Source organism: Nicotiana tabacum, chromosome 22 (assembly GCF_000715075.1).
Source record: "Nicotiana tabacum cultivar K326 chromosome 22, ASM71507v2, whole genome shotgun sequence".
Lineage (NCBI taxonomy): Eukaryota > Viridiplantae > Streptophyta > Magnoliopsida > Solanales > Solanaceae > Nicotiana > Nicotiana tabacum.
In genome coordinates, this window is record NC_134101.1 from 18414196 (window position 1) to 18486284 (window position 72089).

The window sequence follows — 72089 nt, forward strand, 5'->3', positions numbered from 1 at the left end:
TCTGAATTTGTTAGAATCGCCATGTATGTTGATGATTTAAATATTATTGGAATTCCTGGGGAACTTCCTAAAGCAGTAGACTGTTTAAAGAAAGAATTTGAAATGAAAGATCTTGGAAAGATAAAATTTTGTCTTGGTCTACAAATTGAGTATATGAAAGATAGAATTTTTGTCCATCAATCAGCATACACTGAAAAGGTTTTAAAGTGATTCTACATGGATAAAGCACATCCATTGAGTACCCTGATGGTTGTGAGATCACTTGATATAAATAAAGATCCATTCCGACCTCATGAAAATAATGAAGAGCTTCTTGGTCCTGAAGTACCATATCTTAGTGAAATTAGTGCACTAATGTATCTTGCTAACACTACAAGGCCTGACATAACTTTTTCAGTTAATGTCTTAGCAAAATATAACTCTTTTCCTACAAGTAGACATTGCAATGGAAACAAACACATATTACGGTATCTAAAAGGGACTACCGATATGAGTTTATTTTATGGAAATGATTGCAATCCCGATCTTGTTGGTTATGCCGATGTTGGGTATTTATCTGACCTACACAAGGCCCGATCTCAAACAGACTATATATTTACATGTGGAGGCACTGTCATATCTTGGCGATCGACTAAGCAATCAACCGTGGCTATTTATCTAATCATGATGAGATAACTGGTAATCATGAAGTAAGTCGAGAATGTGTATAGTTGAGATCTATAATACATCTTATTCGAGACAAATGTGATTTGAAGTGTGATAAACTACCCACAATTTTGTATGAAGACAATGCAGCATGCATAGCCCAATTGAAGGGAGAATTTATAAAAGGAGATAGGACAAAGCATATTTCACCAAAGTTATTTTTCACACATGATGTTCAAAATAATGGTAATATCAATGCGCAACAGATTGGTTCAAGTGATAATATGGCTGATTTGTTCACCAAATCTCTACCGACGTCAACCTTCAAGAAACTAGTGTACAAGATTGTGATGCGAATTGATGCTCTCATCAGGGAGAGTTAATATGCGTTGTACTATTTTTCCCTTACAAGGTTTTGTCCCAATGGATTTTCCGTACAAGGTTTTTAACGAGGCAACCAAAAAGTATATTTCTAAATATGTGTACTCATTTTCCTTCACTAGAATTTTTTTTCCATAAGGTTTTTTTCTAATAAGGTTTTAATGAGTCACATTATCTATGAACATCCAAGGGGGAGTGCTATAAGAAAAATTAATTTATGGTGGATGTCTACTTTTCTCCATTATTTTCATAACTCACACTACTCTAATACTTATGGAGTTAGGATTGTAGCTCCATGATCTTCCTCTCAAATGCTTAATGACATGTTCAATGACATATTTACAATAGTGATTCTTCACTTTTCATGCCTATATAAATGCCTTGTAATAGATAAGAAAAGATACACAATTTAAAGAAGAAAATCTCTTCCTTCTATCTATCTCCATTTCTTGTTCATGTTTTACTAAATTGCTTTTATTTCATAATATTTTTCTTATTTTACTAGTATATCAACCTATTGTTACCAATTTACGAATTTTCTCTTTATAAAATATGCCGCTTACTTGAATTGACTCTTTAGTTACACACCTTTGAACATATTGAGCAATATTTATATGTATGTTGGGAAAAAGTAGGGGAATTATATATAAATACAACTCACACACATACATTACAACTAAGTGGCCTATATTTAACTTTGTAAAATTGTAATCCAAAAATAATAGGCTAAGATTCAACATTCAACTCCAAATAGATTCTCGAAATTACTATTTAATTTTTTTTAAAAGATACCCAAGCCTTTAAGTTAATCTTTGAATTAGTAATTGCGACTCAAAAATTAGTTCAACAAGCCAAATCTATTTTGGTGGTAAAAATTAAATGTTAAAGATAATCCACCATTGCTGAACAAGCTTAAATAAGTGGTTTTAAATTTTGGCTTTATGAGAAATTTGGAGTAAATGTTGCTTAGACTTGTTAGAAATAGTATAAGGAGGTTGTATACAAAATTTGAAGTCATTTAATAAAAATTTGGATTGGTCCACTGGTGGTAGGCTATAATTGCATTTTTTGGCCATTAATTACACTCTAATTCGCTGCACTTTAGTAGTGTTGAGCTTTAAATGATATTATTTTGCACTGAGTGTGTGTTTTATGCTTTGTAGGAGCGACTCTGATTTACGATGAGGTTGTGGAACTAATTGAGCTATTATGAAGCTTTGAAGTCTGAGTAAAAGCCCGTGGATTAAGTTGGGATCGTAATCAAGGATTAACGGACAATAATGCACTTAGCGAAGAGGAGCGAAGAATGGAGCAGGAAGCTACCCAGGTGCGGTCGCACACCTGGGCACGCAAGTGAAATATAAGAATACCCATAGTGCACGGTCAGTGCGCGGTCGCGCACGTGGTGCACAATCACCTGCCCAGGTGCGCGGTTGTGCACATCCTGTCCGAAAAATTTTCCAAGCCTATTTTTGTAATTTCGGAGGCGATTCTTTTGGACCTATATGAAGCCCAACTCGTCTAAAAAGAGGGTAGATGAGGATTTTTGGGAATGTTTGAGCTAGAGAAGATTGGAGAGCCACCAAGGGAGAAGACTCAAGAATTTTCAAGATTTCAACCTACAATCGGTACAATACGAGAGTTTGTATCAAATCTTTAGAATTGATGTTTTCTTTGTTCTTAAACTTATTTGAGATATCCTACTCCATTGTTATGGAGTAATTTCCATTTGGGTATTGATAGATATGGTGTTCAATAGCTTGATTAGGGATTCGATTCTTGATACTTGCTAGAATTAATTGATGGAGCTTGATTTGTATTGTGGAGTTATGTAGTATTTTCTTAACAGAAAGAGAAGTTTGATATTAAATTTCTGCACATCTTATGCTCTAGTTTAATTTTATGGTTCAATTAGGTAATCGAAGGAGCCTATTGAATTGTTGAGTGAACGAGAAAATAGGGAATATTCGTGAGAAATTCACCTTTAGATCATAAACATCATTTTTATTCTCGCAATTATTTACCATGCTTCAATTGGGTTAATTACTGAACTAGTGTTTAATCGAAGGAGTAGTAGTAGCTTTAAGTGTAATTTGATAATCGGTTGAATTCGTAAGAATCGATCGTATTATAGAGTGAACTAACTCAAGAATTGGATCCCGAGTCAGTTATCGTGCACCTATCTAGTCAATTACCCTTATTTTCCTCATAAATATTTCTTCGTGCTCACTTGCTCATTTTAGTGATAAATTGTTATTTGCTTGAACTTCAATAGTTAATCGTAGTAATAGTTATCCAATCAAGTGTTAGTTTTTCTGGATAGTAATCAACTGGAGATTATTCAAACACTATTTAATTCTAATTCCTGTGGAGACGATAATTAATCTATATTATCCTTGACTAGCGAGCATAAATTAAGTGTGTGTTTTGCACTCGTCAAATTTTGGCGTCGTTGACGGGGATTGGCAATCGATAGTGTTAAAAATAATTTGTAGTACTAATTCAGGAACAAAATTTTACTTTAGTGTATTCACGTTTTCTCACCTGCGCGCGGGGTACACATTTTGATTTCTCTGGTGTATGACTCGATCCTCTTCAAGGGAAGTGATACCATACGAACCAGAATTGGAAACACACCTGTGACATCTGAGAAAGGAAAGAGAATTAACGGAAAAATCTTTGGGACAAACTTCAACTCAAGGAACTATGGCAAATAGGACAATGAAGGAGTAGACTTAGCTGCAAGGGAGGCAGCATAACAAGAAGCTGCACGGAGAATTGCTGACGAAACAGTCGAACTAAATGGGGGTCGAAGGTTCAATCTAAACCAACCTTTGGTTGAAGACCAGTTCGAGAATGCAGTACCCCGACCGGGAAGATCATTGGGTGACTCTGCTAGGCATGTATATAATCAAGGAATGTCAAGTTTCAGACCTCCACCTATAGCAGCAAACAACTTCGAATTGAAGCAAGGCTTGCTTCAAACTATCCAAAATAACTGCAGTTTCAGAGAGAAGATGAACGAAGATCCTAAAACTAACTTTATGGACTTTGACTATATCATGAACACCTTCCAATACAATGGAGCATCAAAGGATGTTGTCTACTTAAGGGGATTTCCTTTTTCACTGAAGGATGACGCGAAGCAATGGCTTCGCAACTTACTCGCAGGTTCTATAAGGACATGGGAAGATATGACCAAGAAGTTTGTTGACAAATACTTTTCGGCTGCAAAAATAGGAAAGTTCAGAAGGGAAATTCACAATTTCTGTGAGAAGGAGACAGAAACGGTTTTTGAAGCTTGGGAATGATTCAAGGAGATAGTCAGGAAGTGTTAGCATAATAGAATTGATTTGTGGATGCAACTCCAGGAGTTTTGGGATGGATTGACACCGTCCTCGCGATGAACTCTTAATATTGCATGTGGAGGTCCAATAATGAAGAAAACGCCAGAGGAGGTTGTCTTAATCCTTGATGAATTATCTGAGGATACTAAATAGTGACCGGTTCAGAGTAATGACAGAAGAAAATCAGTTGGGGTTTACCGGGTGGACTCTAACATATCTATGCAAGCCCATTTAGACATCATGGCTAAGGAGATAAGAAAGCTGACATTATCTAAGGTACAAAGTGAGCCGTAAATAGCATGTGATTTTTGTGGATTGGGACACCCTACACACGAGTTCCAAGCATCAGCCGACGAAGTCAACGTAGTGGGAAACTTTAATATAGGAAACTGCTAAGGTGGAAACAACTATAATACTATGGGTCAAAGACATCTGGATTTTTCATGGAGTTCACCCAGCAGAAACCTAAATTCATGGCAGCAAAATAATCCCAGACCCCAGGGTCAAGGACCACCAGGTTTTCAGAACCAATAGAGGCAGCAATACCAGCCATAATAGTCAAATTAGTCTAGTATAGAAGATCTCATGAAGGCATTCATAAACAAATCAGATGAAAATTTTGAGACTCCGGGCACAGCCATCCGAGAGTATGGAACATCCATCCGAAATTTAAAAGACAATTAGGACAAATTGCAAATATGTTATCTGAGAGGACTCCTGGGACTTTGCCCTCTGACACTGAAAAGAACCCAAAATAAACAATTAAAGTTGTATCTCTGAGAAGTGGCAAAACATTGGCTGATCCAGTAGAAAAATCTAGACCTGAGATGGTGAGTAAGCAGGCGAAGACACCAGTAGAAAAAAAAAGTGAAGATCAGCAAGGCCAGAGTAGTAGGTTACAAAAGGAGATTGAACAAAGTAGACATATGCTAGCTATGCCATTTCTCCAAAAGATGAGGCGGGAAAAACTTGACAAATGTTTTGGGCGATTCTTGGAAATGCTCAAGCAACTCTACGTGAACATTCCTTTCATGGAGGTACTCACTCAGATGCCTGTTTATGCAAAGTTCTTGAAAGAAATTTTATCTAGCAAGAGAAAATTGGAAGAGACAACCGTGGTCAAGTTGAATGCCCACTGCAATGCCATATTACAAAATAAAATTCCCCAATAGTGGGGGGGACCCAGGAAGCTTTACCATACCATGCTCGTTGAGGAGTGGAAAATTCGATAAGGCCCTCTGCGATTTTGGTGAGTCGATAAATCTAATGCTTTTGTCTGTATTCAGAAAACTGGAAGGTGAGATTGGAGTGATCAAATCAATACCGGTATCTCTATAACTGGCTGACCAGACCACCATTTTTCCTGAGGGAATCATCGAGGATATTCTAGTATGGGTGGACAAATTTATTTTCCTTAGACTTTATTGTTGTGGATATGGAGGTGAACAAGGAAGTACCCCTAATTCTGGGGAGGCCATTCTTATGTACAGGCAGAGCTATCCAGATGAAGAGGATGATGAAATACCCCAGTGATGAGGCGTCCGCCTACTCATGTTTCAAAATAGATGTGGTTGAAGAATTGGCTAAAAGTTACAAGTTTGATAAGCTTATAATGGATAATCTCGAGAGGTGTATTACTCAGTATGGCATAGTGGAGGATGAAGATCCTACAATAAAGAAAGAGGCTGAAGCACTTGAAACTGAGGATCAAGAAGTCGATGAGCATGAATTAAAAGAGGAGGATTCTAGACCTAATGTGGAACTGAAAGTCCTCCCCACTCACTTAAAAGATGCTGTTCTTGAAACTCACACTTTTCCTATGAATATTTATGCTGATTTGACAGGTACACAGGAGCGAAAGCTTGTGGAACTACTGAAGAAGCACAAGAAGGCCATTGGCTGGAGTATAGCTGATATCGAAAGAATCAGTCCAGCAATTTGCATGCACAAAATTTTGTTGGAAGAAAATAACAAACCAGTCTTGCAGCCCCAACGCTAGCTGAATAAAAATTTGGAGGAGGTAGTGCACAAAGAGATCATCAAATTGCTAGATGCGGGAGTGATCTTTCCTATCTTTGACAGGAGTAGATTAGTCCAGTATAAGTTGTACCAAAGAAGGGCGGCATGACGGTGGTGAGAAATGAAGATAATGAATTGATTCCGACAAGAACAATCATTGGGTGGAGAATGTACATTGATTATTGAAGGCTAAATAATGCAACAATGAAGGACCACTTTCCACTACCCTTTATTAATCAAATGCTAGAGAAAGTGGCTGGACACAGTTGCTACTTCTTGTTGGATGGGTACTCCGGCTACAATCAGATACCCATTGCCTCAGAAGATGTTGAGAAGACCATATTCACATGCCCGTCAGGTATTTTTGCTTACAGGAGAATGTCATTTGGGTTGTGTAATGCACCTGCCACTTTTCAAATGTGCATGATGTCTATATTCTCCGACATAAATGGGAAGTGTCTAGAAGTATTCATGGATGATTTCATGATGGCTTTGAAGATTGCTTAAAGAACTTAGAGCTCATTCTTGAACGTTGCGAAGCCACACACTTGGTCCTTAACTGGGAAAAGTGTCACTTCATGGTAAAAGAGGGAATTGTCTTGGGCCACAAAGTTACTACATAGGGAATTGAAGTTGACAGAAGGTGGACATAATTGCTAGACTCCCTCCACCAACTTCTGTGAAGGGGATAAGGAGTTTTTTGGGACATACGGGATTCTATAGGAGGTTCATCAAAAACTTCTCCAGCATTACCAAACCGTTAACTGCATTGCTAGCAAAGGATGCCATGATTGTTTTCAATATGGAATGCTTAAGAGCATTCAAATTGATAAAGGAAAAGCTGGTAAGTGCCCCTATTATGGTGACACCGGACTAGAGCCAGGAACTCGAGATAATGTGTGATGCCAGTGATGTAGCTGTGGGGGCAGTTTTGGGGCAAAAAAAAAGATAAGATGTTTAGGCCAATTTACTATGCCAGCAGAACGTTGAATGAATCTCAAGTCAACTATGCTACTACTGATAAAGAGCTCTTTGTTGTGGTCTTTGCTTTTGACAAGTTTAGATCACACCTAGTGGGGAGAAAAATGATCATTCACACGGATCACTCAGCCTTGAAATATTTGTTGAATAAAAAGGAATCCAAGTCGCGTCTAATGCGGTAGGTGTTTTTCTCCAAGAGTTCGACTTGGAGATCAAAGACAGGAAAGGCACAGAAAATCAAGTCGCCGATCATCTATTTCGTCTTGAGAAACCTCCAGTTGAAACAGTTGCTGTGAGAGAAGAGTTCCCTGATAAGCAGATTTTCTCTATTGCTAAAATCTCTGAAAGACCACCTTGGTATGCTGATATAGCCAATTATTTAGCCAGCGGATAGTTACCTCGTGACCTCTCTCATGATCAAAGAAGGAAGCTTCAAGGTGAGGTAAAAAGTTATTTTTGGAATGAACCTCTCTTATTTAAACTGTGCGCAAATGGGGTGATTTGAAGATGTGTACCTGAAGGAGAAATGGCAAGCATTCTTTCTCATTGCCACGATGGAGCAGCTGGAGGACATTATGGTGGAAATCGCACTGTAGCAAAGGTCATGAAAGCATTTCTACTGGCCTACATTGTACAAATATGCTTGGGCGTATGTAGCTGCGTGTGACAAATGTCAAAGGACAGGTAACATCAGCAAGAGGGATGAAATTCCACTAAACTCCTTTCTGGTATGTGAAATTTTTTATGTTTGGGGCATTGACTTCATGGGTCCGTTTCCATTGTATTTTTCACATGAGTATATCCTAGTAACTGTTGATTACATATCTAAATGGGTTCAAGTAATTCCTACTAGGACCAATGACGCTCGGGTGGTGTGTGGATTCTTACGAAAAAATATCTTTACCCAATTTGGGACACCTCGAGTGATTATTAGTGACAATGGGTTTCACTTTGTGAACAGACAATTTGTTGCACTGCTTTCCAAGTATGGGGTCACACACAAAACAAGAACCCCATACCATTCCCAAACTAGTAGGCAAGTTGAAGTGGCTAACCGTGAAATAAAACGAATTCTTGAAAAGACGATTAGTGCTTCTCGCAAGGATTGGTCTATAAAAGTGGAAGAAGCTCTATGGGCATATAGAACTGCATTCAAAACAACCATATGGACTTCACCATTCAAATTAGTCTATGGAAAATCGTGTCATCTACCCGTTGAAATAGAACGTAAAGCTTATTGGGCCATTAAGATGCTTAAAATCGATCTTAGTCTTGCAGGCAAACCCAGGCTGACACAGATGAACGAATTGGAGGAGTTTCGATTGGACGCGTATGAAAATGTGCGTATCTTTAAAGAAAATACCAAGAGGTGGCATGATCGTCTGATTAAACCAAGGGAATTTCAGGAAGGGGACAAAGTCTTACTATACAATAGTAGACTTAGATTATTCCCCCAAAAATTCAAATCAAGATGGATAGGTCCGTATGTGGTAAAACATGCCTCACTGTACGGTGCTGTTGAAATTCAAGATGAAGGAGGGAATAGAAGCTTTAAGGTTAATGGGCACAGGTTAAAATAGTACATTGTTAGAGAATTTGACAAGCAATCCTCCAGCATCATGATCAATTGAGCCCAAGTGACGTAGTCAAGCTGACGACTATAACTCAGAACTACTTCTAAATCTTCTATTAGTTAGATTTTTCACTTTTATTTATAGTGTAGAATAGACAGAAATTAGTGTATAGTATGATGTGGTAGGTGCAGGAAGGTACATTTCGCGAAAGGTAGGAATTAAGGTGTCTAAAATACCCCTTTTGAGTGTATCTGTGCGTGACCGCGCACCTGGTGGCACCTCGCACACTAGGTTGCGCAATAGGCAATGAAATAGGAAGCAAGATATGCACGACCGCGCACTGAACACGCTACTGGTCGCGCAAATACACTAGTTTACTACCTCAAGTACTCGACCACATGCGCGATCGCGTACCTAATCACATACTTCCACTAGTGTACTGCCTCAAGTGCACGACCACATGCGCGATCGTGCACTGATCGCGCACCTGGGCCGTATCAGGTAAGTTTTTTCTTTTAATTTCCGGCACCCACCTCTCAAAACTCCCACTTCTAAAATTTCCTCTTCCTATCTCCTACACTAGCAACCCTAATTCGACCACCCCTCCCCCCCCTTTTCTCATTCTCTCTCTGTAGGCAAACAACACCACACCACTCCCCTCCTCTTCCCCTTTTACCCAATCTCACGTATTTTCTCTCCCAGATCCCTTCAGGTAAGTGAGATGCTTTCTATTTCTCTTTCCCTAGCTATGGTTTTTGATTTTTCTTGTGTTATAGCAGATTTTTGTTTTTGTTTTTGTTTTTTATTTCTTTTTTTATTTTTTATCTACCTTTATGCTCCTTATCTTGTGGGGTGGAAAGAAAAGTTCTCCATGGAGATATACCATGTAGTGGCTGGGTGTGACATTGGTGTATCTTTATTCTAAGTATGGCTGAGATTTAGTTGTAGGGTTTAGGAATCACTGCACCTGTTATGTGTTTGTAAAATTGCCTCAATGAGATTGTGTGAATTGTTGTGATCAAGTGTAAGGGCGATGTCTGAGTAGCCTTTATTGGGTCGCCATGTGATTAATTAGCTAATATTTAGCGGTATGTTGCAGGTACTATGGCGCCACCCAAGAAAAGAAAAACCACAGGAGCCTCCACAAGTGGTCACGCGGGCTCATCTAGGTCTCGAGCTTCTGCTTCTGCTCGCCTGTATGATCGGAACAGATTTGTCTCTTGGGAATCCCAAGAACGATTCGAACAAAAGGCAAGCAAGGCATATTAATAGCCTAAGGTCTATTCCGATCACAAACCATACATAGCACCCCTGTACACGCTCGTCACCTCGTATACATGTAGCATTTCACATAACACAATAAGCAATTACGGATAAATCCTAAGGGGTATTCCCCCGCACAAGGTTAGGCAAGATACTTACCTCAAATAAGCCAAAACAACACTCTAAAAAGCCCTTGCCTCTCGAATTGACATCCAAACGGGTTGAATCTAGCAAAAAATAACTCAATAATATCAAACACGGCTATAGAAATCGATTCTAATTAATAAAGCTCTGATCTTTATCAAAAATTAAAAAATCAACCCGGACCCGCCTCCCGGAACTCGACAAAAGTAACAAATTCCGAATACACATTCCAATATGAGTCAAACCATACATGTTTCATCCAAATCTGACTTCGAATCGGGGTTCAAATCCCCATTTTTTATTTTAGAAAAGTTTTGCCAAAATCCCCAATTTTCTTCACTTAGATTCATTTTTCAAATGCTAAAATCAAGGATGGAATCATGAATGATAATCAAATCTGAGTAAAAAATATTTACCCCAATCCAAATCATGAAAATCCCCTAAAACAATCGCCCAAATACGAGCTCCCAATCTCAAATGTGATAAATGAAATTAAACCTTTGCTCAAGATATATTCTGCCCAACACTTTTGCTTATGAGGCCCATATGTCGCTTCTACGACAGCACATCTGCGGAAAAATCATCGCAGACATGGAATCCACTTAAGTCCCCATATTTTGCTTTTACGGAATAATACCACGCCTCTGCAGAACAGCTTTTGCGGTCAAGGATGCGCATCTGCACCATCGCATTTGTGCAAGGTCATTCACATTTGCGCACCAAGATGCCTCCCTCTCAACTTCGCATATGCGACCAACTGTCCGTATTGCAGACTTGCACCTACAGACCTAACCTCGCAGGTGCGAAAACATCAAAACAAGAATGCCAACCAAGGCCAGAATGATCTGAAGCTCATCTGAAACTCACCCGAGCCCCTCGAGACCTAGTCCAATCACACCAACCAATCCCAAATCATAATACGGTCATACTCGAAGCCTCAAATCATATCCTCAATTCAAACTTAATGAACTAATCCAAATTTCTAAATTCCAAACTTACGCCGAACATGCCTAAACAACTCAGAATGACCCAAATTTTACAAACAAGTCATAAATCACTATATAAACCTATTCCAAGGGTCAGAATCCCAAACGGACATCGATAACCACAAAGTCTACTATGGGTCAAACCTATGAACTTCTAAACCTTCAAACTTCCAACTTTTGCCAATTAAAGCCAAATCAACCTAGGAACCTCCGAATTCAAATTCGGACATACGCCTAGGTCTAAAATAACAATCACGGACCTAACAGAATATAGGAGAGGGGAATTGATATTGGGGTCCCTCCAGAATGACTGCCCCCGTGTGTATCATGAATTGGTCAGACGCGGTTTGAGGATATTCTTTGAAGAATCGGACGAAGCGAACTTAATGGTTGTCTGAGAGTTTTATGCAAACTTCCCAGAACATGACGCCCATGTCTGTACGGTCAGGAATAAGAGAGTCGACTTCTCCAAAGAGGCCATCCGAAGGGCCTATTGTGTGCCGGGATTCGTAGAAGATCCGGATACAGTTGACTACTATGATACGCATAACAGATAACCATACCTGTGGTACATGTACTTCGCCACCATTTATGTGTCTGGCAAGGAGGTAGTGTGGATCAAGGCGGGGCAAAAATTTCACTTGGCTTCGCTGACTTTTGAAGGGAAGTGCTGGCTCTTCATCATCAATAGCCGCCTGCTGCCTTCAGGAAACACCACTGAGGTGAATGGTCCTCGGGCGGCTTTGATTTGGTGCTTTGTCAATGGCCATAATTTTGATGTAGCTCGGATCCTTCAGTCCGAGATGTTGATTCGCTGTCATGTGCAGAGGTATGGGTTCTTTTTTCCATCATTAGTCACCCGGTTATGCCGTGAGGCACAAGTACCGAAAAATATGGCCATGAATGGAAAATTAAAGCGCGAACATAAATTTCGGGTTGATAAGGTTGTAATAGGAAAAGACCCTACAGGGCCTGCAGAGGCGGTTAGTGACGAATCTAATGCACCCGACGAGGGTAATGAGGGTCACGAGGAAGATGCCACTGCTTCTCCGCCGCATAAGCAGGGTGTTGAGGAAACCTCAAGTGGCGGATGAAGCACAAAAATGGGAGCTCTAGAGTAGGAGATGGCGGGGATGTGTACCTCAGTCACTGACTTGGGAGCTAGAGTGGACGCCCTCTTTACACAGAATGCCAAATCCAAGAAGAAGATTATGGCTTGGCTGCGTGCACTTGGCCGGGCTTGTCATCTGGACCCCGGTACCGTCTCCGACACAAGACTTGATCAGGGGAGTTTTCTTCACCTTCGCATTTCTCTTTGTGTGTCATGGGGACATGCCACTATTTAAAGTGTGGGCTGGGGAATGAATATGTGTATGTTGTATGTATATGTATTTTGTTTTTGATAGTTTTAGTTGTTTTGGTTAGTTGCAATAGTTAAACAAAAAAAACAATTTTTTTTTGTTAAGGTAGTGTATTAATTTCCCCCTTAATTTTTCTTTGTGTCGCGGTTCTTTTTCAAGGGTTTTAATTGAATCGGGTGTAGTTAGTTTTTTTTCTCTTGTTAGGAGTATGTACCTTGAGCTCTGATTTGAATGAAAGGGCAAGGTCTATTTACTCTTTCATGCCTTGATAATAGTGAGTGCTCTAGTTGTGACGCTTAGGCTCAGTTTTGAATCTTGCATAAGTACCCTAAAATTTTATGATCCTAACTTTGCTTAACTGCTTTGACTAGAATGTCTTGATGAGTCCAATCCTAAGTGAGTTATGTGCCATGTGTGTGTGAGGTTTTTTGTGTTATTCATTGCATTGCATTGGATGTGCAGAACTTGCCCTGTGTGTTTGCAAAGCGTAATAGTAGTTAATTCAGTCTTAGAAGTGATATAGGAATTTCTTTGTTGAACCAGTATATGTCTTATCCACCTAATTGTTATGTATCCTAGTTAACCCCTTTTGAGCCTTTTATCCTGTTTCTTTGGCAACCATGTTACAATCCTTAACCATTTATTTGAATTAACCATCTATTTGAACCATTGACCTCCCATGAGCACTTGAAATTGTTGTGAACACTGTAAAAGTTGAAGTGGGGGTGGTTGGTTTGGCTTCTGAGTGGAATAAATGAAATAAGGAGAGAGGTGCAATGTATTGAAAAAGTAAGTAGTCACTTGAATATTCAATAAATAAAAACATAATAGTATATTATTGAAAATATTCCTTGAGAGTGGTGACTCTTGATGTAAAAGTGAAAAAAAGATAGGGAGTTAATGCATATTGATGTGAATGTGGAGTTTTGGTTTGATATAAGTGTGGGGTTTTGAACGGTTAAAGTGTATGTACTAAAGTGCTTAGGGAGGTGTAGTCACTCTTATATCTAAATATATCTTACCCGTCCCGCAGCATACACTACAACCAGTTAAAAGTCCTACTTGATCCTTGACTGAGTGAGCTTGAATTAGTAGAGTAATACACTACGGGCAAGCCTATGGTTCATCTTGTGTGTCATATGAATGTTGTTTCTGAGAGTGAGTGAATTCTTTTTATCTTGAGTTCCTAATTGTTCTTAATTTTTATTGTGTGTGGGAACTACTCTCTATTGTTGTGTGAGGGGCACTTGATTCAAGAAGGAAAGGTGATGTCATTGACCTCTATGTTAGAGTAAGTGAGTGAGTTATTGAATAATGCGTGGTACTTGTAAGTCAAATCTTGAGGTGAAGATGTTACACTATTGTGATTAGCCTATTTTAAATATTCTTGATATGATGAGTTATAAGAGCTGTTTAAAAAGGTCATGTCTTTATAAAGTGTAGTTTGATTGCTCGAAGACGAGCAATAATTTAAGTGTGGGGTGTTGATGGTAGGCTCTAATTGCATATTTTGGCCATTAATTACACTCTAATTCGCTGTACTTTACTAGTGTTTGAGCTTTAAATGGTATTATTTTATACTGAGTGTGTGTTTTATGATTTGTAGGAGCGACTCCAATTTACGATGAGTTTGTGGTGCTAATTGAGCTATTATGAAGCTTTGATCATAAACATCATTTTTATTCTCGCAATTGTTTACCATGCTTCAATTGGGTTAATTACTGAACTAGTGTTTAATTGAAGGAGTAGTAGTAGCTTTAAGTGTAATCTGATAATCAGTTGAATTCGTAAGAATCGATCGTATTATAGAGTGAACTAACTCAAGAATTGGATCCCGAGTCAGTTATCGTGCACCTATCTAGTCAATTACCCTTATTTTCCTCATAAATATTTCTTCGTGCTCACTTGCTCATTTTAGTGATAAATTGTTATTTGCTTGAACTTCAATAGTTAATCGTAGTAATAGTTATCCAATCAAGTGCTAATTTTTATGGATAGTAATCAACTGGAGATTATTCAAACACTGTTTAATTTTAATTTTTGTGGAGACGATAATTAATCTATACTATTCTTGACTAGCGAGCACAAATTAAGTGTGTGTTTTGCGCTCGTTCCACCATTGTTGAACAAGCTTAAATAAATGAGTTTAAATTTTGAATCTGGTTTTGTGAGAATTTTAGAGTTGGGTATTAGTTAGACTTGTTAGAAATAGTATAAGGAGGTTGTGTGTGTGTGTGTGTGTGTATATATATATATATATATATATATATATATATATATATATATTTGAAGTCATTTAATGGAGATTTGAACTAGTTTTGAACTAGAATTGCAACTGAAAATTGTGAAAGAAGTTCGTCTATAGATGCCTGTATAAAAGTGTATAAAATTGTATAATAGTGTAAAAGTGGTGTTTATACACCCATATACACTATTATACAAAAATTGACTTCGTCTTCTTTCTTGAACCTCTTCTGAAATTTAACTCATATATAGCTCAAATGTACTGTAAATCACTTCACATTTAAGTTTTGAACTCCTCTTGATATTTTCAATCAATTGGAGCAACACCCAATCCAAACAACTAGCAAACTCTAAAAACCCAAATCTAAAATTTAACTCAAAGATTAAAAAAGAGAAATTTAAAAACTAAATCGTGAAGAGTCTCAAAAGCCACGAGCCTATAGAATAAAAAAATTCTTAGTTGTTGCAGTAAGTTTTTCTTGTTGTAACATCAAACGAAATTAGTAACTTGACTAGCTACATTTAACTCCATAACTTTTAGAACCAGTGGTTGTAAGAAATAGATTTTGAAATAGGAGTTGTCCGCTGATGCTTTTGCTAGTGCTTTCAAAATATGTATAATATGAGTTAGGTCGGATAAAATTTAAAAATATAAGCCATTTTTTGTTATGGTGTGAAGTCACATATATTTTCTTGTAATTCTTTCTATTTTTTTAGTCAAGCATATATATATTTAAGACATTATTTGCTTCATTACACCCCGTACTATCACTTTACATTCGCCTCTGGATGGTGTATGATTCAAACTCAACAAAGATATTAGTTACTTGTTTCCATAAAAATAAAAATAAAAATGAAAGACAAACTGGACTAGGACTACACTTTTGAATGGATGTATTGGAGATTAGCCTGGCATACTTGCCCAGTAAAATGTCAAAGCCCAGTATTAGGCCAGTTTGCTTAAGGATGAGTAACCACTTCCCAGAGCCCAAGAAAGGAGGATACATAGAAAGCCCAAAAGACCATATTAGTTAAAGCCCATTAACAATGGATGTAAAACCCAAAAGAGTAGTATTGGTAAGCTAGATTATTAACTTCCAACTTCCAAAAAGTGTAACAATGCAAACGTAGTGGTGTCAAATTTAAACCTATTATCGAGTAACCTGTCTAATAAGACCAAATTATTAATGTACTAGTTGACATATTGGGGCTAATTATATATGCTCCATCGGCCACTGGCTAGTCTAGATAACCTATTACTCCATATTCACTAGTTTAGTGTAATATTTATCAATATATATTACTAGTAGCAAAGAAATCAGAACATGACTACTTTAATATTTACCAAGATTATCAGTAAAACAAACAGTAGAAGTACTAACCTTGAGACTAAAAGGGAAGGGAAGGAGCCCTCCATGTTATTAGACTAGCTACTTTGTATAATAGTTTTATCTGACCTATTTGTACATAGGTTGGACCAGGTTGGCCATTCGTGAAATTTTATTTTATAGTACAGGAGTAGTTAATAAGTGTAGTCTCCCAAGGTTTTTTTCCAATTAGGAAAGTCCCAATCGAGTAACTGTGACCAACAAGTCACTAAACCGAATCCGTGCATTTTGACTTTGAATTGTGACCTCCTGAACATAAGATCGTCCGTTAAAATTTGTGCATTACGATATAAGTTGTGACCTTTCCAACACTGAACTGTTCCTTTGAAGATAACTGGTCTTTGAGGAAGATGAAGCATATATTTTGCATGAATTTTAAGAAGCTGCAGCCAAGGGTGGCCGATGATGAGACGGCGCTCCTCCTAAATAGTTTGTGGCTGCTGAATTTGCGCACTCTATTCCACATTGTATACTTCGCTCTTTTACTTCTTCCTCCTCTGCCTCCTCGACATCCCACAGGAACCGAGCGTATGAAGCCAGTACATAACTGAAATATCCATGTATAAAAGATAAGTGAAGCATGCATGTCAATCTCAATACAGCTTGAATTTCAATCACTTCTTATTTTAGATTGATTTAAGAAAAAAGGTGAAAAAAGATCAATTACCAGTCATCTGGGTCAGATTTAACAGCTTGATCAAAATAAGCATGGGCACGAGATGCATCTTTTTGTGTTCGCCAAATTAGATCAGACAACACATTTCCATCGCTCGGGTTTGCCAATATTGCTCTTTCGTAATACTCCTCTGCTTTTGCTAGATCCCCCGTAACCTGTTGTTTCAACACACAATCCCCAAATTAATTCTCAGAAACAAATAGCGTATTCAAATTAAAGTTATCAATACTAGTACTGAATCGAATTATTGATTACGATACCTCTTTTAAGAAACTGGCATAGTTTGCTAGTAAAAGTGCATTCCCCGGGTTAGTTTCTATTATTTTCTTATAGTAGGCTTCTGTACTCTCATGCCCATCCCAACTGTTTGAGTCATCAGAATCCGAACCTGAACCTGAACCTGGCCCATCTCCACCATCCCGCCCACCGCCTCCGCCTTCCCCTGCACCACCCACGTCCAGCAGTGTTTCCGACACCTTGATCCCAATCTTTATAGCGTTGTTGTTTTTCTTCTGAACGACAGGATCTCGGGGTTTATCTGTTTCTCGCATGCAACAGCTGGTTGCATGCTTTGTCGTGGTTTCATGATCCAGAACAAAGGACGTTATTAATGACAATGATCGTGTCCTAGTCAGTATGGATTCGGGCGATGGTCCAAAGAAGTTGGGAATCCATGAATTAAGTATAGGACACGATGAGCTTGTTAATAACATCTGTTAGAGATAGAACGAGACCGATGATGAGCTCCCCCTTCGAACGAGAGAGATATAGTATATCTTTGGTGGCTTTATTAAGTCGACGATTTTATAGAGGAAAAAGGGAGTACTGACGAAAAGAATGAAAGCCGTTGAATGATGTTGGTGGGGACTAGGAGTGTAAAACGGGCGGGTCAGATCGGATATGGTTCGGGTCGAAAACGAGTAATGAAAAAACGGATAAATTATTCGACCTGACCCATATTTAATACGGATAAAAAACTGGTTAAGCGGCGGATAATATAGAACCATATTATCCATGACTTCTTGCATATATCACTTTTGGGAGAATTCTTAGTCTCCCTAACTTGTGGAACCCCCAATTTGAGACTTTACAAATATAAAAGTTAGACTCATTAGTTATCCATTAGTTATACATTTTCTAAATGGATAATATGATTTTTATCCATATTTGATCCGTTTTTAAAAAGTTCATTATTCAACCAATTTTTTAGTGGATAACGCGAGTAATTAACTGTTTTCTTTTAATCATTTTTAGTGAACGAGCAGCCAATGTTATAACGATACGTCCTATAAAGCTCGTGGGAAGCACAAGGGTCGTTTTGCTTTTGGAGATTTGACGGCCAAGAATAGAGGACGGTCCAAAGGCATTCCCACGTCCCTCTCTGCTACTTGTATTATTTCTCCAAGGTTGGGCATGGGACATAGTACTAGGTTTCTGGAGAAAACCTGCGAACAACATCTACTACTAGCTCCTTTGTTGATGTTTTTTATTTTTTTTATTTTTAAGATGAAATAGTCTTAAAATGAGGGTGAATGGGAAATGGAGAAAAATTAAAATTTTTGAGTAAAATTTTAAGTTTTCCCCTCTTGACAATGAGACATTGTCCCATATTGGAAGAGGAAGAGATTTTTGGTGGGTATATATATAATTGCTCTTCTTGTAGCTTTTAAATAGTTAAGAAGAAAGCAAGCCTCGCGCCGTCGTCGTCGTCGCTCGCTCGGCTCGGCTTTGGCTACGGCTATGGCTACGGCTTCGGCTTCGGCTTCGGCTTCGGCTAAATTTATTTGTTAATAGTAAATATTAACGTAAGATTATCCGCATTTGTAACGGATATTTTTCAATCCGTGTATTGACCACAAGGCAGCCGCCTAATGCTCTTCCCACTTGCTCCACCATGGAGGGTGGACGATTGTTCTTCTTCAACACTGGCTGCTATATATATGTGCAGCAGCTGTTGAAGAAAGACACACAACACATAAGACACAAACTGAAATCGCTCAACAGATTTGGCTATACATTGCACTCCTTCCTCTCAGCATTTCCATACGATCTTCTGAGTTTCTACTCCTTCGTTCTGCATTGTTTTAACTTCAAACAAAGCAACTGTAAGTGTGATTTGCTATCGAACTTTGTGTTCGCTTAAACACTGGGGTTTGAAGTACCGCTATACCAGTGTGTGATTCGTTCTATCCTGGGAAGAAATAATCCATTACCTTGGGTACTAGGAGGGGATTAAATTCCTTAAGGAAACACTGTGAATTCAGTGGGCTCGAATTAATTAATGTTTCATTACGATAACTTATATTTTGCAGAATTATTATTTACAAATACAGCAATATTGACGGGACTAACAATCTTAAGGAATTTAATATTTATTTCTGTATTTGTGTTATTCTTATTATTCTGCAAACTAAAACCTTTGTGGTTGTGTACTCCCGTTTTGGAGAGTAAAGCCTTCGTGGCGTTTTGTTGGAGATTAAAATCTACGTGATTTTTTTTACACCAGTTTGAAAACGTGTATTAAACGTTTGTTTGTGTCATTCTTTTACAGAAAAAATGACGACTGAAAGCGAAAACCAAGCTATTCCGATGGTGACTGCCAACGCATCGACAAGCCGAACACCGGCGTTGGCACCGACAGAAAAACCCGAAAAATTTTTCGGGATTGATTTCAAGCGCTGGCAGCAGAAGATGTTCTTCTACTTAACTACGTTACGTCTACAGAAGTTCATCAAGGAAGATGTTCCTGATCTGCCAGATAAAACTCCAGAGAATGAACGCTTTCTCGTGATTGAAGCGTGGAAGTATTCTGATTTTTTATGCAAGAATTATATTCTTAGCGAACTGGATGATAATCTGTATAATGTATACAGTAGCGTGGAGACGTCAAAAGAATTGTGGAATGCGCTTGAAAAGAAATATAAAACTGAAGATGCCGGGATGAAGAAATTCATTGCCGCAAAATTTTTGGACTACAAAATGGTAGATAGCAAGTCTGTTATTACCCAAGTCCAGGAATTGCAAGTGATTATTCATGATCTACTTGCTGAAGGTCTTGTCATCAACGAAGCATTCCAAGTAGCAGCAATGATTGAGAAGTTGCCTCCGTTGTGGAAGGACTTCAAAAATTATTTGAAACACAAACGAAAGGAAATGTCCCTTGAAGATCTCATTGTTCGGTTGAGAATCAAAGAGGACAATAAAGCTGCTGAAAGGAGAGGCCGTGGAAATTCAACAATAATGGGAGCAAATATTGTTGAAGATAACAAAAAGAGGAAGAAGGCTTCTGGTCCGAAATACAACCCAAGCAAGAAGCAGTTCAGTGAAAACTGCTACAACTGTGGAAAAACCGGACACAAATCTACGGAGTGTCGTGCTCCGAAGAAAGATAAGAAAAGGGGTCAAGCAAACATGGTAGTAAACCATGATGATGTTGATAACTTGTGTGCCATGCTTTCTGAATGTAACTTGGTGGGAAATCCTAAACTATGGTGGTTTGATTCAGGAGCCACTCGTCATGTTTGTGCAGTTAGAGAAGCTTTTGCTACTTATGCTCCTGCTGGACCCGGAGAGACAGTTTATATGGAAAATGCTTCAACAGCAAAAGTTGAAGGATATGGGAAGATATTTCTGAAAATGACTTCTGGCAAGGTCATGACTTTGAACAATGTCCTTCATGTTTCCGAAATGAGAAAGAATTTAGTCTCTACTGGACTTCTTGTTAAGCACGGTTTTAAGTGCGTTTTTGTGTCCAACAAGGTTGTCATTAGTAAGAATGAAATATTTGTAGGAAAAGGTTACCTCACCGAGGGCCTTTTCAATCTGAATGTAATGGTTGTGGAAAACAATAATAATATTTCAGCTTCTTCTTACTTACTTGAGTCAAATGATTTATGGCATGTACGTTTGGGTCATGTCAATTATAAAACCTTGCGGAAAATGATTAACTTGGAAGTACTGCCCAAGTTTGAATGCGAAAAATCAAAATGTCAAACATGTGTGGAATCTAAGTATGTTAAACATCCTTATAAGTCAGTTGAAAGGAATTCAAATCCTTTAGACTTAATTCACACAGATATTTGTGACATGAAGTCAATACCATCTCGCGGTAGAAAGAAGTATTTCATAACTTTTATTGACGATGGTACTCGATATTGCTATGTTTACTTATTGAATAGTAAAGATGAAGCAATAGACGCATTCAGGTAATACAAAAATGAAGTTAAAACGCAACTTAACAAGAAAGTAAAAATAATACGAAGTGATAGGGGTGGTGAATATGAATCTCCTTTTGAAGAAATATGTTTAGAATATGGAATTATTCATCAAACAAAAGCCCCTTACACGCCCCAATCTAATGGGATTGCGGAAAGAAAGAATCGCACATTAAAGGAGATGATGAATGCATTGTTGATAAGTTCTAGTTTGCCACAGAACTTGTGGGGGGAAGCCATTCTTACGGCTAATCGAATATTAAATCGAGTTCCCCATAGCAAAACACAATCCATTCCATATGAAAAATGGAAAGGAAGGAAGCCCAACTTGAATTATTTTAAAGTGTGGGGGTGTTTGGCAAAAGTGCAAGTTCCTAAACCCAAAAGGGTAAAGATAGGACCAAAAACCGTTGATTGTGTTTTCATAGGATATGCGACAAATAGTAAAGCATATCGATTTCTGGTTCATAAATCAGAAAATTCCGACATTCATAATAATACGGTTATAGAATCAGATAATGCTGAGTTTTTTGAAAATATATATCCGTATAAAAAGGAATGTGAGTCGTTTGGTGAAGGATCTAAACGACCTCGGGAAGAAATAAAAGAAAGTACATGTAATCAGGAGGATCCAAGACGTAGTAAACGTCAAAGAACGTCTACTTCATTTGGACCAGATTTTGTGACTTTCTTATTGGAGAATTAGCCTCAAACATTTAAAGAAGCTATGATTTCTTCGGAATCATTGTTTTGGAAAGAGGCAGTCAATAGTGAAATAGAATCCATATTGAACAACCATACATGGGAATTGGTTGATCTTCCTCCTGGAAATAAACCTTTGGGTTCTAAATGGATTTTTAAGAGAAAAATCAAAGATGATGGCACTATTGATAAATTCAAGACAAGACTCGTAGTCAAAGGGTATAGACAACGAGAAGGTCTAGACTACTTTGATACATACTCTCCAGTTACAAGAATTACGTCCATACGGATGTTAGTAGCATTAGCTGCAGTGTATGATCTTGAAATTCATCAAATGGATGTTAAGACGGCCTTCTTAAATGGAGAGTTGGAGGAAGAAATTTACATGGAACAACCTGAAGGGTTTGTGGTTCCAGGTAAAGAAAAGAAGGTATGTAGACTTGTTAAGTCTCTTTACGGATTAAAACAAGCACCCAAACAATGGCATGCGAAATTTGACCAAACAATGTTGTCAAATGGTTTTAAGATAAATGAATGTGATAAATGTGTGTACATTAAAAATGTTCCAAATCACATAGTCATTGTTTGCCTATATGTGGATGATATGCTGATAATGAGTAATGACATTGCCAACATAAATGCTACTAAGCGTATGCTCAATAGCAAGTTTGATATGAAAGACTTGGGAGTTGCTGATTTAATTCTGGGAATTAAGATCCATAAGACTCCTCAAGGTCTGGCATTGTCACAATCTCATTATATTAAGACAGTACTTGAAAAATTCAAGCACTTGGGCTTTAAAGTTGCAAAGACTCCAATTGGATTATGCTCGTGTGTTGGGATGCTTAATGTATATCATGAATTGTACACGACCAGATATAGCTTGTGCTATAAGTAAACTGAGTCGATATACGAGCAATCCAGGCCAATCTCATTGGATGGCAATGAAACGAGTTTTGGGATATTTAGAACATACCCAGAACTTTGAATTGCACTACAGTAATTTTCCTGCGGTGATTGAGGGATACTGTGATACAAATTGGATCACCGGTTCAACTGATTCTAAGTCCACGAGTGGATATGTATTCACTATTAGTGGAGGAGCGGTATCTTGGAAGTCGTCCAAACAAACATGTATTGCCCGCTCTACAATGGAGGCTGAATTCATAGCCTTAGATAAAGCCGGTGAAGAAGCTGAATGGCTCCGGAATTTCTTGGAAGACATTCCATTTTGGCCCAAACCGTTGGCACCAATATGCATACATTGTGATAGTCAAGCGGCAATTGGAAGGGCTGGGAGCGTTATGTATAACGGTAAATCTCGTCATATACGACGAAGACATAAAACCGTTAGGCAATTACTCTCTAGAGGAATTATCACAATTGACTATGTAAAGTCAAGTGATAATGTGTCGGATCCACTTACAAAAGGCCTAACTAGAGAGGTAGTTGAGAAATCATCAAGGGGAATGCATCTATAGGATGACACGTTTAGGAATCACCTATGTAAGTGTGAAGTGTTAGCCGCTTCAAGGAGAACTTTGTAAGGCCAGTTCTCTATGCACTTATGAAACCAGGCGGTGTTCATGGCTGAAACGAACACAACAATGAGAACCAAAGACGGTTAAGGGTTGATTGTGTGACTTATGGTTGTCTAGGTATACACCAAAGATCGACGGTTCAAAGATATCAAATCTACCGATTAACCGAGTATATCCGACATAAGTTTACTACAGAAAGTTCAAAGGGAAACCTACTTATCCAGATGCGATTAATTCTTGCTTGTAAATCACACAGTTTTTCCATGCATACTTCCGTGATATAGCCATTTCCCATTCATGTGGGGGATTGTTGAGGTTTTTTTTTGTTTTTAAGATGAAATAGCCTTAAAATGAGGGTGAATGGGAAATGGAGGGAAAATAAAATTTTTGAGTAAAATTTTAAGTTTTTCCCTCTTGACAATGAGACATTGTCCCATATTGGAAGAGGAAGAGATTTTTGGTAGGTATATATATAATTGCTCTTCTTGTAGCTCTTAAAGAGTTAAGAAGAAAGCAAGCCTCGCGCCGTCGTTGTCGTCGCTCGCTCGGCTCGGCTACGGCTACGGCTTCGGATTCGGATTCGGATTCGGATCTGGTCAAATGATCGATTGATTGATTAATTTTTTGGACCAAATTTATTTGTTAATAGTAAATATTAACGTAAGATTATCCGTATTTGTAACGGATATTTTCCAATCCGTGTATTGACCACAAGGCAGCCGCCTAATGTTCTTCGCACTTGCTCCACCACGGAGGGTGGACGATTGTTCTTCTTCAACACTGGCTGCTATATATATGTGCAGCAGCTGTTGAAGAAAGACACACAACACACAAGACACAAACTGAAATCGCTCAACAGATTTGGCTATACATTGCACTCCTTCCTCTCAGCATTTCCATACGATCTTCTGAGTTTCTACTCCTTCGTTCTGCATTGTTTTAACTTCAAACAAAACAACTGTAAATGTGATTTGCTACCGAACTTTGTGTTCGCTTAAACACTGGGGTTTGAAGTACCGCTACACCAGTGTGTGATTCGTTCTATCCTGGGAAGAAATAATCCATTACCTTGGGTACTAGGAGGGGATTAAATTCCTTAAGGAAACACTGTGAATTCAGTGGGCTCGAATTAATTACTGTTTCATTACAATAACTTATATTTTGCAGAATTATTATTTACAAATACAGCAATATTGACGGGACTAACATCCATTTCGTTTCACCTTTCTTAATTTGATTAGCCATAAAGTATAAGTATGTTAAAACAAGAAAAATTGAATCGTCGTCTCAAACTAATATGCGCACAACGTATCAAAAACACACTTTGAATTTAGCAGTTTTAAAACATGTCATATTATTCCTATAAACGAATATCACTAAGAGTAAAAGGAAAATGTAGGAAGCAAACACTAAGTATTGTTAATTAAATGAATAATAGGGCACATAAATTAAAGATGGAAAGAGTATTACTATCTCCACTTTAGAAAATATAGATACGTATCTTCTTTGTTTAATTCATTTTAATTTTTAAGTTGTCACGCGAAAGAAGAGAGTAGGAAAAGGGAAAGGGGATCGGATTACTGATGGAGAATGAAACTCTCACATCCAATACCGTGAAATGTCTCACAATTTAGGTGCTAGATTAATTTTTCATTGAGTATGGTTAATTAATTATATACTTTAACCCTGAAGTATAATTAATTAATACTAATACATTTTACATAATTTTTAAAATCGAAATTTTATTATAGATACTAAAATAATTATCTGTGAATATTTGAACTTATACGAAAAATAAAATGCATTAATCCTCGTATTTCTATAATTACTGTTATTCTTCTTGGTGGTAAGGTAGTATAGGAAGTTGAAAAAACTTGCATATAACCAAGTTTTGTTTAACAAACAGTAGAACAGATTCAGTCTCGCGATTCTTCAAGCGTCAAATTATAAGTGAGCAACCTATTTCTTTTTTAGGAGAGTAGTACCATAGAAATAAAAGAGCATAAAATATTTGCACCAAATTAATAAATATATTATATGTGTTTGAATACAAATATTCTTCACTCAACTATAGTTAATTAGTATATATTTTTACCTCATTAAATTACCTAATCATAATAAATTAATACGATTAATTAGTGTAAATACTCAAAGCAAGTTTAGGAGTGTCAATACATGGAAGATATTTTGGAACACTGCTGTCCCCCAACCCCACCCCTTACCTTGACGAATGAATTATGCCAAGTCAATAAGTCATTTAATGGAGTCACGAAGATTTTTGTTGGGTGAAAACGACTAGCACAAGGCACAAACAATTGCATCCTCATTTACGCTTACCTCTGTAATATTAAATTTTGTGCAAGGACCAGTGCACTACTATATTAAATTTACTTACAATAATAAATGATTCCTTATAACAGACTTGATAGGATGATTTGAAAATAATGTTGAAGAAATAATTAAATAAATAAAATTGTGTTATCTCTACTAATTTAAGTTTTTAGATGAGATGGTCACATACTTTAACATGGTATTAGAGCAGATAGAGGTTCTGGGTTCGAGTCTCACCGGCCACCCAATATCAAAAATAATTTTCACATGCTTGGCTCATCAAAAAGAATCAAGCCCGCACGTGAGGGGCGTGTTAAAAACATAATTAAGTTTATAAAAGTGTTACAAATGAAATCGACAAATTGCACCAACCCGATAATCCGAGTCAAACCGAAAAAAAAAATCTGACTATGGTTTGGTGTTGGAAAAAAAACCCGACGATATTTGGTTTGGTTTGGTTTTAACTAAAAAAAGTCAAACCGAAATCAAACCAACCCGATATTATATGTATAGAAGTTTTAAATATATTTAATACATAAAAATATTTATGGTAGTGTAGTTTATAAATATTTCTTAAGCTTTTTTTATAGTTTTATCTTTTAACGTATTATTTCAAGCTTGAGCTTATATTTTTTGGATGCTCCAATAAGCTTTATAGTCCATAAATGTTAGTAACTCAAATAAATCCTAAACTAAAACTAATTCAATACTAATGCTAATAAAAGACATTCCATTCAATTGTACTGTGAATGAAAATAATAGTGTTGGATATCTATTTTTTAGTTTTTTCATGATTTAGATAAAATGTATATCTTATTTTTTTTAGTGGTTAGTCATGTAAATAATAGTACTTATTAGACATAATTTTAAATTATGTTTATTTTCATTATGGCTTATTAATAATATTTATTTTATGCGATTTTATTATCTTTATTATTGAATATTTTAGTACAATGCCACGACTCATCTCATATTTATGTTATTCCATTGAAAAACACCTTATATAGTTTTGTCTTACTAGGATTAAAGAAATATTTGGAGTACAAATTTTACGTTATGTGCTATGAAGACTTTATGTAAAAAAAACTGAAAAATCCGAAAATCCGAGAAAAATCGAGATTAAAAAACCTGACTTTTATTGGTTTGGTTTGATATTTAGATTTAATAACCCAATACAATTGGTTTGGTTTGGTAATTAGACAATCCGAACCAACCCGATCCATGTACACCCATAAATTAAGTTTTTATATGAGATGGTCACACACTTTAAGATAGAGTAATGAGATAACATAAATGGTTAAATTGCACTTACAATGTAACAATTATATGTATACACAATATGTAACTTAAATCCATAGATCTTGACCAACGTCTCAGTACTAAAATTCATTATGCTTCATAAAAAGATAAGTGGAACACTGATGATATCTCAATTCTTCGATCGTAACATTTCATTTAAAACTATAAGCATTAAGATTTCAAGTCAATAAATATTGTGTGTATATATATATAAAGTTCAACTCATTTGTTGGCGAAGAGCTGCAGGCTGCAGCCACATGTTCGAAGCGGCGAAAGTATTGTGCTTTGCCCCGTGATGGCTCCTCTAATGCGCCAATGACACGAACGCAAAAGTGCAGGGGAAAGAACTCCCTCTTCCATGTTGAATATAACAAAACATGTGTATTAGACAGAGACAATGATAATTGACAACTAAAAAATACAGAATGTGGTACAAGTTCATTTTCGCAGACCTAACCAATAAGACTATGCCACCCACTTTTCTACTTGAGTAGTAGTATAGTTGGTCTGTCACGTGGAACCAAGATTTCAATTTTATAGGTTCTGCATTTTAGAAAGACGAATTTAAATGCTAATAATTGAGTTTCATATTTAATATTTTTATATATTTAATAAAAAAAGTCTATCACAAATATATTATTTGAGCAAAAACTACTGAATTCAGCATGGTCGGGCTTCTAGCTCCGCCCCTGGTTGGTCCCTTTTGATAATATGAAGTTCTCCAGCAATCAGCAGTAGTCACCAATCTTGTAAAGTGAAGCTGAGAGATAACACCGTAAGTGGGAACGCTTCCCCCCCTCGTAAATTCCAAGCATTTGTCCAACTGATCTTTTTCTTTCTTCAATTATTTTGAGATACTTTCTAGATAAGTTCACTTTGATGATAAGATAACAAGCAATAATACATGAGGTGAGAACAAGCATAATCACTTTCATAACAAATATTGTCTCGCATTCAAGGTTCAAACTTGATGAAATTGATAGATTTCGGTTCAAGCAGAAAATATCCAGAAGTTCTTTTATTAATTCCCAACCACCACTAGAGTGCATTTCAGAGTTTATATCTTAAGGCATGCTGAAACAACAGAACATAAGACTTTTTTTTATTAATATAGTTTAATATGTACTAGTTCTTCTATTTCAATTTATGTGTTTTAGTTTGATAGAGCACGTAATTTAAGAAAGTCAAAAAGAGTTTTAAATATTGTGGTCTTAAGCTAAAGATGTATTTAATGTACTAAAATATTCTTAAATCTTGTGGTCTTAAATATACTATGTGAAAAGTTGGAGTTAAAGAACTACAAAATATACGAAGAGACATTCTTTTTGAGACAGACTAAAAGAAAAGTGAGACAGACTAAAAGAAAAGTAAAACATATAAATTGAAACGGTTGGAGTAGTAGGTTCCTTACCATTTTTACATGTTAGCGGTTACTATGCTTGTTAGTCCCGCCAATATTGCTGTATTTGTAAATAATAATTCTGCAAAATATAAGTTAACGTAATGAAACAGTAATTAATTCGAGCCCACTGAATTCACAGTGTTTCCTTAAGGAATTTAATCCCTCCTAGTACCCAAGGTAATGGATTATTTCCTCCCAGGATAGAACGAATCACACACTAGTGTAGCGGTACTTCAAACCCCAGTGTTTCAGCGAACACAAAGTTCGGTAGCAAATCACACTTACAGTTGCTTTGTTTGAAGTTAAAACAATGCAGAACGAAGGAGTAGAAACTCTGAAAATCGTATGGAAATGCTGAGAGGAAGGAGTGCAATGTATAGCCAAATCTGTTGAGCGATTTGTGTCTTGTGTATTGTGTGTTGTGTGTCTTTCTTCAACAACTGCTGCACATATATATAGCAGCCAGTGTTGAAGAAGAACAATCGTTCCAAAAATCCAAATCCGTAGCCGTAGCCGAAGCCGAGCCGAGCGACGACGGCGGCGCGAGGCTTGCTTTCTTCTTAACTCTTTAAGAGCTACAAGAAGAGCAATTATATATATACCCACCAAAAATCTTTTCCTCTTCATATATGTGACAATGTCTCATTGTCAAGAGGGGGAAACTTAAAATTTTACTCAAAATTTTATTTTCCCTCAATTTCCCATTCACCCTAATTTTAAGACTATTTCATCTTAAAAACAAAACCTCAACAATGCTTACCGTAAGGAGTTTCTTATAATTAATTTATAGATGACACGATTGTATAAATATTTATTATGTCGCCTCCAGTGCATTTTACTTGAACTTTATATAATATATAGAAGTCTCTGCACCAGATTTGAGGACTAGTACAGCTTGTCAACTTCAGTAGCAACATTTCTTGCAAATGAAAGTATTTAGATAGAATAAAGACAGCTGATTCAAGTTTGACCTTTTACAAGAACAGCTCGAAATTTGATTAAGCAGCAAGCACAATAGCTTTTTTCTCTGTTCTAAAACAAACCCCACAGTCACAAAGCAAAAAATGTAGATCTTTTTGTTATTTTATTTTTGTTCCTTTATGAAGAAACAATTAAATAAATAAGCCCCTCAACCCCTATCTCTCTCTCCCCGTGCACTAAAGTTGATCAAGCATATTCCAGTGATAATAGCTAACTCTATTTTGATATTGGAGCAATGTTGAATAATAATACTAGTGATAGTGATATAGAACATTAATCTAAACTGAAAAGCTGGTAGTTCCCCCCTCCACTACTTAACTTATCATTCTAATTTATTTCTGATCTTTTTAAATTCTATGATAGCGACATAGACATTAATAATTGGATGCTGAATTTAATTTTTGTACATATATTTAGCTAGATTTCTTAATACAAATACAGTGTTTGAACTAAAACTGCATATTAGGCAAAGCTACATAGTTAGAAGGGTAGTCAATTGAAAAATTATACCGTGTATATAGGTAAAGTATTAGATTTTAAAAATATATAACATATATTGAATACTTTTTATCGAGAATTGTTTTCACTTCTTTCAAGTTTAAACGGGAAATTTCTGACTTCGCTATTGTCGGTTGAACCCATATGTAACCTTCTAGCTCCGCCCCTGGTCAAAAAAGCTCATCTCTGCAACTGCATTTCCATGAAAGAAGATAATAGTTGTCATCTTTTTCATCAGTACTCCTCTGCTGGCGAGGTGGGATGGCTAGAGTTGCCCTACATGGCTGGCAATTCATGCACTTGTTTACACAATCTGGTGGCTTTGACCCCATCACCATTTTCCTTGACATTCCCACTGAAACAAATACAAAAGTTAAATCAAAGAGAAAAAAAAAACAAATGAAAAATCTCTCATCATCTGTGTTAGTTTTTTCCTCTACAATTGAAACAAGAATTAAATTTCAGCAAAAAGTTAACTTGTGACTTCACCTGATTCAGAAGGTTGAAATGTAAGAGACAGTAAAAGAATCAATGTTACTACAATCTTCAGACAAAACGTGCATGTATTTGAAAGAGCCATTAGTTTGCTAATGGCTTTGTCCCAAAGTTTTAGGCCAAAGAACGAATTGAAAGACGGGACTTTTTCTATTAAAGATCTATACAGTGCAGGGGATGAGCAAAGAACTACAAGCAGTGAGTGGTATTTATGAATAGAAAAGGCTTACTACTGTTTCCGGAAGAAGGGACAATAGGCTGATACCAAAAGCTTCTTCACCAATCACTTGACATTTCACATTGAAACTTCAACTCTGAAATTTTCTGTGCCTCTATCTGGGAATTGCTGCAGGTTACAACGCATCTCAGTTGACTGTTTGACAATTTTGCTTACATCAAAGTCCAAACTTGATTGTTCCAATATCAAAATGTAAAGTTTTTCAACAGGTCATTCTGATCAGTCAAATCAATTAATCAAATGGTTTGCTTTCCTTATTTTTGAGGTAACGACAATTGTCAATGTGCCTTTAGAAATGAAATTGATGATAATGGAAAATGGAAATCAAGCTAAGCAAATATTTATCCCATTTTTAAAACTTCGTAACTTAGATATATATGCCTTTCAATTTGCTTGGCCCATTGCTTTAGGTACACTTTTGTTACTGTCACCTAAAGGACTAGGACAGGCAGAGGAAAGCCTCTCACTTATTTAGTTTACTCTGGAAACGACTCTGCACGTTGAGTGATAGTACAACATAGAACCCAATAAACAAACTTAGAAAAATTGAGATTCACTTAGTAAAAAGAAACTTTTTTTTTCCTGTTAACAAATATGATCAAGATTGAGTACACCAACAGAACCCACTGTCTTTTCACTGTTGTTTAGGCTAGCTGCTTCAGGGTGCTGTCCTCCATAAATCCAAATATTAAAGTGGCATCTGATATGACATCACATAGACATATTCCTGTCCTTAACTGCAAGAAATCTTGGAGTTTAACTTGACGATTCTATTCGTTATGTTAAGTCATTCAGAGTTTCCATTCTCGAGTTGAAGCTACACTACCTCACTAGGTTACCAATCAAAAACTAATTACTGGGATCCTTCAATTTTGAGTAAAATGTGTCCAACTCATCTTCACCAATCACAGGTAAAGCTATTTTAATTTTACCATAATGTAATAGGGCACTTACTTTATGAAAGTTAACAATATACTTCGCAGAAATTTAAACGCATTTCGATATTATTTATCGAACTTTATCACTGTTCCACATCTATTTTAAATCTGAAGACGGAAGGAACAATCAAACCAATATAGAAGACAAGGTTGACGAATAACCATTTAGTAGTAATGCCTCTGAGTTGTCGCTGGCCCGATGCTTGGAACAGGAAATGATACGTGCTCGGTTTCTGTTATAAAACTAAACTAATAAAGCTTTTACAAGTCATTTTCGTCAGACACAAAGAAGAAAATAAAACAAAGAAATCAAATCATTATTCCCTCTGGTTGAAAGGATGATCACACGGAATTTAAAGTTGCTTAATTTGGAGAGACTTTGAAGATAAACTTCATATGCTATAGGTGGAAGGTAGCACGTCATGATCGATGAAATTAATAGAGTATTACTTTGCGAGAGTTTCTTGTAATACAAATTAGGTCGGCTTAAATGTGGAATTTCCTCTTCTTTTCCCTTAATCGAATTAATAGAGCATAAGAAATAAACATCCGCTGCCAAAACCAGAAGAGTCATCAATTTTTACAAATGTGGACAACTTTCCAAGCACAAGAGTTCCGTTTAAATGTAAACCGAGTATATTACATCTCATTTACAAAACACCCCACCAAGTAACCTCTTCGTCACGAACCAAAGCAAGTTTAGTCATCCTAACAAGCCCTACTCCTTTGATTTATGCGCAGCCATCGTTTGCAACATCTCAATCATACATTCCTTCCTGCTCCCAAACATCCACAAGAAAATCTACCATTTCCTGCCCGTTTTGTATGAGCGGATAACAGTTAAACAAAGCACATGTTTTTATAACAGTGGGAAAGTTAAATAAAGCACAGTATGAGAAGCATTCAATACATTTAAGCTTTTTTGTCAAGAGGACTTACAGCAAGTGGAATAGGCTTGGGAAATGGCTTGTTGCTTCCCAGCAGACTATCATAGGTAGCATTCCAACTGCAAAACCAAATTTTCTTTCAAAGTAAGATCCATCAATAGAAAAAATGTACTTGAGCAGAGAACAAAAATGTCCAAGCATGATTATTCTTTTAAAATCAACACTAAACATCTGGATATCCTACTCGCGCAAATCATTGACAAACATCATCCTCGCTGCCTTACCTCTTTCAGTTTTGAATCTTAAGGTAGGACCACCCTAGAAAAGCAAATTTTGACCTTTCTATACAACTTTAAAGGGAAAATCTATAGCCAATACATAGCAATCAGTTATGACACAGAAGATGATAATAGTATTATGCGGTTAAACAATTCAAGATATTTAGCCGAGGCCAAAGAGCCTTCCCTAAACTCCAATGTGTGCTATATTCACATGGGATATAAATTATCTCTAAGGAGCTTTAAGCAGTTTGATTTTTAAAACTTGCTATGACATGACTCAATTAAACAAGGTTATTAAACCAAAGAGGTGTTTGCCCCAACTAATAGACTGTTGAATATGCTCGCTCCAACTAATAGACTGTTGAATATGCTCCTTAGTGTAAAACTTTACAGCTAACATCAATACTATCAGAACATGTTGGGCCTTCTTTTGCTTGGATCTAGTGTTTGTGAGTTTAAGAGAGAAGATATTGTGAAATGTCGTACACTTGCCATACCAGAGGTATAGAATGCTACATTTTATTATCACAATTCAGAAACTCAATTAATTAGAGAATCACCCATGCCAAAAGAATTGCATCTAGTCTAGTCTAATAAGAAACATAGCTTTCATTGAGTAAAGAAAAGAAGAATTCACTATTGGATCCTCCGGCCGTGTGGAAATCAAAAGTATTAGTTTTTAATTGAATTCCGCAAATAGATCGATGGGGAAAATTAAACTCCAATTTTCTACATCTAGCTGCCGCGCAGCACAGTTTTTCAACTAAGTTGCAGCCTAACACCATGTATGATTTAGTTCTTCGTTTTTTATCAAAGAACCGAAAAAGGCACAGTGACAACAACACATACCTCAGTTGTTTAATAAGAACCTAAAACTTGAAGTACTAGGTCATTTTCAGTCATTTGATGTAAGACAGTGCAGGGTTCTCAACACATCAGATAGTACGGTAAAATTATAACTTTACCTTAATTTGGGTTCAAGCAGCTGTTTTGGTTTCTCGGGAATTTTATGTCCAACCCATTGCTGTCTGGTTTGGCTCCAGAGAAGGACTCCTAACAGAATAGAACTAGCTGCATAAGATAACTCATAGAAATAGATATACAAAAGATGATGACAAGGACCAGAAAAACAAGGGAAAGATTCCACAAATCAAAAAATATATTTAATCAAAACCTATTGGCTAATTAAACTTAGGACCTTTACACAGACACAGAGAGCAATCTTCAAGAACTTTTAACATTACGGAGGGGAATTAGGAGGAATTATCTGGAGCATCCACATCCTAGAGAATTGATATTTGATAAAAGTTTAAAAGTATTTCTCTTATATCGAAAGTGATTTAGGCTCCAGAGAAGCTTGAGAACAAATACCTACTAGGTCTGTCAATTACAGTGACTTTCTCGTCCCATATTTGCTCGCTAAGCATTATGATTCGTTTTCAAGACTACCAAATCACTAGGAGCAAGAAAGGGAACATTTTGAGAAGAACTAATCAGTCGATACGATCCATGGCTGACAACAGGTCCACATCCGTCTAGAAAGGGAAGGAGAAGGACCAGGGAACAAAGGAAAGAAAGAAACTATGGCTGAGGCATGAATACTGCTTTATCCATCTAAAGTTCAGATTTGACAAACTGAGATCTCTTATGTTGGTCATGTTGAGTAAAAGAGTTTTCAATGAAAGCATAGTGGTTTGTATAAAAAACAAGGTAACGGAAAAAAGGTATGAAATGGTATTAAGGTAAGTGAGCAAGAGAAGATTCAATACCTACCATGATTTACAAATTCGGAATGTTCGTTCGTATTTGCAGCGCCATGAGCATCATGTGCCTGGGTAGATGTACTAATTGACGAGATGCTTCCTCGTGACTGAGCGGCACTGTTGCTCTCCATGTCACACGTGCTGGTTGTCCAAAAATCCTTTGAAAGTTTAGCTTTATGGACTACCTGATCTAGATATTCCTGCCCATTCAATGGCTCATGAACTGAGGAAGTTAATTTGGTTTTACTATCGGATCCCAAACAACCACTGCTCTGTTACAAATGACATTTGCTTCTGTAAGAAATATTTAGAATACACAAACCAGTAAATAGTGCATAATACAGAGGTCTACAGTCAGTTAATTCAAAAGTAATTTCTGTGCTACATAAATATTGGAAAGCATGAAAAAAGCAATAGGGCAAGGAGGAAACAACTTTTACACCTCATCAAGATTGACTCTTCTGGAGATCATGAAAACCATATCGACCTGTGTTTGTTTTTTTTTTTTTGAGATGAAAACCACATCGACCTGTGTTCTCAATGAGGTTTTGAGGCGATACTACTATATACACAATTTGAAATATCAAGTTTATTTACTTATCTTTGATAAGCTACAAATTCATGGAGGTTTATACGGATGGTGAGATTGGGATTTTGGACTATCTGATGACAAAAGCAGAGTACCACTTGTATAGTTTCTTCCGTCATCATACAGACTGGATTCGAGCACATAACAGCATGATTTATGTTTGATTACCTATTGAGGAAAATAACTTAGAGACCTACATTTTGCAGTAGCTAGTTTTTATAACTGCTCCAAACTTCTAGGCTACATCAGCAAAGACAAGTGAACTGCAATTTTTGCATCTAAAAACATGTTGTGGAAAAGTACTTTCTCGAAGAATCAAATTTAATGTATAAAGTTGTTCCGCCGTCCTCCTTTACCACCTTTCGGTCACCACTACCCAATTACTTCATAAAGAAATTTAAACATCAAGAACCAAAAAAGTTAGAAAACACATAAGTTCTCACGAATCTGAACAAATTAAACACTTTCCTAGTGAACTGATTTTATCACTATTCAAAGTTACACACTTTCAATCAAGTATACCTCAAACCACCAAATGGATGGGTTCACTCCACCCTTAACCAGAGGTCTCTGGTTCGAGACCTCGGAATGGAGAAACCTTGGCAGGAAGGACTTAACACTGGGCCCTACACTTAGATTGGTCAAGCCAGTGGGTTCCAGATACCAGGTGGCTAAACCCCCCAAAACAATGCCTCAATTAATTAGTTGGATTAACTAGATAAATCCTCTATATCCAATTTATACAGGTTCATTTCAGATGATTGACATATATACATTATTTTTAAGCTGACTTTCAACCTATCACAACCATTACAACAACAACAACAACAACAACAACAACAACCCAGTGGAATCCAACAAGTGGGGTCTGGGGAGGGTAGTGTGTACGCAGACCTTACCCCTACTTTGGAGGAGTAGAGAGGATGTTTCCGATATTTATAGATAGACTTTGAGATGCTTGAATAGTTGCAGCCTAGCCTTTTCGTTAACTGGATTTCCTACCTCCACTGTTAATAAGTGGCGGCAAGACTCGAATCCTGGACCTCTGACCATCTAGGTCACCAAGTACTCTTATTTTTCAGGGAGTCGGAGACGATCGAAGAGGCAGCAAAATAGGAACTTTCGATCAGGGAGAGCTCTTTTTCCCCTTTCCTGACTGCAATCGTAAGATCAAGATCAGAAATTTCAGGGTTACTTTCACTCTCTTCATCTTGAGGCATATTAACATTTCCCAATTCAAGGGAAAGATCGCCCGTTCAAACTCTTCTGTCCATCCCATCTAAAACCCTTGAATCAGTGAATCCGGGGACAAAGACCTAGTCCCTGCTTTATTTAAACAGCTAAGATAAGGTCTAAGACCGGCTCTTCTTTTCCACCCTCGGCTCATGAGGATCTATCACAACCATTAGTGTTCAAAAATTCTATAATCCTTTCTTCAAAACTAAATTATCCTCAAATGCCTAAATAAAGAAGCCCTAATTAACTAAACAGCGTAAAAACCGACAAAAATCCACAATAATGATGGAGATCAAAAGTATATTACCCCATGCATGCAATGAATTGGAGGAACCGAGCTGAAATAGATCCGATTAGAAACAATGCTGCTCTCATAAACACCGAGCCCACGAAGATATACGTATTCACAGGGTCTGCAATGAACAAGCCCAAAATTTAATGAATCCTGGTACAAATCGAAGGAGAGAAAGAGATAAAGAGGAATGAAATACCTTAGAGTTAAAGTCAGAGCAATCTCCCTCTGGAGAAACCCCTCCAGAAATGGAATCGGTGTCCGAGCGGTGAAGAATTGCGTTTTCAATCAATCATCAGATGGCTATTTCACGCTGCTTCTCTACTATTTTTATTATTATTAAATAAATGAGAGTAGCCCAATGATCAGCATGGATTTAACATTTTATTTTTTTGGGTCCCATGTAGACCCATATGGATAATTGCAATTTTGATCCATTAGTTGTTGGTAAATTTCAATTTTGATCCATGTAATATTTCGCCAACTATAATCACACCCTTGGGCGCGACACTTTCTCGAATCTTGCATAAATACGTGGTACTTTATGCACCGGGATGTATTTTTATAAAGTTGAATTAACTATACGTAGCTTATTTTTGAATTGTATTATTCTCAAATATGGTATAACTGAACAAATATGGTATCACACTTTGGTAATAGAATAATTTAGCAGATAACAATTTGTTATTTTTGTGAAGATTATCTAGTAGAATGATCAGAAGTGCACATTTTTAGTAATTGAGGATTGTGTTAACCATATATCACAACAATCAAATCCATAATTTATCGATATGTGAGGGATTAAAAGCACAAATATCCCTTTATTTTAAGAACTTCTTATGAGGTTTTTTAGATCAGTTTACATATGCTTTAACTACTTAATCATCCTTTGAGTATGTATTTTACTAGCATTTGGAATTTGTATCACTTTATCGTCTATTATACAGTAATTAGTAGTTTGGTATTTTTCAAGTATATATGTTACTCCTATATCTTTAATCATTGACTTGTATATATGTGGTAGAGTTGCTTATTAATGTTGACAAGTGATTTTTACGAAGTGTCTTTCTTCCTTCTTATTCTTTTATAGGTGACTTTCCTTGAATTGAATGATAGAGTACTAGTGGCTGAAGTTGCCAATTTCCTTAATATAGTACATGTGAAGTCGTAATGAAATTTCAAGATGTCTGTACATCTTTCAACTGTTCCAATCTTATGCTTATCAACTAAATTGATTCATTATAAAACTGTGAACCCTAATCCTTTTAAGAACATATAACCTTGTGGTTTAATACCCAAAAATTCAACAAAGCATCACTCTTTAGTCTTCTCATTATTATTGGTAAGGTAATTTCACTTAGATCGCTGGGCACTTCACATTATTTAATTTTATCGTAAATAGAGGCAAATACTTGATTTTAAATTAACAAATGTAACGTATTATTTTGTCCGCTAAACGTTTCTAGTATACAATTTTAACTATATTAATGGATATATTCAACTATATGCATGTCCAGCTATATTAATGGATATCTAGGATCTACTAGTGTTCAATTTATCCTTTGTTGATATACCAATTCACGTTGTGCAGAAACCATGAACAGATACTCAACATACATTTCTTTGGGTTTTCTATCTTTCGTTATTGGGGTTGGGAGTAAGGGTAAACTTTTTCTTATCTTTGCATGCCAAGGATAAGAATAAAAAGGCGATGACCTATATATAATAGCTAAGAGGCCTAATACCTGTACAAGGTCAAATTTTTATTTTGCAGGTAAATGTGTATATATTTTTAGACAATATCTTGTTTCCTACTAGTAACATCTATCTCCTCCATTCAATTTGGCACCATTTTGGTTCTTAGGATTTAAGGGTTGATTACATTTTCTCTCTCTAGAAAAATTTCTCTCGCCTCTCACTAAACAAGATAAGTGTGATGACCCGCCACGTCACCATGCCACATAGATACCATTTGGCATATATTAATGCCATGTGGAAGCTTACATAGGAAGAAGGCTAGCATTTGTGAGAAGATTCTAGAGAAGTATGGACATTTTCTTTGGAAGACCCTAGATCCCTATGGATTTGCTAGGAAAGTCCTTGGAATCTTCTAGGTTTGTAGAGAGTTCTAGAGAAAGCCCTTATCTTGTAAATATTAAGGACTTGTGTAACAATTAATATTTACATACTAGCCCCTAGGAGACTGGCATATAAAGGGGGTCATTCATTTGTAATTCACCAAGCAAACAATTCAAGTTCTCTCCAATACAAAGCTTCCTTTAACAATTCTCTTGTGTTCTTTCTACCATTCTCTTAGCGATCTTGAGTGTGGTAAGGCTGACTTGGCATAGCAAAAACGTAAACAAGTTGTGCAAGATCGTGAGCGAGTTGTCAAGTACCACACATGTACTTAGTTAACAACTAAGGACATGACAATGTGGTATCATAGCAAAGGTTGCAACTAAGAGAATGTCGAACGACAGAGAAATTAACGCTGCCAACACCCAAGCCAACGTCATCCAAGATGCTGCTGGCAAGAGTGGTCGTAACAAAAAGAGGAATGCCACCAACAAGGGCCAGGAGGTGCCACCCGAGGTTGTGTCAAACTTATGGCTTACATCCCAAGATCCATCTGCCACTGAGGCGAGCGAGGATGAAGTAGAGGTCCTGCTCGAGGACGTCTCACTCGGTAAAGAGTGGGTGATGAAGATGAACACGGGGATGGACGCCGTGGAAATCTTTGGCCAACTCGTGGGGAAGGTGGAAGGCACCCTTAGCGTTCTTGAGGGGCACACTCTTGACGAGATTGAGATTATCCGAAATGACTTGGAGGGACGTACACAGACCGAGATGGAACTAAGGCAAACCATCACTGCCTTAGAGTGCATACTCATGGAGGCTTTGAGTACTATCGATGCTATAAAGGCAAAGATAGAGTCACTCAAGGAGCATGTCAATGCTGGCGTGACCAAGTCAGCCAGCAATATTGTGGTGACGAGGGAGGCCAAGATCGAGGCTCCCAAACCCCTGGTGTTCAAAGGTGTTTGTGATGCATAAGAAGTGGAAAACTTCCTTTGGCACTTGGAGAACTACTTCAGGCACGGCAAAGTGAGAGACGACGAGGCCATGATCAACACTGCAGTGTTGTACCTCTCAGAGACTTCCATATTATGGTGGAGAAGGAAGATGGCAGACGTGGATAAAGGTATATGTACTATTAGCAGGTGGGATCAGTTCAAAGTCGAGTTCAAGTGACAGTTCTTTCCAAAAAATGTCTTGTACGAGGTGAGGCGCAAGCTTAGGGAGTTGAAGCAAACAAGGAGCATACGTATCTATGTCAAGGAGTTCACTACCCTTATGCTTCAAATCCCCAACCTGACCAATGATGACTTGTTGTTCCACTACATGGACGGGTTGCAAAATTAGGCTAAGCAGGAGTTGCAACTCCGGCAAGTCGCAGATATAGACCAAGCCATAGTGGAGGTCAAATTATTGATGGATTTCAGGCATGACAAGCACGACAAAGGCAAAGGCAAAGAATCAAAGTTTAACAATGCCAAAGGTGGGGGAGACCGTGGCAAAGGCAAGGAAATACAACAACAATACTACAAGACTCAAGATTCCAAAAAGTCGAGTGGCCGTCAGGGCTACGCCTAGAAGAAGGCGCAGGCCGAGAAGAAGGGTTGTTACATATGCAGAGGGCCGCACAACTTCAGGAATTGACCAGACCTAAAGAGCCTCATCGCCATGGTCCGTGAATAGAAGGAGCATCCGCAAGGAGAGAGTTCGGGAATCGCACAGTTGGGAATGATCGGATTATGTGGTGCTGTCACGAAGCAATCTATCCGACCTACCGAGAATTGCAATCAGTACGTGGATCTCACCATCAACAACAAGCCTACTCGTGCAATGGTGGATACTGGAGCAACTCATAATTTTATGACTAAGGCTGTCACAAAGAGACTAGAATTGAAGCTTGATCGAACCAACTCTCGCGTCAAGACCTTGAATGCCGAGGTACAGAATGCTCGTGGGGTACCTAATAGAGTTGGTGTCAAATTGGGAAAGAAAGGTATGACAAACTTTAGCGTAACCGCTATGGATATCTTTGACATCATATTGGGGCAAGAGTTATTTAGACATTGTCATACTTTGATCGACCCTTACCTCCATCTTCTCTTGGTTATGGAGCGTGAAGGATCTTGCATGGTACCTACAGTGACTATGCCACACGGACAGAGCCAAGCACAACTTTCAGCTATGCAGGTTGTCAAGGGGATCAAGAAGGGGGAGCCGACGTTCATGGCAACCATCGCAAGTCTGGAGGAAGACAAGAATTTTCAAGAGACTCTGCTGCCTTGCATAGAGAAGTTGCTTGAGCAAAACAAAGATGTCATGCTCGAGGAGGTGCCTAAGCACTTGCCACCTAGGCGAGAGGTGGATCACAAGATTGAGTTGGAGCCAAGGGCTAAGCCACCCGCATTTTCCCCATATCGTAAGGCATCGCCCGAGCTAAAGGAGCTCAGGAAACAATTGAAAGAGCTGCTAGATGCTGGTCATATTCGCCCATCAAAGGCACCTTTCAGCACACCAGTATTGTTCGAGAAGAAGAAGGATGAATCGTTGTGCTTGTGCATAGCCTACCGAGCACTTAATAAGGTCATAGTGAAGAATAAGTACCCAATACCGCTCATTGCTGACTTGTTCGATAAACTTGGGCAAGCCAAGTACTTTACCAAGGTGGATCTTAGCAAGGACTACTACTAGGTTCACATTGCAGAAGTGATGAGCCGAAGACAACATGTGTGACGAGATATGGAGCTTTTGAGTGGTTGGTGATGCCCTTCGGCTTAACCAATGCATCAGCCACATTTTGCACCCTTATGAACAAGATTTTCCATCCCTACCTTGATCAATTCGTGGTATTCTACCTAGACGACATAGTCATCTACATCAACACATTGGAGGAGCATATGGAGCACTTAAGGAAGGTTTTACAAATCTATACATCAAGAGGGAGAAATGCGAGTTTGCACAATTAAAGGTGCACTTCTTAGGACATGTTATTAGCAATGGCGAGCTACGCATGGACGAGGCTAAGGTACGTGTTATCTAGGAGTGGGAGGCACCTATAAAGGTAACTGAGTTGAGATCTTTCCTTGGCCTTGTTAACTACTATCATCGGTTCATCAGTGGCTACTCAGCAAAAGCCGCACCATTGACTGAGTTGCTAAAGAAGAACAAGCCATGGGTTTTGATGGAGCACTGTCAAAAGGCGTTTGAAGGCCTTAAGGCAGCTGTAACAGAGGAGCTAGTCTTGGCACTACCTGACTTTGCCAAAAAATTTGAGGTGCACACAGATGCCTCAGACTTTGACATTAGGGGTGTCCTGATACAGGATAAGCATCCCATAGCGTTTGAGAGCCATAAGTTAAATGAGACGGAGCGTCGTTACATGGTGCAAGAGAAGGAAATGACTACCATTGTGCATTGCCTTCGTACATGGCGACATTATTTGCTCGGGTCGAGGTTCTTGGTCAAGACTGACAATGTGGCTACTAGCTACTTTCAGACGCAGAAGAAGCTCACACCAAAATAGGCTAGGTGGGATGATTTCTTGGCCGAGTTTGATTATGTGCTGAAGTACAAGCCGGGCAAAGGTGACGTTGTAGCCGATGCCTTGATCCGGAAAGCCGAGCTTGCTGCCATCACTTTAGCAAGTTGGGACATTCATGAGGCTATAAAAGAAGGCTTGCAGCATGATCCAGCAGCCAATCAGCTTATCGAGTTAGCCAACCAGGGCAAGACGAGACATTTTTGGGTAGAAGACAGCATATTGCTTACCACGGGTCGGCAGGTCTACGTGCCTACGTTTGAAGACATTAGACGGCGGATCATAAGGGAGAGTCATGGCACAATTTGGTCTGGTCATCCGGGCCAATATTGCACTAGGGCCTTGGTTGAGTCAGTCTACTATTGGCCACGCATGCGAGATGACATAGAATGTTATGTGCAAACTTGTCTTATCTGTCAGCAGGACAAGGTTGAGCAACAACCCGGAGGACTTTTGGAACCACTACTAGTCGCTGAGCGTCCATGGGAGAGCGTGACTATGGACTTTATCACTTGTCTACCGAAGTCTGATGGTTGTGGTACTATTATGGTGGTCGTGGATAGATATTCTAAATATGCCACCTTCATGCCCGCCTCACCAGGTTGCACTGCCAAGGAAGCCACCAATCTATTCTTTAAGAACGTGGTGAAGTATTGGGGCTTACTAAGGAATATTATCAGTGATCGAGACCCTCGATTTACTGGAAACTTTTGGAGAGAGTTATTCGACATACTTGGCACGAAACTACACTTTTCCACTAGTTTCCACCCACAGACGGATGGACAGACGGAACAGGACAATGCCTTACTGGAATACTACTTGAGGCATTATATAAGCGTGCATCAGAAAGATTGGGCAAGGTTCCTGGACATCGCCCAATTCTCTTATAACTTGCAGCGGAGTGAGTCCACGAGGCGGACACTATTTGAGCTAGTCACAGGCTAACAACCACAAACTCCTCATTCATGACCAGTTGCGTTTAAGGGAAAGAGTTTGGGGGCTTATCATATGGCCAAAGGATGTGAGGAGTAGCCTGACAATGCTAAGTCCTACTTGTATAAGGCAACTAACAATATGAAGAAGTTTGCAGACAGTAAGCGGCATCCCACGGACTATAGAATTGGGGACATGGTAACGGTGAAGTTTAACCCAAGACAGTTCAAGGCACTACGGGGCATGCATCAGAATCTGATTCGTAAGTATGAGGGTGCCATTTAAGATCGTCTCCAAGGTAGGCAATATCTCATACAAGCTTGACATGCCATCGTATCTTAAGATCTATCATGTCTTCCATGCCAGCATGCTTAAGCCATATCATGAATACAAGGATGATCGGAGTAGGAGCCAATCAAGTCGAGCGCCTATTACTATCACCGCCTCACATGACCGGGTGATTAAGGCTATTATTGATTACCAAGCCAGGTAAAAACAAGGACAGAAATCCACCGCAATGTTCCTCGTCCATAGGAAGGGGCAATCTCCGGAGGAGGCTACGTGGGAACGATATGGAGACTTATGGAAATTCAAAGATAAGATCCGAGAGTTTATGCAACAGCATTGCGCCGCAGTCATTGCAATATTAGGTTGGGGAGAATGTGATAACCCGCCATATCACCATGCCACATAGGCACCATTTGGCATATATTAATGCCATGTGGAAGCTTACATAGGAAGAAGGCTAGCATTTATGAGAAGATTCTAGAGAAGTATGGACATTTCCTTTGGAAGACCCTAGATCCCTATGGATTTGATAGGAAAGTCTTTCGAATCCGCTAGGTTTGTAAAGAGTTCTAAACAAAGCCCTTATCTTGTAAATATTAAGGACTTGTGTAATAATTAATATTTACATACCAGCCTCTAGGAGACTGGTATATAAAGGGGGCCATTCATTTGTAATTCACCAAGCAAAAAGTTCAAGTTCTCTCTAATACAAAGCTTCCTTTAACAATTCTCTTGTGTTCTTTCTACCATTCTCTTAGCGATCTTAAGTGTGGTAAGGCTGACTTGGCATAGCAAGAATGTGAGCAAGTTGTGCAAGATAGTGAACGAGTTGTCAAGTGCCACACGTGTACTTAGTTAATAATTAAGGACGTGACACAAGTCTATTATACTTGCTATAACCTTCTCCACTAGCTATGGATAATCTAAGCCAATTGCGCCAAATCCCACCCAAACCACCAGATATAGTATCAAAAACCACTAACACAGATCCATGTAAACCTGGTCCAAGCTTTAAAGATAAATTAATAGCGGGCGAGCATGGTACATTAATTAATGTACACCCCTTCATATGGAAACTATACATCACTGTCACAAGAAGAAAGTCCAATATCCTTAAATACAAATTCAATTGGAGGCAACCAAATCCACCTTTCGCTGGAAGAACAAGAGCGTATGTATCAACCATGAAAATTCTCAGTCATTATCAAACTCCATGGTAAAAGAATCCAACATCATCTTCTTAAAAGGAAAATACAAGAAATTTGGAAAATCCCGAAGAACTTCCCATTAATTGATCTAGGAGAAGACTACTATATTACTAAATTCAATTGTGAGGAACACATGTTTAAGGTACTCCACTATGGTCCATGGTTTATATTTGGTCACTTCCTATCAGTTCGGCAGTGGAAACCAAACTTTCTAGCAACGGAAGCTGATAGTTCACTAACAGTTGTATGGGTCCGTTTACCACAACTGCCAACTGAATTCTACGATGGTATTATACTGAAAAAAATTGGGAATACCATTGGCAGATTATTAAAAATTGATGCTTGTACATCTTCTAACCTAAGAGGTCGTTATGCAAGACTTTGCATAGAATTGCCATTAGAGGAACCTGTTATTCCTTTCATCCATATTGGAAGTCACAAGCAACATGTCCAATATGAGGGTGAGAATTTCTTATGTAAAAATTGTGGGAGGCTGGGTCATGTGACTGTAAAGTGACAAATTAAAAAGGCTACGCCACATGTGCCAATTACATTAACAAGCAGCACAACTCTCCAACCAAATGAATGCAACAATGTCCAGGAAATCAGTGGAGAAGTGTGTCAAGTGGTTAATTTTACCAAGAATAAGAGAACCAATCGGAGGGGGAATGAGGCAATCCAATAGCCAGGTATAATCACTAAACTTTCACATGGGATACTAGGTAAGTTTTCTACTCAATCTCTAATACCAGCAACAACATCCCTATTAATCAGAATAAGATCAAAACAAAGATCATCACTAATCATAGTGATCTTTCGACACAAGATCACGTTACTAGGGAAAACAAGTTTCTTGCCTTGGTTAATCCGCCTATGGACCTGGATAGAAAAGATATTTCAATTTCAAAAATGATTTTAGATTTAAAAGTTTCTGACGTGGCTTCTAATAACACTAATAATGACAACGTGTATTTCATGAAAGAGGCTAGTTTATCTAACATGCAAATGCCTAAGCTACTTACTGATGATAATAATGAGACAAAACTCGTTAAAAATACACTCCAACACAGTACAAAAGACCCGTTAATCCCTATGGTTAACCACTCTAATATCACCAATAATAACAATATTACATGCATAGAGGATGATGGTGTCCCACAACACCTGTCACAAGAACCTCTTGGTTGCACAATTGGCCAATAAAGACTAACACATACCTAGTCCTATTACTACACCAAATCCCTTTAAAATCTCATCATCTACAAGCAACCAAAGCATGCAAGTAGACTCAATTATTACCAGCCTATCTAATTCTCCTACTCAAATTCATTCCTCTTCTACCAAACTTATCCCCTATAGATAATATAAACCAGTATTCTGGTAATAACTATGCCAAGAATACTAATATCCTAAATGAGAAGATTCCGACTTGTACAAATTCTAAGACACCAACGAGCACACACAATGGCCAATCCACCACCAAACATGAACACTCAGACAGGGAACCAAACGATCTTCTTCATCCAACCCCTACCTCAAGACCACTAACCATTGTCTTGGATAGAGCAAGCTCTAATGGGCCATGAAATATCGTTCAACATGATCCTGGATGATCAGGAGACAATGATCATACTCCAAAATTCACACTTCCTAGCCCAACTAGTATCCGAGGGGATGCACATGCCCATGAGCAACTACCTCAATCATGTATGGTTGAACAACATTCTCCACCCACTAGCCCCTACAATGAATGCAAACCTAGCCCAGTCAATGAAGAACTAGTAGAATCTGCCTCCATACTTCAACCCGTTTGCAACCACAGAACATGGCAATGGACCTCCCTTTCTTTCCACCAGGGGAGATCTCGAACCTAAACCCAATCTTCATGCCATGGCCAGTAGCTCAAAACCATGCTCAGAACTAAGCCTATGCACCACCACCAGCAAACCATGCACCACCTCAAGCACCCCATCCCAATGTACCAGAACCAAAAGACCATCAAGTGGAGAATGCAGAAGAGATAAATTTTCTAGGATCAGAGGAAATAATAGAATTTTCAAGCCTAAACGAAGTAAAGGTGTATCTTTTCAGGGAAATGCAAGAGAAGAGGTACATTCTCAGTTGCCCCCAAGATTTGTACAAATGTTCAATGGATATAAGGCCACCACAGGATCCAATAGTGGGGATTCATGCAATGATAGTTGTTCCCTCACTAAGGAGGAACCCAGTATTCCATGCAAGTCTGCAGAATGGCTCAATCAACAACCAAGCAGAGATGATGTATCAACCAACTAATTTCATTATCTGAAACATGCAAGGTAGTAACAACGATAACTTTTGTGTTAATTTTAGAGAAATGGTTGATACACATAAACCATGCATGGTGGCATTATTGGAAACTCGTATGGAAAATCATGTTTCCCTCTTAAATGACTTTGCATTTTCGGAGATGATTGAGGTCCCAGTAGAGGGACAAGCTGGTGGAATGGTCATCTTGTGGGATTTTGGTATTGTGAAAGTTCACAATGTTAGGAGGAACCAACAAATCCATGCCACTATTGAGGTACTCCCTACTCATGCTACTTGGCTATTTTCCTCTATCTATGCTAGTACTAAACTAGATTAAAGACGTGAATTATGGCAAAACATAGAAAATATTCATAGAAATTATAAGGGGCCTTGGCTATTAGGGGGTGATTTTAATGACACCTTTAGTGTTAAGAACAAATTTGGAGGAAACCCCATTAGACGTAGCAACTCTTTATGGAATAGTATCAACAATTGTAACCTTATGGATTTAGGATATAAGGGATGCAAATATACTTGGTCTAGTCATAGAAAAAAATCTAAGGGCCTAATTAAGGAAAGGCTTGACAAATTTTTTGTTAATAATGATTGGTTGAATTTATTTCCTAAAGCAGTGGTTATACACCTCCTTAAGACTCATTCAGACCATAATCCCTTATTAATCCAACTCACCCCTAGGAATGTGAATTATAGTGGTAAACCCTTTAGATTGGAGACTATTTGGTGTAGACACCCTGACTTTATTAATATTATGAAGCAATGCTGGACTAGTAACGACCTGATTAATGCCCATAAAATCTATAAGGAGGAAGTTATCAAGTGGAAAAATAAGACTTTTGGGGATATTTTCAAAAAAAAAAAAGAAGGTTATTAGCTCGTCTAAATGGGATTCAATCTTCTCCTTCATACCAGAAGAGCATTTTCTTACAAGAATTAGAATCTCAATTACAACTAGAGTACAATAATATTCTTAAAATAGAACAAGATTATTGGAAACTCCGCTCTAGAATTTTTTGGCTTAATGATGGTGATGCCAACAATTTTTTTAATCACATAATGGCCTCTAACCGTAAACAACGTAATGCTATTATGTATTTCACAAATGATAGTGGCGAATGGATTTCAGATCCTAAATTAATCCTAGACCATACCTACACTTACTTTCAAAATGCTTTTAATACTTCCAAATCCATCACCCACAGATTTTCCATCCTGAAAGACCCCACATGCCATACCTCTTTAGATTTAACCATCCTTGATATGCCTTTATCAAACATCGAAATTACTAAGGCTATTTTTTCCTTTAAACTTTTTAAGGCTCCAGGTCCAGGTGGTATACATCCCTTTTTCTATCAAAAGTATTGGCACATTATTGGTGATTCAGTTATTAATTATTGTCATAATGTGCTTGAGACCCAAACCTTGCCATCAGGAACTAATGAAACCTATATATGCCTCATACCTATTTGCTAATGCAAACAATCTCAAAAATTTCAGGCCAATCAGTTTATGTAATACTTCTTATAAAATCATTACCAAGATTATTGCTAATATGCTCAAACTTTTCCTCCCATATCTTATAAGTCCACTCTAATCTATTTTTATTAAGAATAGAAGAGCTAGTGACAACGCTATTATTATCCAGAAAATTATGAATAATCTCCGTAGTTCAAAAAGTTTAAAGTTTGACATGTTGATAAAAATATACTTAGAGAAGTCTTTTGATAGACTAGAGTGGTCTTTTGTCTATAAGACTCTGAGATATTTCAAATTTTACCCTAAAATGACTAAATTAATCGTGCATTGTATTTGCACTAGCTCCATGGAGATCCTGGTAAATGGTTCTAGAACAAACTTCTTTAGTCCCAGTCGGGGTATACGCCAAGAAGATCCTATATCTCCATATATCTTTATCATTTATTTTGAATTACTCTCACATCTCATTAATCATCAAGTAGACATTATGCATTGGGACCCTATTAAAACAAAGAATTTGGGCTATCCATAAATTTTTTAAAATCAAAAATCATCTTCTCAAAAAATTATCCCTTGTCAATTACTTCTTATTTCACAAATCTTTTCGATATAAGACTTAGTCATGATTTTGATAAATACCTTGGCTTCTCAATCCTTAATCACAATTCAAAACCTAAAGATTTTCAATTTGTTTTAGACAAATTGCACACTAGACTATCCCATTGGAAATGTTTTTTTCCTAAATACGGCTGGAAGGACAACATTGGCCACAAGTACCTTAAGTGTTATTCCTACCCATTCCATGCAATATACATTGCTTCCCACCAAAATCCTAAAACAAATAGATAAAACCCAAAGAGGTTTTATCTGGGGATCCACCAACTCTTCTAGAAAATTATACCTTGTTAATTTGCAAACTGTCACAAAGGATAAAGTTGAGGGTTGTCTTGGTATCTGCTCAGCTGCATCCAAAAACATCGCCTTGCTAACAAGCCTCTCTTGGAGATTCTTGCAAAATCCTACTACCCCTTGGGTACAACTTAATTCTCTAAAATACTCCCTGAAAAAGTCAAAAATTAACACATTTTTTATTTGGAAGGCTATTCTTAAAGGCCGTAAAGTTTGTAATGAAGGCACATTATGGCACCCATGATTTAGCTCCAAAATGAATATTTGGTCATCTAAGTGGATTTACAACTCTAATACTCTTAGAAACTCTATTTATGGTCCTCTTAGTAGGGATGACCTAAATCTTTTCATAAAAAAACTTATTAAGCATGGTCAGTGGGACATCTCAAATATTTCTTTTGAATTACCTTCTACAATTATTAATAATATTGCTTTGACCCTAATACCTAATAATGACCTAAAAAAAGACATTATGAGTTGGGGCCCTAATATCAATGGGTTTTTTACTATAAAATCTTGTTACAAGCTTTTAAATCCTAATAACACTAATAACACTACCTTTAGCTGGATTTGGGACCTCCGTTGTCCTAACAAAATCAAATACTTCCTTTGACAATGCATGCATAAACGTATTCCTTGTCTAGCCTTGTTAGCACATATTGGCATTAATATTGATGCCATTTGCACGATTTGTAAGAAAAATGTGGAAGATATTCAATATATTTTTCTACATTGCCCAGCTACTATGCGCTTTTGGAACAATATGGACATTTTGACTTAGCCTATCGACAATAACTCTCACTGGCTGATCAACCTAAAAGACAGATTCATTCAGAATACTAGTCATTCTACAAGCTGGGAAACCATTTTTCCTCTCTCTATCTGGAACCTTTGGAAAAATAGGAATAACAACAACTTCAATAACTTAGACCTTGATTTTCATGCCTCAAAAGTTGTTCAACAAGCCTGGGAATTTAATTTCTTTACTGAAAAAAACCATTTTAAAGTTCATAATATCAAGATTGAGATTAAGTGGGATTGGTACAAGTAAATTAAACATAGATGGAGCTTTTTCAAAAACTACTATGGAAGCTGGACTAGGTGGAGTATTCAGAAATAGCAATGGAGACTGGATCCTTGATTTTCATAAATCATGCCATGCAGCATCAGTCATGCAAGCTGAATTAATGGCTTTACAAGAAGGACTAAAGCTTGCAAAAGAGATGAATTTCCCCAAGATGAAAATTGAAACAGACTCCACGAAAATCATCAAACTCATATATGATGACAACCAATATTTATCTAACACTATTCTTGACCGCAGGTTGTTAATGCAGCAGCCGAAGCTCTCAGCTCTGAGACATAACTTCAGAGAAAGAAATGAAGTAGCGCACCTCCTAGCAAAGGAAGTTGTTAAACACTTCATCCCAACTAAATATTTTTACCATGCTCGTCCTCCCCCTTTTGTTGATCTTGAATTAAACAGGAACAAGCAAGAAATCAGTAAAAGTATTAAGTATCTTCCTACTTTTGTTTGTAATAGCCTTGCCACTTTAGACAATAGTAATGTCCTCAGGGATTATGTATTGACTATGTAACCGTTTGTTTAATAATATAATCTCCATTTTACCTTTAAAAAAAAAACATCTATCTCCATAAAGATATACATATTTCTCGATATTTTACATATGTATTTGTAAAAATGGGTACAAACTTTGAAGATGTCATCGGCCGCTCAAGCATCTCAGTATGCGTTTAGAAATAAAACTTGTGATTTCCGAAGAAAAAAAATAGTATTTTGAAGTTAAGTTAATAAATGATATTTGAAATTATGTTTATACATACATTTTACTTGAAAAAATATTGCAGTTTTGTGAGGGGAAATCAATTTTTACTTGAAAACCACTCTTTCAAACTTGAAACTCATCTTCAAGAAAATTTTCAAAAGTTTAGTCCAATTTGAGAACCAAACAATGATTTGAAAATATTTTTTGGGAAAAAAAAATAAAGAAATCATGTCCAAACGCTCCCTAATTTCTTTCATCCTACAACTATAGATCATTCTGTCAACAAATCCAACTCTAGAAGAGTAGAAGTTGGACAATTAGATAAATTACAAGTGGTAGGTGATTCGACCTAACTCCAAAGGAGAACCCAAAATTGATGGTCTCCGACTACGTACTAACTAAGTAGTGTTAATCTCATCAGCAGAAAACAATCAAGTTAAGACTCTAGCGGAGCCAACATTTTCACAAAGTGGGCCAAAATATAGAGAAGTAAACTCACGAAAGTCAAGAATTGTAAATTTGTAATATATATACATAAAAAAATAATTTTACTTAATTACAATATAATTTTCCGAGTAACGAATGTATGATTAACAACCCTTGAGTACATATATGTGGCTCCGCCACTTAGATATTCTAAAATATGTTCATACATCAAGATTTACGATTAAATCAGGAGAGCCTGGGATTTCTTCTCTCAATTTGTCTCTGTTTTCCTTTTTTTAGTGATCAATAAGAGAACTCCATGCGATGCACCCGATCCTTGAGAATTCCAGTGTACAAAGCTCTACGATTCTCTGGCATACCACACGAATTACTTTGAGTTTTGCTATAATATTTCTTAAATACCCTTCTATACTCCTCGCCATTTCCATTTGAATCTTTCACATTAGCTGCAAAATGAACTCTCTTCTTTTTCTTCTTTTCACCTGTAATATATATGAGAAGTGTCACATGCAAACAGTGATAAAACAATCACCTAGTGTTCCAAGAAGCTGGGAGAAAATAGTACCTGAAGATAAACAAGACTTGAGTATATGTTTTCCATGTGGGGAATATTCTTGTTTGTTGTTTGTAAGTTCAAACTGAATAGTTGACAAATACTTTTCCCGAAGTAGATCAAAAAGAATAACAGTGCCAGCAGAGACAACCATTGCTGTTGCCAAGACCAAACCATTTGAGCCCATCAAGCTTGACATAATGGTAGAATTTAAGAAAGACGAGAATGAATGCTCAGCAGTGTAATTGACTTAAAAAGAGTTCAGCTGCACAAGATCTCTTATAATCGTTCAGTAATATGGAGATTGACGATTTTCGTATTAGCCGGCTCCAGCTAATTTGAAGTTGATGCACTACTACTTGTTGCCGTGAGTCGTTAAATGACAGAGTAGGTGGGAAGTCTGTATATGATCGTTACTCCTATATACACAATAAATAGTAGGATTGTTACTTGCAATGTGATGGAGTAGCCGCGTAGAACATACTTATACAATTATGTCACTTATTAAGGTCATTATTACTAATAAATTTCTTTGATAATCTTTGATTTATTAGTATAAATAGTAGCAACTAAACTGTTACGATAAGTTAAATTATATACTACTCCCTTCGATCCATAATAAGTGACTTTTTAGTTTTTGGCGCACCTCTTAAGAAAATACGAACTCCTTGAAGAAAAAAAGATGTATTCAGTAAATTATCCTTAATTAATTGTTATTTTGACACATTGAGATATGTAAATAAGAGCAAATTTTGGATTAAAAAAATTAATTCCTTCTTGATTATGTAAAAGAACATTTATTTTGGACCAAAATAAAAAGGCCAAAATATCACTTATTATGAACAGAAGGAAATAGTATAAAAGCACTTTATATGGATTAGATAATTTATCTTGATTTATAAATTTTGGGATTAAAAATTTATCTCGTGTTTGATCGGATATATTAGCTAAAGCCCGTATTATTTATATACAAAAGTCTTGGTAGAAGATGGAATAAGTTACTCATGTTATAGTCCTGATTTTATTTCCAAAATTATATAATTTGGGATATTTTGAACCAAACGACCCGTAGGCCTAGTGTAAAAAAGGAAAGTGGTGGAATGAATTTATTCATATTATGGTTTGGGTTTTGTTATTTGCTTTCAAAAGTGCACCTCACGACAGGGGAAAGAGAGAAGAAATTATAAGGTGGAGAAGGATGGTCAAACTTTGAGTTCTGTAAAGTTGGCATTCAGTTAAGGTTGTCTACACAGTCCCCACAAGGCCAGCCTCTGTGTCTTTAATTAATGTGCATGTGTGTTTAATGAATAAAGCCGTGGCGATGTGCGCAATAGCTCAGGGAAAAAGATGATCAGTGTTTGAGACGTGGAAGTTCTTTCCTCTGTTTACAAACAAACTAGTATTACTTCGTAGCATGTGCAAGCAAGTCAAGTCACAAGAAAATCCTGTATTTGTCACGAGAAGGACTCTACATTGTGTCATGAAAAGCTTCCTCTTTTTTTGGGGGGGGGGGGGAGGGGGTACATTAACCACAAATTTCTCGAAAGCTTCCAAGTTTCTCTTTACTTCTGAGATATTTTAACATAGATTTTATCATTTTAATTTTGCAATATGAGTTTAATTAGAATTTCTTCTTCTCTTTCTTCAATCTCAAGCATGAGTAGCTAGATTTTCACTAGGGGTGTGATCCAACCCTAGTGTGTAAACCTTATGGGTGTTTAATTTGATGCTTGTTTATGGTTGGATGTTTATTATTTAGCCTTGTTCTTGCTTTAATTTGTGGAATTAATGGTTGCAAACATTAGTTCAAGCTTATTTGACTTGGTTTCTACTTGAGAAATAGAGACTTAGTCTAGGAAAATTTGGCTAACAAGAAATTGGGTTAATCGAGAGATTGATAATCCCAATTAAAGGGTTCAACCTAGAGATAGTAATAACCCAACTTGAGCTTTTATCAACCATTTTGTGCAATACCAATTTGGACTTGAGAAAACCAAATTGGGCAAAATCACTCTGATTGAGACGTATTGAGTGGGTAATTGAGTATTGATAGCTATAATACACCCCGATCAATAAAACAAACATTAAGATTTATATCCCATTAGGCAAACACCTAGGCGATGGTCATAGCCCGAGGATTTTTACAAAATTTGAAAAACAACAAAAACAATTCTCTTAGATTTATTTCTCAACTTTTTAATCTTAGATTTAAATTAGACATAGAAATAACCCAAGTTTGTGGAAGTGTAAATTGAGATAGTCAAACTCACATCTAAAATATATACTCCTAACTCTCATATATAGTTCCTTGTGAAATCGATCCCGACCCTTGTTAGGTATTATTATTGCAATTGACTGTTGCATAACCTTGAATTGAGGTGTGAAATTGGACGACTTCAATTTTTGGCCTCGTTTTCGGGGAGCTAAAAACGGTGTTAACTATATATTTAGGTGTGTTTTTGAAATATCTTCTTTTCTATCCTTGTTACTAACGTGTTGAGAAATTGTAGGTGCAATCATGGCAAACAATGATCTCGGAAACATAGCTTTGGGGGACATGGACGTTGAGGATGGTCAAATGGATGAGGTCCCTCTTAAACCTCAAGTAAATAGACGAGGCCGAGCGCCTCAAGACAATGTACCCGCTCCACCCCCACCTCCACCATGAGCGGCTCCACACCGGGTATTGCCGAATTAAGGGTATGCAAGTACTATAGTCCCTCACCATATTAGGGCGGGAAACTTTCAAATAACCAACGTGATGCTCACTTTGCTCGAGCAAAGAGGGTTCTTCACCGGTGCACCGAGTGAAAATGCATACAAACACTTGAAGGGGTTCGTAGATACGTGTTAGGGGAGTAAACAAACAAATATCTTCGAGGATGCTTTGAGGCTAAGGCTTTTCCCCTTCTCTATACGGGGGAAAGCTTTAGATTGGTTGGAACGTTTTTCAAATTATTCCATTCATACTTGGGATGAATTAGCAGAGAAATTTATTTCTATGTACTTCTTTCCCAGGCACATGGCTATTCTTTGGGATAAAATTCTAGCATTCAAGCAAGAGCCCAATAAACCACTGCACGAGATATGGGAAAGGTATAGAACACTGGTGAAAGAATGCCCCAACAATGATATGAAGGAGAACATGATTCAACAAACTTTCTATCGGGGGATCAATACAACCAACCAATGTGTAATGAATCAACTTGCCGGTGGGAGCTTCATGACTACGCCTTATGCGGAGGCATGTGATATCTTGAATGAGATGGCGGATACTTCATCGGCGTGGCAATCTCGGGCTAATGTTCCACAATGTGACCCCAATGTGATCCACCTTCACAAAGAGTTACATGATCATGGACAAGACATAGCCTACTTGACTACCACCATGAACCAATTGGCAAAAGCTCAACTTCAACAAGTGCGAAACCCGAGGCAAGTCAATGCAATTGAGGGAGTTGGTATGATGATCAACAAGCGAAGAACAAGAAGTCCACAAGTACAACAAAGAGTGGACAATTTTGTGCAAGATGATAGTGGATTTGATCAAGATGAATCTTATAATGACCAAGAACATGAGGTTCAATATGTGAACAAATTTCAAGGGCAAAGAAATAACTACCAAGGCCATAGCCAACAATAATGGAGACCTCAAAATAATCAAGGCAATTGGAATTCTCACAACCAATGTAATTGGACTAGTGGAAATAATAAAAGCAATTGGAATAACAACAACAACCAAGGCAATTGGAGTGAAAGAAATAATCAAGGGAATTGGCATAACAACAATAACCAAGGCAATGGGGGAGGCAATAATCAAGGCGATTGGAATAACAATCAAGGAAATCGGGGGTCAGGTTTTCAAAGAACCCCGATGTATCAACAACTGAGCAACCCACATCTTTATCCTTCCCATGGTCCTAGTTCTTCCAACAATAAAATGGGCCGTATTGAGAACATGTTCAAGCAAATGATGGATAAGAATGCCGATTCCGATGCCCAACTTGCTTCACACAACACATCAATCTGTAACTTAGAAGTGCAAATGGGTCAAATCTCTCAAACTTTAAATTCTCATCCTAAAGGGGCACTACCAAGTGACACGGTGGTGAACCCAAAGGGTGGGAACAATACGGGGCATGCCATGGCTATTACTACAAGAAGTGAAAGAGGTGGGAATACACCCACCTCAAGTTAAAGGAAACTTGTGGATGATGAGCAAGTGATAGAAGAAGAGGAGATCCCGAACAATGTGGTGCAAACAAATAATGAAGTGTGGATTGCTATTGATGACACTGTGGAAGAGACTCAAGAGGAAGTGAACATGTCTATGGATCATGTTATTGACATTTCAAAACTGGTAGTGCAAATGGCTAAGGCACCATTGCCTAAGCCACCTCCTCCATATCCTCAAAGGCACGCCAAGAAAAATGGCGAGAATCAATTCAAAAACTTCATTGACATGATGAACAGTCTCTCGATAAATGTGCCATTAGTTGAAGCCTTGGAGCAAATGCCCGGTTATGAAAAGTTTATGAAGGACTTGGTGACAAAGAAGCGGTCAATGAATTTTGAAACTATCAAGGTCACTCATCAGGTGAGGGCGATTGTGTATTCGATGGCTCCTAAATTGGAAGATCCCGGTGTTTTCATAATCCCTTGTACCATTGGAAGTGCTGAGTTTGCTAAAGCTCTTTGTGGTCTTGGGGCAAGTATCAATTTGATGCCCTATTCGGTTTTCAAGACCTTGGGAATTGGGTAACCAAGACCCACATCTATGAGATTATAAATGGCCAATCGTACAATGAAAAGACTGTTGGGAGTGATTGAAGATGTATTGGTTCGTGTTGATAAGTTCATTCTTCTGGCAGATTTTGTTATTCTTGATTGTGAAGTAGACCATGAGGTGCCGATTATTCTTGAAAGACCTTTCCTTGCCACGGGGAAGGCTCTTGCTGATGTGGAAGCCGGAGAACTCACTTTCTGGGTAGGTGATGAAAAGATGTTGTTACATGTGTGCAAATCTATGCGGCAACCAAATTGCAATGAAGTGTGTTCTTTCGTGGACTTGGTGACCGATGTGATTATTGATGATACAAGTGCCACGATTAATGTGGGCGATATGTTGGAGGCCGTCTTGCTCAACTTTGATGATGACGAGATGGATGGCTTCATGGAATGTGTGAATTTTTTGCAAGGAATGGGGTCGTACTACTATGCACCCCGGAAACTTTTCTTGGATCTTGAGAATAGGAAAACTCCTCCTACAAAGCCTTCAATTGAAGAGCCTTCTACCTTGGAGTTGAAGCCATTGCCTCCACATCTTAGGTATGAATTTCTTGGCCCTTGTTCTACTTTACCGGTTATTCTTTCCTCCTGTTTGATTAACGTGCAGGTTGACTCCACATTGGCGGTGCTCCACAAGAGGAAGAAGGAGATTGGATGGACTTTGGCGGATATTCGGGGAATAAGCCCCGTATTTTACATGCACAAGATTAACTTGGAGGAAGATGCCAAGCCATCTATTGAACATCAAACAAGACTCAACAAAGATATGCAAGACGTGGTCAAATAGGAGATTATCAAATGGTTGGATGTCGGGGTTGTCTACCCCATTTCCAATAGTTCGTGGAATTTTCCGGTGCAATGTGTCCCAAATAAGGGGGCATGACAGTGGTCACCAATGACAAGAACGAGTTGATTCCCACAAGAACAGTGACCAGGTATAGAGTGTGTATTGACTATCGTAAGTTTAACAAAGTCACGAGAAAGGATCATTTTTCCACTTCCCTTCCTTGATAAAATTCTTGATAGGTTGGCAGGCCGTGCTTTCTATTGCTTTCTAGATGGATATTCGGGATATAACCAAATCCTTATTGCTCCAGAAGATCAAAAGAAAACAACTTTCATATGTCCCTATGGTACTTTCACTTTCAAGCGGATGCCATTTAGCTTATGTAATGCACCGACGACTTTTCAAAGGTGTATGATGGAGATCTTTATGGATATGGTCGAGGACTACCTTGAAGTCTTCATAGATGTTTTCTCGGTGGTTGGGGATTCCTTTGATGATTGCTTGGCAAATTTGGATAAAGTATTAGCAAGGTGTGAAGAAACGAACTTGGTGTTGAATTGGGAGAAATGCCATTTTATGATCGAGGAAGACATTGTACTTGGCCACAAGATTTCAAAGAATGGCATAGAGGTCGACAATGCGAAGATTGAGGTGATGTCTAAACTTCCATCTCCAACTTCGGTGAAAGGCATGCGAAGTTTCTTGGGTCACGCGGGGTTCTACCGGCGCTTCATAAAGGATTTTTCTAAAGTGGTGAACCCATTGTGCAAGCTCTTAGAGAAAGATGGTAAGTTTTACTTCAATGATTTTTGCATGAGAGCTTTTGAATTGTTAAAGTTCAAGTTGACAACCACTCCCATTATCATCGCTCCTAATTGGAGTATTCTTTTTGAGCTCATGTGCGATGCTAGTGATGTAGCGGTTGGAATAGTTTTGGGGAAACACATCAACAAGGTTTTTCATCTGGTCTACTATGCTAGTAAGACCATGAATGATGCACAAGTCAATTACCCCGTTATAGAAAAAGATATCATTGCCATTGTATTTGCAATTGAGAAGTTCCGCCCATACTTGATGAGTGCAAAGGTTATTGTTCATACGGATCATGCGGCACTTTGCTATCTTATGAGCAAGAAAGATTCAAAAGCTTGGTTGATGAGATAGGTGCTATTGTTTCAAGAGTTTGATATTGACATCCAAGATCGAAAAGGGAGTTAAAATCAAGTGGTGGACCACTTGTCTCGTTTGGAGGAGGAAGGGAGGCCATATGATGGCCTTGAAATCAATGACTCCTTCCTCGATGAGCAACTCTTGGCTATTTCAATGAAGGAAGTGTCATTGTTCACGGATCTAGCAAACTTCCTTATGTGTGGAATCATCCCAGATGAGTTTTCTTTAAATCAAAGGAAGAAGCTCAAACGGGATTGTCAAGATTATTATTGGGACAAGCCATACCTTTTCCGGATTTTCACGGATGGGGTAATTAGAAGATGTGTACCGGAAGAAGAGCAAAATGTTATTCTTGAGCCTTGCCATTCTTCGCCTTATGGTGGTCACCATGGCGGAGCAAGAACGGTACCAAAGTTGCAATTTCTATTGGCCCACTCTCTACAAAGATGCAAGTGATATGGTGAAAACATATGATGAATGCCAACGGGCTGGTGGAATCTCGAAGAAGAATGAAATACCTCTCAATACCATTTTGGAAATTGATATCTTTGATGTGTGGGGTATTGACTTCATGGGTGCTTTTGTGAGTTCTTGTGGAAACACCTACATCTTGGTCACGGTTGATTATGTGTCTAAATGTGTTGAGGCCATTGCTCTACCGAACAATGAAGCGAGAAGTGTGGTGACGTTCTTGAAGAAGAATATTTTCACAAGATTTGGTACTCCGCGGGCTATTATAAGCGATGGGGGGTCGCATTTTTGCAACAAGGCTTTTGACACTTTTCTTGGCAAGTATCGCGTCACTCATAAATTTACGACTCCCTATCATCCACAAGCTAGCAGTCACGTGGAAGACTCTAACCGGGAGATAAAGAGTATTTTGTCCAAAATAATGAATGCTAACCAGACGGATTGGTCAAAGAAGCTTGATGATGCAGTACAGGCTTATTAGACTGCTTTAAAACTCCTATCGGGATGTCTCCATACCGGTTGGTGTTTGGCAAAGCTTGTCATCTTCTGGTAGAACTTGAGCACAAAGCCATGTGGGCTTTAAAGAAGTTGAATCTTGATTGGGATGCAACCGCTAACTTGTGGGTTGCACATTTGAATGAATTTGATGAGTTTCGGTACCATGCATATGCAAGTTCGTCCTTGTACAAAGAGAAGATGAAGTACATTCATGACAAATATATTCAAAACAAGGAGTTCAAGGTGAGCGATCTTGTTTTGTTGTTCAACTCACGATTGAAGATGTTTCTCGATAAGCTAAAATCTAAGTGGAGTGGTCCCTTTGAAATTGTGGGTGTGACACCTTTTGATGCATTGGACTTGAAGAACAAAAATGATGAGGTATTCCGAGTCAATGATCACTGGGTGAAGCATTGTTTGGGAAACGTTGATGATGGCCACGTGGTGGTAGTTATTCATTTGAAATGATGGTAATTTGCGTCATGTCGCGACGTTAAATCATGTGCTTCTTGGGAGGCAACCCATGTTTCCTTTTCTTTTCTTCTTTTGTAGATAGGTGCTATATTTGTGCTAACTGGATTTGAAGTGTATTGCAGGGATGAGTATACTGTACATGAATTGTGCTCAAAAAATTGGCTAAGTATGGAAAGAAGTGTGGACCGCATGTATATTATGTGGGTCACACAATTGTGATTGCTACAACAAAAGGGAACTGCAGCCGCACAATTGCAGTGCAGACCGCACAAATTGGAAAGGGAAAATGCAAACTCTCTAAAGTTTGGTTTATGAGAGAAATGGCCAAAGTGCGGTCGCACACCAAAATCTGCGGTCCGCAACAAAAATCTGCGTTCGCACCACAAATTTTGCGGACCGTAGATCAGCAAGGGATTTTGATCCCAAGCTAACAGAGTGCGGACCGCAGAAGGAATTTTGCGGCCGGGCTCATCCCTTTGTCCCTCGAGTTAGCCCGTCCAGTATAATTAGTAACCTTAGGGCTACTGTACATTTTTTTTACCTCTCTGAGCACTCAAAGATCTAAAACATTGAAAGCATCTGCTAAATCATCTGCCATATACAATCAACATTTGTGATCACTCATTTGCACTACTTCATATCTGGTATGCTTCAACTGCTGGTAGAATTTTTTAATTTTTAGTTTAATTTATAATTTGTTAGGTAGTTTTAGGCCATTTGTCAGTAACTTTCAATTTTACAACCATGTGGGGTTTAAACTGTAGTGGGTCAACTGATAATTGCTCTATGGGGAGTGGGTGAGTTGATTTTCATGCTTAAGTGATAATATCATGTCAGATTTGTGAAAACCATTGTTAACCCTAGAAAGTATGCTCGTAAATGTTTTGAAATCTACGGCCGCACAAGAAATTGCGCGGTCCGCAGAAGTTGAGCTTAGGGCACATTGATCAAGCATGATTCTTTGGCCGCCCTTGCAATTGTACGGACCGCAGAAATCCTATCGCGGCCGCAGAAAATTGAGTGCGGCTGCAAAACAGCCCAATCTCTGTCTTCAGAGAGTTGGAATTTTGGTGAATCGGATGTGTGGCCGCGATAGAAAATGTGCGGACCGCAGATCCAGTGTTGCGGCCGCAATATCAAATTGTACGGTCCGCAAAGCCCAGACTGCGGCTGCATTTATAATTGTGCGGACCACACTTCCCTACCCTGCAAACATGTTTTACACTGTGATTTTCACTGTCTCTCTGGTGTGTTCTTATATCTTTATGCATGAATTACAAACGATACTTCTTTTTGCTTGTTACCGAAAATGGTTAGATCTCGAGGCCGAGGAAATACTTCAAAGGGGAGGAGTGAACTTTCCAGAGGCCGAGGCAAAAGTACTTTACCCCTCGCCCTCCAAAAGATAATCGCAAAGAAGGCTACAGTCGGCCGATGAAGAATTGCGGAGCCCTCCGAATCCAGTTTTCATGCCCCATCTAGTGAAACATAGGAGGTCAACTTAGTTCAAGAGCAGCCGACTGTCCAATCAAAGCCACCGGGGAGGTATCAATTCCGGAACGAGCCTTCCTCCTCACATAGCACCTCCAAGGGTTCGGAGAATACCAGTCAGGCTTCATAGACCTCCTCTACACCCGTCCCTGAGGCACCTACAATTGATGATATTCCGGATAACGGTCGATGGGGAGATACCACAGTTACCGACCTTGAAATGTCGAAGAAGAAAGAGGTTTGGGAGGCCCGGTTCGTTAGTCTAGCTGCTTTCACGAGCTTCTGTGGGTGGTGGCCGGTGAGATCGCTCACTCTTGAGCGATAGTTCAAACTAAAAGACCTTGACAAGTATAATCCAGCAGTATTAAGACAGTTCCGAGAGCGGAAGGGGTGGATGTGGTTCACCTAGAGTGTAGTGGATGCCAAGAGTATCTGGTCCGAGAGTTCTACGCCAATGTGGCACACATAAAGAAAGGGACCAAAGTGACAAAAGTGAAGAATCTGAATGTGCGGTTTGACCAGCACACACTGAACTCCTACTTGGGGTTTTAGGATGTTGAGCCTCCACAGTACTTGGAGAAGCTGGTGATGGGTGATACAGCTCGCCCATGGCTAGCTAAGATTCTTGCAGCCCCGGGGCCACAACCACCATGGATCACAGCAGGGGTTCCTATTCAGCGGAACACCCTAAACTTCGAGGCGAAGGGATGACAGACCTTCATATACAACAGACTAGACCCGTGCCATAATGAAACAAACCTACCTATTTCGCAGGCAGTTCTAGTTGCCTCCATCATGGTCGGATACCCGATCAATGTGGGTGTCGTGATGTCGGAGAACATGTTTGTGGCTGCCATGCAAGCTGATACCTCCTACCTGTATCCCAACACCATCACTGAGTACCTTACGGATGCACGGGTGGAGCCGAGAAATTTTGATACAAAGGTTCGGGCTAAGAAGCCCTTCTCATGGTATTCTCTGATGGATGCACACAACCCTAAGAGAAAGGATCATCCGACTACCACCGTAGGCCAGTCTGACGAGCCATCGGTGGTAGCTGCAGAGACAGCCGATATGCCATCCACTTTAGCAGAGCCTTCAGCCAATGCAGCTGTTATGCCTCCACCTTCAGCCTCGGTGCCTTCCATCTCATCTTTGAAGAAGGTGCTTATGCCAAATGCTCCACCTTTCTGTGCTGCGAGTCTCCCTGACATTGGCGAGCCTCAACAACTGGATGCAGATAGCTACTGCAAAGCTGTCTGACATATCCAGTGATGTTGCAACACAGTCATCCATTCCAGTATCCCAGATTCCCCCCACAGTTGAAGAAACCTTGAAGAAGCTTCTAGAAAATCAGAACACAATAATGGCCACTCTAGTACAGCATGGGTCCGTGATAGAAAAGCTGGGAAAGGAAGTGAAGAAGAAGCGGAAGTCGCAGGCCTCCAAGAAGTCAGTGGACAAGCTCCGGCGACAGGTTACCAAGATTGCAACAGCCGGATACATTCCATTTGATATGCTGATAGACCCGCACCACCCAGGCCCAGATCCTACAGCACCTACAGCACCAGTTGGCCAGTCTGAGGAGCCAGACATTGCTGCTGACACTGTCGAAGCAGTACGTTAGATGTTCACCAACCCATCCATTCCCAAACTTGAGGATGATGAGATCCAATTGGATGAGGCTGAGGTCGGTGCCACTACTGGGGACACAGAGATGGCCACAAAGCCATAGGGAGTTTTCTTCACTCTCACCCTTCCTTTATTCTTATTTTGTTAAGCGTTGGGGACAACGCTTATTTTTATTCGGAGGGGGTGGAGTTTCTTTGACATATTTTGACGATTCTGTATTTTGATGACTTTGAGACATTTGGCCTGTAATTAACTTAATACTATTTTCTTCTTCTTTCTCATTATGTATATATTCTCTCTTATTTCTCGTATGTATATTCGTTACGCTTTCAATAGTTTTTTGCTTTATAGCTTCTTTATCTTTATGTTTGTTTTATTTTTGAAATAGTAGTTTTTTTTTTATTTAATAGCTGTTTTTATGTTTTAGTGTATAATAAGCCTCTGATAATAAGCCTCTAGTTTTCTTTCCAAATGTGGTTTTTGTGTGAACCGGGTGACCTTTCCCAACGATGGATGGCGTGACAACCTTCTTAAGGGATTGAGTCCGTTTTTGGTATCTAGGTAATAATATTAGTAGTAATGAATAAAAATACTTAATTGAGTCATGCTCGAAGAGTCAAACATGCTTCACTTGGTACCAACACACTTAACTACGTGCTTATGGTTAAAAATAAGGTTTTTGGAAAGAAATAGCTCTAGTTAGTGACCTTGTGACTCTTGTGTTGACTTAGGCAATCATCGAGTGGTTTAATCGAACCATAGTGATTTTAAATCTTGAATATGGTGGTTGTGGGCCCTCGACTCTATCCTAATTAACAATCCAGCTGCATGAGAGGTGAGACGTTTTTGTTGCAAGTCCAAGTACCTGTGCGAATGGTCTAGAACTTGCCCTGAATGTGTTTCTAGGTGAAATTTTAAGTTCTGCTTGGCTTGAAAAGTGATTGTAGGCTCTCCTTGACCCGCTTGAAGCTTTTCATTGCCCACCAATGTTGTTATCCCTAGTCAACCCATTTGAGCCTCGAACCTTTCTCATTTGACAACCATGTTACAAGCCTTTACCCGTTTTGTTGTGACCCTCTCTTGGCACCCGAGCTTTGCTTAACACTCTTGTGAAATAATTGGCTAAAAATATAAGTTTGGGGGAGAGATGAGGAATTTGAAAGAGGTATAAAGGCACAAAAAATGCAAAAAATAAAGCGAAGGGAAGTCAAGAAAAGGAAAGAACAAAAAGAAAAATGCAAAAAGAAAGTGAATATGTTGAAGAGTTGAAGGGATTCAAAGAAAAGTAATGATGCAAAGCATGGATAAATCAAAGAGGGAGAAAATGAATGTCATAATCAAGAAAGAGTGATGTTAAGTCTCTTTAGTTCCCCCAAGGAAAAGAAAATGCCTCAAAGAATTGGCAAAGCATGAGCCAAGAACAGAAAATGGAGTGCTTAAGGAAAGATGAACCCGTTCTATCATAGCGTATCCAACCGTAGTCCAAAAGCCTTCATTGCATTCCGAAAAAAGCCCTACGTGATTTCAAGCCAAGTGAGCTTTCATTAGTGGTGATCTACATGAGGGGCAAGCCTATGGTACTTAAAGTCGTACTTGCGACATTATTTTGAAAAAGATGAGTGAACCTTTCGTAAATCTTTGGAATGAGTGCTAAATTCTTAAGAGAGATAGGCAAACAGAGAGTAGAGGAGGAAGAGTTTGGGACCCACAATGACCTACATAGGGCTGGCAAGTGGGCCAGTCCAGGCCCGGGACCGCGGGCCAAACGAGCCAAACAGCTAAACGGGCCAGGACCATTTGGTCCGGTTTTAGCGGGCCTGGTCCGGTCTCGTGGGCCGGTCCTATGATTTGGGCCCGTTAGGCCCGAGACCGTTTGGCCCGCCAGGGCTCGGGACCGGACCGGGACCGGCCCGGTCCCTTAGCGGGCCTAGCGGGCCCAACGGCTATTTTATTTTATTTTTTTAAAAACCGTTAGGCTGTCAAAAATAGTCGTTGGGCTGTCAAAAATAGCCGTTGGCTATTTATGAAATAGCCATTTAACCCCTCAACTTTGTTTTAATCCCAAACTTTTTATAATTATACTTTTTTCCTATTTTCAACTATAAATACCCCATCATTATTTCATTTTTTCTTACAAAATCATCAATCTATCACAATCTCTCTCTAATTTACTTCTATAATTGCTACTATTGCTTACTTTATTGTTACATTTTGTGAAACAATTGTGAAGTTGGTGAATTGAAGTCTTCAACGATAATCAATTTCCAACAAGTTGTTCGTCAATTCGGTAAACTCGTTCCAACTCTTAAGTTTTAATATTATAATTTTGTTTGTTTTATTTACTTTGCTTGATTAATTAAGATGGCTTATTCCTTAAAAAATATGTTTAGTAAAAATAAGGAAAAATCGAAGAGTGGTGAATCTAGTGGCCAATATATTCCTCCTCCACTTCCCCCGGCTCCCCGACCCAAACATGTTACCCGTCCTACACCTCCTATTCTTGATAGCGATAATAGTTTATTATAATTTACCGAGAGTCAATTTTTCCATAATATTGCACCCGGTGAACAATTAAACCATGAATATATGAATGCTCTTTATGGTAATCCAACTATTGATGAAAATGATGATGAAGAAATAGATTTTGATAAAACGCAACCGGATGATGATACACCCACTAGTCCTGCTCCTAAAGTTAACCCAACCAATAATAATCTAGATGATCCCCCATCTGACCCTCCTATTAGTGCCCCTACTTTTTCTAGACAACCTCCTAAACGGGTAGAAATATCTCTTGTTTGGCAATTTTTTACTTAACTAAGAGAAAAAAATAGGGCTAAGTGTAAAACTTGTGGCAAAGAGTTAGTTTTTCAATATGTTGGAAGTCGGGAGGGGGGGGAGGAAAGTTTGACTAGACACATATTGCTACACCCTCAAGATAAAGCTAGATATTTTCGTATGAAAGCTTTGGCTGAGGGGACAAGTGCACCTAGTCAGGCTGACCTTAGTACCGGGTCAAATCAATTTCAACCGGGAATTAACACTGTTACCGGTGGTATTTTATATTATGATCCAAAAAAAGATCGGGAAGAATTGGCAAAAATGGTCACTGTTATGTGCTTACCCTATAGTTTTCCTTCTAACCCCCACTTTGTGCATTATATTAGAAAAATTTATAATCCTACTTATAAAGGTTTTTCTCGCACAACCGTAAAGAGTGATATTTATAAATATAAACATGAATATGAATAATATTTGCGCTATTTATTTACTCATATAAATTATCGTATTGCTATTACAACTGATATTGGTAGAAGTGGTAATGACTGTGATTACCTTACTGTTACCAGTCATTGGATTGATGAGCATTGGATAATGCAAAAGCGCATTATTGCTTATAGAATAATTAATTCACGTCACACATGGCAGTTTATTTCTAGCACGATTGCGGATATTTGTAGATATTTTTGCATTAGTGATAAAATAATGTCAGTTTCAATGGATAATGCTACTAGTAACACAAATGTTGTAGCCTTGCTTACCACTATACTAAGTCCTGTATTTAGTAACATTTTTCATGTTAGATGTATTTGTCATATTTATCATTTAATTGTGGGTGATGGTATGCGAATTTTAAATGTTGAAATTGAAAAGGTTAAAATGGCTCTTAATTGGCTTTTTTATTCAAACCGTAAAAGTAGACTTAGAGAATATTTTAAAAGATGCGATGAATTTGGCCTAAGAGAAAGAAAGGTTCCTAAACCTTGTCCAACTAGATGGAATTTCTTGTATGAAAGTTTAGTTATTGCATATAAATATAGAAACCCCATAAACTCAATATTTAATGCTCATGTAAGTGATGATGATGAGCACCTTACAAATGCGGATTGGGCTAATGTTAAAATGCTTGTAGATTTTTTAGAAAAATTTTATATTGCTACAAATGAATTTTCTGGGCAATATTATCCTACTATTTCTAACTGTTTAGTTTATATTGCAGAACTTGCAAATTTGTTTGATCATTTTTCAGAGGGTGGGAAAATTTATCAACTTGCTATTGATTCCATGAGAAAAAAGTTTAAAAAATATTTTTTCCCTATTCCCCCTATTTATGGTATTGCTGCATTGTTAAATCCTACTATGAAATTAGGAGGTCCTCAATTTTGGTATGAAATTTTTTATAATGGTTTAGCACTTGAAGATGAGGAGTTGTCTATACTTCCGAACGCAATAGCCTCAATTAAAATAAATGTTCAAACTATTTATAATGCTTATCAAGTTGCATTAGATCATGCTAGACTAAATGTTCCAACTCCTTCTTCTTCTAGTTCTCAATTATCTAAAAGAACTGCGGGAGTAAGAGCACTTAGTGCTTGGGCAGGGTTCAGGGGTTCTCAAGGTTCTAGTACTAGTGATTTTTCACAACTAAATGAGCTTGAAGTTTATTTATCACTGGAAATTGAGAAAGTGAATCCCGACGGCTCCTTTAATATTTTGGAATGGTGGAAGGATAAAGAAAAACACTTTCCGATTCTTTCAAGGATGGCCCGAGATATTTTAACTATTCAAGCTTCAACAGTGGCATCAGAGAGCGCTTTCAGTCAAGCAAGACTTCAACTCGGTGATTATAGAGCGTCTATGAGGGAGATCTTGGAAAATTAGTACTTTTCAGAGATTGGATCCGTTCGGAAAGAAGAAATTTTGGACTTGCTGAATCACAACCAGAGGTAGACGAAGCTTACGAAAAAATGCTAGCTGAACTTGCGGAGGATGATGCTTCGCCTGGAATCGGTGATGAGCAAGCTTCATTTCCGCCACCACCAACGGAAATTCCTCCGGACCTTGAAGGATTTATGAAATTTGTAAGAGATACCATGTAAATTAATATGTAACTTGTATTTTGGCACATCTTGATTAGTTTCTTTTTCTTCTCAATGGTGGTATTAGCACCCTGTTGTGCTCATTCCATAGGGGGGAGGAAGACTAAGAAAGATATTGCCATGATTTTTAATGCTATAATAAAAATATAAGCTTATACTATATATACATCTTAAGATATACTATATATACTATACTATATATACATCTTAAGATATACTATATATACTATACTATATATACATCTTAAGATATATATACATCTTAAGATATACTATATATACTATACTATACTATATATACATCTTAAGATATACTATATATACATAGTATACTAGATATACTAGATATATATATATATAGTAGATATACATGTATATATAGTATATCTTAAGATGTATATATAGTATATAAATCGAATATATCGAATATAACTTATATATCTTAAGTTGTATATATAGTATATACTATACTATACTATAATATATATACATCTTACTATATATATTATATATATCTTAAGATGTATACTATCGAATATGACTTATATACTATGTATATATAGTATAGTGTGTGTGTATATATATATATCTTAAGATGTATATATAGTGTGTGTGTGTGTGTGTGTATATATATATATATATATATATATATATATCTTAAGATGTATATATAGTATATCTTAAGATGTATACTATCGAATATGACTTATATACTATGTATATATAGTATAGTGTGTGTATATATATATAGCTTATATATCTTAAGATGTATATATATCTTAAGATCTACTATACTATACTATATATATATAGTATATCTTAAGATGTATATATAGTATATTTTAAGATGTATACTATGTATATATAATATAGTATATATATATTTTAAGATGTATATATAGTATATAAATCGAATATAGCTTATATATCTTTATTACTATTTTTTTCTCTAACTTCTATAAAAAAAAAATTATATATACAAAGTTTCTGTTGGGCCCATTTAGGCCCGTTTAGGCCCGGGACCGGCCCACTTAACCCGGGACCGCTAGTTCGTGGTCCCGGTCCCGAGCCGGTTTCAGCAATAAGCCCGCGAAGCCCGGGACCATTTAGGACCGGACCGCATAGGACCGGGCCACTTAGGACCGGGCCCGCGAAGCCCACTTAGGACTGGACCCGCCCCACTTGCCACCCCTAGGTCACCTACATGAGAGAGCGAGCTTCCTTGATGAATTAAGTTAACTCTTGATGCTTAAGTGTCATATTAGAACTATTTGTGCATAAATGTTTAACCTGTTGCCTTGTTGATAATTCATGGGCAGTGTGGGTAATTGTTGGTCCCAATTGATGTATGAATGACTCACTTTTGATTAGCTGGAATAGCCCTTAACTTGTGGAGGTGGGAACTAATTTATTTGCTTGAGGACAAGTAAAAACTTAAGTTTGGGGGAGTTGATAAGTAGGGATTTTGACTACTTATTAGCGCTTTTTAGCTTTTGTTTTAGTCCAAAAGCGTTTAATTGTATTCCCGAAAACTAATGAAATGTGCTTAATTGCAGAAATATTGGAAGATGAACTCCCGAGATGAAATCCAACTCAAAAATGAGTAATTTGAACTCAAGGACATAAAAGACACAGAAGCTCAGAAGTACGGACCGCAGAATATCATCTGTGGCCGCAGATGATGAAGGAAAACTAGCAAAGTTTGGTACAAAGTGCGGTCCGCACATGAATTGTGCAGCTACAAAAGCTGGGCTAGGAGCAAAGTTCAGAGAGTACAGGAATTGTGCGGCCGCAAGAGTAAAAGTGCAGCCGCACATGTAAAAGTGCGGACCGCAAAGAGAGTGCATTGCAGCCGCAGATCAGATTTATGCGGCCGCAGACTTCCAGTCTTGACAAGTTGAAGAAAAGTGCAGACCGCACATGGAATTGTGCATCCGTAGACATCAGCAGCTACAATAGTCATTTCTCTTTACTTCTTTTAGTAGTTTTTCATATTTTGGGATATTTTAACATAGATTTTATTATTTTAATTTTGCAATATGAGTTTAATTAGCATTTCTTCTTCTATTTCTTCAATCTCAAGCATGAGTAGCTAGATTTTCACTAGGGTTGTGACCCAACCCTAGTGTGTAAACCTTATGGGTGTTTAATTTGATGCTTGTTTATGGTTGGGTATTTATTATTTAGCCTTGTTCATGTTTAAATTTATGGAATTAATGGTTGTAAATATTAGTTTATGCCTATTTGACTTGGTCTCTACTTGAGAAAGAGAGACTTAGTCTAGGAAAATTTGGCTAACAAGAAATTGGGTCAATCGAGAGATTGATAATCCCAATTAAATGGTTCAACCTAGAGATAGTAATAACCCAACTTGAGCTTTTATCAACCGCTTTGTGCAATACCCATTTGGACTCGAGAAAGCCAAACTAGGTAAAATCACTCTCTGACCGAGAGGTATTGAGTGGATAATTGAGTATTGATAGCTATAATACACCCCGATCAATAAAATAAACATTATGGTTTATATACCATTAGGCAAACACCTAGGCGATGGTCATAGCCCTAGGATTTTTGAAAAACTTGAAAAACAACAAAAACAATTCTCTTAGTTTTATTTCTCAACTTTTCAATTAGACATAGAAATAACCCAAGTTTGTGAAAGTGTAAATTGAGATAGTCAAATTCACATACTACAATATATACTCCTAGCTCCCATATACGGTTCCCTGTGAAAATCGATCCTGACCCTTGTTGGGTATTATTATTGCAATCGACCGTTTCATAACCTTGAATTGAGGTGTGAAATTGGACGATATAAAACATCAAATGCAGTGCTGGTTGTTTGATGCTCGCCAACCAAAGACGGCAAGGACCTGGTACTCAGCCACGCAGCACCGGTTGGAGCAATTAGGGCCCAAAAATAGAAGTTGGCATATTCTACCAAATCAGATTCTCCCCAAAGTGCCGAGACATCGTCATCAGTTGGTGTAACTACCTCAACAGGTCGAGCATCATGTTGAGATGATGAGGATTGTCGCTTTCTGCGTAAAGAAGCTTCATCATCAATAACTTATTCATCATCATCAATCATCACGGTGTCTATGACTGATGGTAGGCTATAATCTCATATTTTAGTCGATTATTACATTCCAATTTACTGCACTTTAGTTGAGTTTGAGCTTTAATCGCTAGTGTTTTGCACTAATTGTGTATTTTATACCTTGTAGGAGTGATTCTGAGCTATGTAGATATTACGGAATAAATTCAAGTGATTTGGAGCTTTGAAGTCTGAGTAAAAGCCCATGGAATTAAGTCGGGATCGTGTTCGTGGATCAACGGATGATAGTTAAGAAAGAACGAAGAATCGAGTAGGCATACTGCGTAGTGTCCAGTAAAATGCACATACCTTTTCGCTCAGAGATCTGTTTGGTCTGTACAATATATTGTTGGAAAGCTAATTCAAAGTGATACAACTTTCATGTTTTACGTATTTTCAAATTCCCAATAGAATAGGGAGAAAAATGCGAGGCAAGTGCACGGCCGCGCACTGACCATGCATATAGGGCAGAACAGTGTGAAAAGTGTGCGGCCAAGTGCGTGGGCACACTTCCAGTTGCGCGGCCGTGCACGTTCTATCCGAGAAAAGTGTCATTTTTTGTGTAGGAGAAGGTGTATGTGTT

At 38.0% G+C, this 72089-nt stretch overlaps 4 protein-coding genes and 1 long non-coding RNA gene across 6 annotated transcripts; 1 reads left to right on the forward strand and 4 right to left on the reverse strand.

Annotated features, from left to right (window-relative positions):
• The first annotated feature begins 6596 nt into the window (after positions 1-6596).
• Positions 6597-7767, forward strand: LOC142175730 (uncharacterized). Its single transcript, XM_075242711.1, has 4 exons — positions 6597-6750; positions 6891-6973; positions 7116-7236; positions 7529-7767. The coding sequence occupies exons 1-4, from the start codon at positions 6597-6599 to the stop codon at positions 7765-7767; spliced, it is 597 nt and encodes a 198-aa protein (XP_075098812.1).
• Positions 7768-16259: 8492 nt separating this feature from the next.
• LOC107832184 (uncharacterized) lies at positions 16260-17780 on the reverse strand. The gene is made up of 3 exons (XM_016659996.1): positions 17270-17780; positions 17001-17164; positions 16260-16880 (listed from the first exon to the last, which is right to left on the reverse strand). The coding sequence occupies exons 1-3, from the start codon at positions 17720-17722 to the stop codon at positions 16709-16711; spliced, it is 789 nt and encodes a 262-aa protein (XP_016515482.1). The 5' UTR covers positions 17723-17780; the 3' UTR covers positions 16260-16708.
• A 12219-nt stretch (positions 17781-29999) lies between these two features.
• On the reverse strand, positions 30000-31134 carry LOC107819185 (uncharacterized). Its single transcript, XR_001655647.2, has 2 exons — positions 30703-31134; positions 30000-30332 (listed from the first exon to the last, which is right to left on the reverse strand). It is a non-coding gene; the product is annotated as an uncharacterized LOC107819185 (long non-coding RNA).
• Positions 31135-32137: 1003 nt separating this feature from the next.
• Positions 32138-37036, reverse strand: LOC107819184 (uncharacterized). 2 transcript variants are annotated; one of them, XM_016645273.2, is made up of 6 exons: positions 36896-37036; positions 36712-36817; positions 34590-34846; positions 33782-33869; positions 32588-32654; positions 32138-32460 (listed from the first exon to the last, which is right to left on the reverse strand). In XM_016645273.2, exons 2-6 carry the CDS (start codon positions 36777-36779, stop codon positions 32407-32409), a joined length of 534 nt encoding a protein of 177 aa, XP_016500759.1. In that variant the 5' UTR covers positions 36780-36817; positions 36896-37036; the 3' UTR covers positions 32138-32406. The 2 variants fall into 2 exon arrangements, with proteins under 2 accessions (XP_016500759.1, XP_016500760.1); XM_016645274.2 differs by having other exon boundaries at positions 34590-34851.
• Positions 37037-51729: 14693 nt separating this feature from the next.
• LOC107819186 (uncharacterized) lies at positions 51730-52565 on the reverse strand. Its single transcript, XM_016645277.2, has 2 exons — positions 52231-52565; positions 51730-52147 (listed from the first exon to the last, which is right to left on the reverse strand). The coding sequence occupies exons 1-2, from the start codon at positions 52415-52417 to the stop codon at positions 51948-51950; spliced, it is 387 nt and encodes a 128-aa protein (XP_016500763.1). The 5' UTR covers positions 52418-52565; the 3' UTR covers positions 51730-51947.
• Positions 52566-72089: the final 19524 nt, after the last annotated feature.

Coding starts and splice junctions, on each gene's coding strand:
- LOC107819184 (XM_016645273.2), bottom strand. CDS start 36,779: ATGAGAGCAGCATTGTTTCTAATCGGATCTATTTCAGCTCGGTTCCTC. Junction 32,655..33,781: donor CTGCTTGAACCCAAATTAAG/GTAAAGTTATAA, acceptor TTGGTTTTGCAG/TTGGAATGCTACCTATGATA. Junction 32,461..32,587: donor CCAAGCCTATTCCACTTGCT/GTAAGTCCTCTT, acceptor CAAAACGGGCAG/GAAATGGTAGATTTTCTTGT.
- LOC107819186 (XM_016645277.2), bottom strand. CDS start 52,417: ATGTCAAGCTTGATGGGCTCAAATGGTTTGGTCTTGGCAACAGCAATG. Junction 52,148..52,230: donor CAAGTCTTGTTTATCTTCAG/GTACTATTTTCT, acceptor TATATATTACAG/GTGAAAAGAAGAAAAAGAAG.
- LOC142175730 (XM_075242711.1), top strand. CDS start 6,597: ATGAAGGACCACTTTCCACTACCCTTTATTAATCAAATGCTAGAGAAA. Junction 6,751..6,890: donor CATATTCACATGCCCGTCAG/GTATTTTTGCTT, acceptor ATGGCTTTGAAG/ATTGCTTAAAGAACTTAGAG. Junction 6,974..7,115: donor GGGAAAAGTGTCACTTCATG/GTAAAAGAGGGA, acceptor GGGATTCTATAG/GAGGTTCATCAAAAACTTCT.
- LOC107832184 (XM_016659996.1), bottom strand. CDS start 17,722: ATGTTATTAACAAGCTCATCGTGTCCTATACTTAATTCATGGATTCCC. Junction 17,165..17,269: donor ATGCCAGTTTCTTAAAAGAG/GTATCGTAATCA, acceptor TTGAAACAACAG/GTTACGGGGGATCTAGCAAA. Junction 16,881..17,000: donor AAATCTGACCCAGATGACTG/GTAATTGATCTT, acceptor TGGATATTTCAG/TTATGTACTGGCTTCATACG.